Raw genomic sequence first — 53,099 nt, 5'->3', positions numbered from 1 at the left:
TAATCTCACCAAACCTTACCTAACCTAACCTAACCTTCACCGAAATCAAAGAATTCGACATTGCCAAAATATCCAAATAACGTGCTCACCTGACAAACCTATCCCAACCTAACCTAACCATCACCGAAATCCAAGAATTCGACATTGCAAAATATCCACAAAACGTGCTTCCTCACCAAACCTTACCCAACCTAACCTTACCATCACCGAAATCAAAGAATTCGACATTGCCAAAATATCCACAAAACGTGCAAACCTCACCAATCCTAACCCAACCTAACCTAACCATTACCGAAATCAAAGAAATAGACTTTGCAAAAATATACACAAAACGTGCTCACTTCACAAAACCTAACCCAACCTAACCTAACCATCACCGAAATCAAATAATTTGACAATGCATAAATATACACAAAACGTGCTTACCTCACCAAACCTTACCCAACCTAACCTAACCATCACTGAAATCAAAGAATTTGACATTGCAAAATATCCACAAAACGTGCTAACCTCACCAAACCTTAATAAACCTAACCTAACCATCACCGAAATCGAAGAATTTGACAATGCAAAAATATCCACAGAACTTGCTTACCTTTCCAAACGTAACGCAAACTAACCTAAACAGCACCGAAATCGAAGAATTCGACATTGCAAAAATATCCACAAAACTTGCTTACCTCACCAAACCTAACCCAACCTAACTTATCCATCCCTGAAATCAACGAATTAGACTTTGCAAAAATATACACAAAACGTGCTTACCTCACCAAACCTAACCCAACCCAACCTAACCATCACCGAAATGAAAGAATTGGCGATTGCAAAAATATACACATATCGTGCTAGCTTTACGAAACTAAACCCAACCTATCCTAACCATCACCGAAATCAATGAATTCGACATTTCAAAAATATACACAAAACGTGCTTACCTCACCAAACCACCCCAACCTAACCTCACCATCACCGAAATCGAAGAATTCGACATTGCCAAAATATACACAAAACGTGCTAACCTCACAAAACCTAACCCAACCTAACCAAACAATCACCGAAATCAATGAATTCGACATTTCCAAAATATCCACAAAACGTACGTTCCTCACAAAACCTTACCCAACCTAACCTAATCATCACCGAAATCAAAGAATTTGAAAAAGCAAAAATATCCACAAAACGTTCTCACCTCCCCAAACCTAACCCAACCTAACCTAACCATCACCGAAATCAAAGAATTCGACATTGCCAAAATATCCACAAAACGTGCAAACCTCACCAATCCTAACATAACCTAACCGAACCATTACCGAAATCAAAGAATTAGACTTTGCAAAAATATACACAAAACGTGCTCACTTCACAAAACCTAACCCAACCTAACCTAACCATCACCGAAATCAAATAATTTGACAATGGAAAAATATCCACAAAACGTGCTTACCTTATTAAACCTAACCCAACCTAACCTAACCATCACCGAAATCAAAGAATTCGACATTGCAAAATATCCACAAAACGTGCTAACCTCACCAAACCTTACCCAACCTAACCTTACCATCACCGAAATCAAAGAATTCGACATTGCCAAAATATCCACAAAACGTGCTTACCTCACCAAACCTAACCCAACTTAACCTTACCATCACCGAAATCAAGTAATTCGAGTTTGCCAAAACATCCACAAACGTGCTTACCTCCCCAAACCTATCCCAACCTAACCTTACCATCACCGAAATGGAAGAATTTGACATTGCAAAAATATCCACAAAACGTGCTTTTCTCACCAAACCTTACCCAACCTAACCTAACCATCACCGAAATAAAAGAATTCGACATTGCAAAATATCCACAAAACGTGCTAACCTCACCAAACCTTACCCAACCTAACCTAACCATCACCGAAATCAAAGAATTAGACTTTGCAAAAATATACACAAAACGTGCTCACTTCACAAAACCAAACCCAACCTAACCTAACCATCACCGAAAAGATAGAATTGGACATTGCAGAAATATACACAAATTGTCCTAGCTTCACGAAACCTAACCCAACCTAACCTAACCATCACCAAAATCAAAGAATTCGACATTGCAAAAATATCCACAAAACGTGCTTACTCACCATACCTTACCCAACCTCACCTTACCATCACCGAAATCAAAGAATTTGACAATGCAAAAATATCCACAAAACGTGCTTACCTCCCCAAACCTAACCCAACCTAACCTAACCGTCACCGAAATCAAAGAATTCGACATTGCCAAAATATCTACAAGACGTGCTTACTTCACCAAACCTAACCCAACTTAACCTTACCATCACCGAAATTAAGGAATTCGACTTTGCCAAAACATCCACAAACGTGCTTACCTCCCCAAACCTATCCCAACCTAACCTTACCATCACCGAAATGGAAGAATTTGACATTGCAAAAATATCCACAAAAGGTGCTTTTCTCACCAAACCTTACCCAACCTAATCTAACCATCACCGAAATAAAAGAATTCGACATTGCAAAATATCCACAAAACGTGCTAGCCTCACCAAACCTTACCCAACCTAACCTAACCATCACCGAAATCAAAGAATTAGACTTTGCAAAAATATACACAAAACGTGCTCACTTCACAAAACCAAACCCAACCTAACCTAACCATCACCGAAAAGATAGAATTGGAAATTGCAAAAATATACACAAATCGTCCTAGCTTCACGAAACCTAACCCAACCTAACCTAACCATCACCGAAATCAAAGAATTCGACATTGCCAAAATATCCACAAAACGTGCAAACCTCACCAATCCTAACATAACCTAACCGAACCATTACCGAAATCAAAGAATTAGACTTTGCAAAAATATACACAAAACGTGCTCACTTCACAAAACCTAACCCAACCTAACCTAACCATCACCGAAATCAAATAATTTGACAATGGAAAAATATCCACAAAACGTGCTTACCTTACCAAACCTAACCCAACCTAACCTAACCATCACCGAAATCAAAGAATTCGTCATTGCAAAATATCCACAAAACGTGCTAACCTCACCAAACCTTACCCAACCTAACCTTACCATCACCGAAATCAAAGAATTCGACATTGCCAAAATATCCACAAAACGTGCTTACCTCACCAAACCTAACCCAACTTAACCTTACCATCACCGAAATCAAGTAATTCGAGTTTGCCAAAACATCCACAAACGTGCTTACCTCCCCAAACCTATCCCAACCTAACCTTACCATCACCGAAATGGAAGAATTTGACATTGCAAAAATATCCACAAAACGTGCTTTTCTCACCAAACCTTACCCAACCTAACCTAACCATCACCGAAATAAAAGAATTCGACATTGCAAAATATCCACAAAACGTGCTAACCTCACCAAACCTTACCCAACCTAACCTTACCATCACCGAAATCAAAGAATTAGACTTTGCAAAAATATACACAAAACGTGCTCACTTCACAAAACCAAACCCAACCTAACCTAACCATCACCGAAAAGATAGAATTGGACATTGCAGAAATATACACAAATTGTCCTAGCTTCACGAAACCTAACCCAACCTAACCTAACCATCACCAAAATCAAAGAATTCGACATTGCAAAAATATCCACAAAACGTGCTTCCTCACCATACCTTACCCAACCTAACCTTACCATCACCGAAATCAAAGAATTTGACAATGCAAAAATATCCACAAAACGTGCTTACCTCCCCAAACCTAACCCAACCTAACCTAACCGTCACCGAAATCAAAGAATTCGACATTGCCAAAATATCTACAAGACGTGCTTACTTCACCAAACCTAACCCAACTTAACCTTACCATCACCGAAATTAAGGAATTCGACTTTGCCAAAACATCCACAAACGTGCTTACCTCCCCAAACCTATCCCAACCTAACCTTACCATCACCGAAATGGAAGAATTTGACATTGCAAAAATATCCACAAAAGGTGCTTTTCTCACCAAACCTTACCCAACCTAACCTAACCATCACCGAAATAAAAGAATTCGACATTGCAAAATATCCACAAAACGTGCTAGCCTCACCAAACCTTACCCAACCTAACCTAACCATCACCTAAATCAAAGAATTAGACTTTGCAAAAATATACACAAAACGTGCTCACTTCACAAAACCAAACCCAACCTAACCTAACCATCACCGAAAAGATAGAATTGGAAATTGCAAAAATATACACAAATCGTCCTAGCTTCACGAAACCTAACCCAACCTAACCTAACCATCACCAAAATCAAAGAATTCGACATTGCAAAAATATCCACAAAACGTGCTTCCTCACCAAACCTTACCCAACCTAACCTTACCATCACCGAAATCAAAGAATTCGACATTGCCAAAATATCCACAAAACGTGCTTACCTCACCAAACCTAACCCAACCTACCCTAACCATCACCGAAATGAAAGAATTGGCGATTACAAAAATATACACAAATCGTGCTAGCTTCACGAAACTAAACCCAACCTTACCTAACCATCACCGAAATTAATGAATTCGACATTGCAAAAATATACACAAAACGTGCTTACCTCACTAAACCTAACCCAACCTAACCTAACCATCACCGAAATCAAAGAATTCGACATTGCAAAAAATCCACAAAACGTGCTAACCTCACCAAACCTTACCCAACCTAACCTAACCATCACCGAAATCAAAGAATTCGACATTGCCAAAATATCCACAAAACGTGCAAACCTCACCAATCCTAACCCAACCTAACCGAACCATTACCGAAATCAAAGAATTAGACTTTGCAAAATTATACACAAAACGTGCTCACTTCACAAAACCTAACCCAATCTAACCTAACCATCACCGAAATCAAATAATTTGACAATGGAAAAATATCCACAAAACGTGCTTACCTCACCAAACCTAACCCAACCTAACCTAAACATCACGGAAATCAAAGAATTGGAAATTGCAAAATATCCACAAAACGTGCTAACCTCACCAAACCTTACCCAACCTAACCTAACCATCACCGAAATGAAAGAATTTGACAATGCAAAAATATCCACAAAACGTGCTTACCTCCCCAAACCTAACCCAACCTAACCTTACCATCACCGAAATGAAAGAATTGGCGATTGCAAAAATATACACAAATCGTGCTAGCTTCACGAAACTAAGCCCAACCTATCCTAACCATCACCGAAATCAATGAATTCGACATTGCAAAAATATACACAAAACGTGCAAACCTCACCAAACCTAACCCAACCTAACCTCACCATCACCGAAATCAAGGAATTCGACATTGCCAAAATATCCACAAAACGTGCTTACCTCACCAAACCTAACCCAACTTAACCTTACCATCACCGAAATCAAAGAATTAGACTTTGCAAAAATATACACAAAACGTGCTCAATTGACAAAACCTTACCCAACCTTACCTAACCAACACCGAAATCAAATAATTTGAAAATGCAAAAATATCCACGAAACGTGCTTACCTCCTTAAACCTAACCCAACCTAACCTAACCATCACCGAAATCAAAGAATTCGACATTGCCAAAATATCCACAAAACGTGCTTACCTCACCAAACCTAACCCAACCTAACTTAACCATCACCGAAAAGAAAGAATTGGACATTGCAAAAATATACACAAATCGTGCTAGCTTCACGAAACCTAACCCAACCTAACCTAACCATCACCGAAATCAAAGAATTCGACATTGCCAAAATATCCACAAAACGTGCTAACCTCACCAAACCTAACCCAACCTAACCTAACCTTCACCGAAATCAAAGAATTCGACATTGCCAAAATATCCACAAAAGTGCTAACCTCACGAAACCTAACCCAACCTAACCAAACCATCACCGAAATCAATGAATTCGACATTGCAAAAATATACACAAAACGTGCTTACCTCACGAAACCTAACCCAATTTAACCCAACCATCACCGAAATCAAGGAATTCGACATTGCGAAATATCCACAAAACGTGCTAACCTCACCAAACCTTAACTAACCTAACCTAACCATCACCGAAATCAAAGAATTTGACAATGCAAAAATATCCACAGAACTTGCTTACCTTTCCAAACGTATCCCAAACTAACCCTAACAGCACTGAAATCGAAGAATTCGACATTGCAAAAATATCCACAAACGTGCTTACCTCGCCAAACCTAACCCAACCTAAACTAACCAACACCGAAATCAAATAATTCGACATTGCCAAAATATCCACAAAACGTGCTAACCTCACAGAACCTAACCTAACCTAACCTAACCATCACCGAAAAGATAGAATTGGACATTGCAAAAATATACACAAATCGTCCTAGCTTCACGAGACGTGCTCAAATCAAATAATTTGAGAATGCAAAAATATCCACGAAACGTGCTCACCTCCCCAAACCTTACCCAACCTAACCTAACCATCACCGAAATCAAAGAATTCGACATTGCAAAAATATCCACAAAACGTCCTTACCTCACCACACTTTACCCAACCTAACCTTACCATCACCGAAATCAAAGAATTTGAAAATCCTAAAATATACACAAACCTTGCTTACCTCACCAGACGAAACCCAAACTAACCTAAACAGCACCGAAATCGAAGAATTCGACATTGCAATGATATCCACAAAACGTGCTTACCTCACCGAACCTAACCCAACCTAACCTAACCATCACCGAAATCAAAGAATTCGACATTGCAAAATATCCACAAAACTTGCTAACCTCACCAAACCTTACCTTTCCTAACCTAACCATCACCGAAATCAAAGAATTTGACAATGCAAAAATATCCACAGAACTAGCTTACCTTTCCAAACCTAACCTATACTTACCTAAACAGCACCGAATTCGAAGAATTCGACATTGCAAAAATATCCACAAAACTTGCTTACCTCACCAAACCTAACCCAACCTAACCTAACCATCACCGAAAAGAAAGAATTGGACATTGCAAAAATATACACAAATCGTGCTAGCTTCACGAAACCTAACCCAACCTAACCGAACCATCACCGAAATAAAAGAATTCGACATTGCAAAAATATCCACAGAACTTGCTTACCTTTCTAAACGTAACTCAAACTAACGTTAACAGCACCGAAATCGAAGAATTCGACATCGCAAAAATATCCACAAAACTTGCTTACCTCACCAAACCTAACCCAACCTAACCTTACCATCACCGAAATCAAAGAATAAGACTTTGCAAAAATATACACAAAACGTGCTCATTTGACAAAACCTTACCCAACCTAACCTAACCAACACCGAAATCAAATAATTTGACAATGCAAAAATATCCACAGAACTTGCTTACCTTTCCAAACGTAACGCAAACTAACCTAAACAGCACCGAAATCGAAGAATTCGACATTGCAAAAATATCCACAAAACTTGCTTACCTCACCAAACCTAACCCAACCTAACCTAACCATCACTGAAATCAATGAATTCGACATTGCCAAAATATCCACAAAACGTGCTAACCTCACCAAACCTAATCCAACCTAACCTAACCATCACCGAAATCAAAGAATTCGACATTGCCAAAATATCCACAAAACGTGCTAACCTCACCAAACCTAACCCAACCTAACCTAACCTTCACCGAAATCAAAGAATTCGACATTGCCAAAATATCCACAAAACTTGCTTACCTCACCAAACCTTACCCAACCTAACCTAACCATCACCGAAATCAAAGAATTCGACATTGCAAAAATATCCACAAAACGTCCTTACCTCACCACACTTTACCCAACCTAACCTTACCATCACCGAAATCAAAGAATTTGAAAATCCTAAAATATACACAAACCTTGCTTACCTCACCAGACGAAACCCAAACTAACCTAAACAGCACCGAAATCGAAGAATTCGACATTGCAATGATATCCACAAAACGTGCTTACCTCACCGAACCTCACCCAACCTAACCTAACCATCACCGAAATCAAAGAATTCGACATTGCAAAATATCCACAAAACTTGCTAACCTCACCAAACCTTACCTTTCCTAACCTAACCATCACCGAAATCAAAGAATTTGACAATGCAAAAATATCCACAGAACTAGCTTACCTTTCCAAACCTAACCTATACTTACCTAAACAGCACCGAATTCGAAGAATTCGACATTGCAAAAATATCCACAAAACTTGCTTACCTCACCAAACCTAACCCAACCTAACCTAACCATCACCGAAAAGAAAGAATTGGACATTGCAAAAATATACACAAATCGTGCTAGCTTCACGAAACCTAACCCAACCTAACCGAACCATCACCGAAATAAAAGAATTCGACATTGCAAAAATATCCACAGAACTTGCTTACCTTTCTAAACGTAACTCAAACTAACGTTAACAGCACCGAAATCGAAGAATTCGACATCGCAAAAATATCCACAAAACTTGCTTACCTCACCAAACCTAACCCAACCTAACCTTACCATCACCGAAATCAAAGAATAAGACTTTGCAAAAATATACACAAAACGTGCTCATTTGACAAAACCTTACCCAACCTAACCTAACCAACACCGAAATCAAATAATTTGACAATGCAAAAATATCCACAGAACTTGCTTACCTTTCCAAACGTAACGCAAACTAACCTAAACAGCACCGAAATCGAAGAATTCGACATTGCAAAAATATCCACAAAACTTGCTTACCTCACCAAACCTAACCCAACCTAACCTAACCATCACTGAAATCAATGAATTCGACATTGCCAAAATATCCACAAAACGTGCTAACCTCACCAAACCTAATCCAACCTAACCTAACCATCACCGAAATCAAAGAATTCGACATTGCCAAAATATCCACAAAACGTGCTAACCTCACCAAACCTAACCCAACCTAACCTAACCTTCACCGAAATCAAAGAATTCGACATTGCCAAAATATCCACAAAACTTGCTTACCTCACCAAACCTAACCTTACCTAACCTAACCATCACCGAAATCAATGAATTTGACATTGCCAAAATATCCACAAAGCTTGCTTACCTCACGAAACCTAACCCAAACTTACCTTATTATCACCGAATTCAAAGAATTCGACATTTCAAAAATATCTACAAAACTTGTTTACCTCACCAAACCTAACCCAACCTAACCTAACCATCACCGAAAAGAAAGAATTGGACATTGCAAAAATATACACAAATCGTGCTAGCTTCACGAAACCTTACCCAACCTAACCTAACCATCACCGAATTCAAAGAATTTGACAATGCAAAAATATCCACAAAACTTGCTTACCTCACCAAACCTAACCCAACCTAACCTAACCATCACCGAAATCAAAGAATTAGACTTTGCAAAAATATACACAAAACGTGCTCAATTGACAAAACCTAACCCAACCTAACCTAACCAACACCGAAATCAAATAATTTGACAATGCAAAAATATCCACAAAACGTACTTAACTCCCCAAACCTAACCCAACCTAACCTAACCATCACTGAAATCAATGAATTCGACATTGCCAAAATATCCACAAAACGTGCTAACCTCACCAAACCTAACCCAACCTTACCTTACCTTCACCGAAATCAAAGAATTCGACATTGCCAAAATATCCACAAAACGTCCTTACCTCACCAAACCTTACCCAACCTAACCTTACCATCACCGAAATCAAAGAATTTGAAAATGCAAAAATATACACAATTTTTGCTTACCTTACCAGACGAAACCCAAACTAACCTAAACAGCACCGAAAACGAAGAATTCGACATTGTAAAAGAAATCCACAAAACGTGCTTACCTCACCAAACCTAACCCAACCTAACCTAACCATCACCGAAATCAAAGAATTCGACATTGCAAAATATCCACAAAACGTGCTAACCTCACCAAACCTTACCTTTCCTAACCTAACCATCACCGAAATCAAAGAATTTGATAATGCAAAAATATCCACAAAACGAGATAACCTCACCAAACCTAACCCAACCTAACCTAACCATCACCGAAATCGAAAAATTCGACATTGCAAAAATATCCACAAAACGTGCTTCTTCACCAAACCTTACCCAACCTAACCTTACCATCACCGAAATCAAAGAATTCGACATTTCCAAAATGTCCACAAAACGTGCTTACCTCACCAAACCTAACCCAACTTAACCTAACCATCACCGAAATCAAGGAATTCGACTTTGCCAAAACATCCACAAACGTGCTTACCTCCCCAAACCTATCCCAACCTAACCTTACCATCACCGAAATGAAAGAATTGGACATTGCAAAAATATACACAAATCGTGCTAGCTTCTCGAAACCTTACTCAATTTCACCTAACCATCACCGAAATCAAGGAGTTCGACATTGCAAAAATATCCACAAAACTTGCTTACCTCACCAAACCTAATCCAACCTAACCTAACCATCACCGAAATCAAAGAATTAGACTTTGCAAAAATATACACAAAACGTTCTCACTTCACAAAACCTAACCCAACCTAGCATAACCATCACCGAAATCAAATAATTTGAGAATGCAAAAATATCCACGAAACGTGCTCACCTCCCCAAACCTAACCCAACCTAACCTAATCATCACCGAAATCAAAGAATTCGACATTGCAAAAATATCCACAAAACGTCCTTACCTCACCAAACCTTACCCAACCTAACCTTACCATCACCGAAATCAAAGAATTTGAAAATGCCAAAATATACACAAACCTTGCTTACCTCACCAGACGAAACCAAAACTAACCTAAACAGCACCGAAATCGAAGAATTCGACATTGCAATGATATCCACAAAACGTGCTTACCTCACCAAACCTAACCCAACCTAACCTAACCATCACCGAAATCAAAGAATTCGACATTGCAAAATATCCACAAAACGTGCTAACCTCACCAAACCTTACCTTTCCTAACCTAACCATCACCGAAATCAAAGAATTTGACAATGCAAAAATATCCACAGAACTAGCTTACCTTTCCAAACGTAACCTAAACTTACCTAAACAGCACCGAATTCGAAGAATTCGACATTGCAAAAATATCCACAAAACTTGCTTACCTCACCAAACCTAACCCAACCTAACCTAACCATCACCGAAAAGAAAGAATTGGACATTGCAAAAATATACACAAATCGCACTAGCTTCACGAAACCTAACCCAACCTAACTGAACCATCACCGAAATAAAAGAATTTGACATTGCAAAAATATCCACAAAACGTGCTTCCTCACCAAACCTTACCCAACCTAACCTTACCATCACTGAAATCAATGAAATCGACATTGCAAAAATATACACAAAACGTGCTTACCTCACCAAACCTAATCCAACCTTACCTAACCATCACCGAAATTAAAGAATTAGACTTTGCAAAAATATACACAAAACCTGCTCAATTGACAAAACCTAACCCAACCTAACCTAACCATCACCGAAATCAAAGAATTTGACAATGCAAAAATATCCACAGAACTTGCTTACCTTTCTAAACTTAACTCAAACTAACGTTAACAGCACCGAAATCGAAGAATTCGACATTGCAAAAATATCCACAAAACTTGCTTACCTCACCAAACCTAACCCAACCTAACCTAACCATCACCGAAATCAAAGAATTAGACTTTGCAAAAATATACACAAAACGTGCTCAATTGACAAAACCTTACCCAACCTAACCTAACCAACACCGAAATCAAATAATTTGACAATGCAAAAATATCCACGAAACGTGCTTACTTCCCCAAACCTAATCCAACCTAACCTAACCATCACCGAAATCAAAGAATTCGACATTGCCAAAATATCCACAAAACGTGCTAACCTCACCAAACCTAACCCAACCTAACCTAACCTTCACCGAAATCAAAGAATTCGACATTGCCAAAATATCCACAAAACTTGCTTACCTCACCAAACCTAACCTTACCTAACCTAACCATCACCGAAATCAATGAATTCGACATTGCAAAAATATACACTAAACGTCCTTACCTCACTAAACCTAACCCAACTTAACCTAACCATCACCGAAATCAAAGAATTTGACATTGCCAAAATATCCACAAAGCTTGCTTACCTCACGAAACCTAACCCAAACTTACCTTATTATCACCGAATTCAAAGAATTCGACATTTCAAAAATATCTACAAAACTTGTTTACCTCACCAAACCTAACCCAACCTAACCTAACCATCACCGAAAAGAAAGAATTGGACATTGCAAAAATATACACAAATCGTGCTAGCTTCACGAAACCTTACCCAACCTAACCTAACCATCACCGAATTCAAAGAATTTGACAATGCAAAAATATCCACAAAACTTGCTTACCTCACCAAACCTAACCCAACCTAACCTAACCATCACCGAAATCAAAGAATTAGACTTTGCAAAAATATACACAAAACGTGCTCAATTTACAAAACCTAACCCAACCTAACCTAACCAACACCGAAATGAAATAATTTGACAATGCAAAAATATCCACAAAACGTGCTAAACTCCCCAAACCTAACCCAACCTAACCTAACCATCACTGAAATCAATGAATTCGACATTGCCAAAATATCCATAAAACGTGCTAACCTCACCAAACCTAACCCAACCTTACCTTACCTTCACCGAAATCAAAGAATTCGACATTGCCAAAATATCCACAAAACGTCCTTACCTCACCAAACCTTACCCAACCTAACCTTACCATCACCGAAATCAAAGAATTTGAAAATGAAAAAATATACACAATTCTTGCTTACCTTACCAGACGAAACCCAAACTAACCTAAACAGCACCGAAAACGAAGAATTCGACATTGTAAAAGAAATCCACAAAACGTGCTTACCTCACCAAACCTAACCCAACCTAACCTAACCATCACCGAAATCAAAGAATTCGACATTGCCAAAATATCCACAAAACGTGCTAACCTCACCAAACCTAACCCAACCTAACCTAACCATCACCGAAAAGAAAGAATTGGACATTTCAAAAATATACACAAAACGTCCTAGCTTCACGAAACCTAACCCAACCTCACCTTACAATCACCGAAATCAAAGAATTCGACATTGCAAAAATATCCACAAAACGTGCTTCCTCAACAAACCTTACCCAACCTAACCTTACTATCACCGAAATCAAAGAATTCGACTTTGCCAAAATATCCACAAAACGTGCTTACCTCACCAAACCTAACCCAACCTAACCTAACCATCACCGAAATGAAAGAATTGGCGATTGCAAAAATATACACAAATCGTGCTAGCTTCACGAAACCTTACCCAACCTAACCTAACCATCACCGAATTCAAAGAATTTGACAATGCAAAAATATCCCCAAAACTTGCTTACGTCACCAAACCTTACCCAACCTAACCTAACCATCACCGAAATCAAAGAATTTGAAAATGCAAAAATATCCACAAACCTTGCTTACCTCTCCAGACGAAACCCAAACTAACCTAAACAGCACCGAAATCGAAGAATTCGACATTGCAAAAATATCCACAAAACGTGCTTACCTCACCAAACCTAACCCTCACCGAAATCACAGATTTCGACATTGCAAAAATATCCACAAAACGTGCTTACCTCACCAAACCTAACCCAACCTAACCTAACCAAACCGTATGTCCGATAAAAACTTCTCTATTTTTTTATATTACTCGCAAGATGGGCAAGCATCTCTAAAAATTGCACAATACATTCAAAAACACGCAATAAACTACATGGGATACATTTTTATAATTGAATTGATCCGATTGTATTCCGTGCGATGTAGCGTATTTATAGAGACGTACCGCGTAAAATTGACAACATTTATTTATTCGTAAGGGCTCCCCTATTCTTATAACATCTCTCTGCATACAACATTTTTTCTGTTCTACTTACCTACTTCGTGTACCTACTTATATAATTATTTACTGTATTTTTTTTTGTTTTCTAATCAAAAACATCAGTTTATAATTAAGCACTTTTAACTTTCAACTGAAATTATATGTAATTTACATCTTGTAATTAATCGCTATTATGTTAATAAAAGCCTTGTAATAAATGGAAATATGTAATTTTACAATTGGAACAGATGTACGTAAATAGCGCAATACAAATACGCAATTTGTAAACACAGGATTCAATTGAACATTCGCAAATATGTATACTAATTCATTTGTGCACATACATAATAAATATAGAATTAAAAAAAAATCATTTACATACATGTGTTTGGTTCACTTGATAATAAATAAACTGTTGAAAAAACAAAAACGCATTTTTCTATAATGTTCCCAAGTTAATTAGAAAAAAGTGCCACTTTTCAGAAAATCAAAACGGTCCAGTATAATACATATATGTAAAATTAAACATAATACACACAATATCTCAGCCATAGAAGCTGGAATTGAGACCTTGAATTATGCATATGGCCCTTTCGCATTAAAAGAAAATACCCTAACATCACAGTTATTGCCGCAAATTGCACGATTATGTGCAATGACCAGTGGTGTCACCCCAATTTGGAAACGAAGAGTTACTAAAAACTTCTTCAATTTATATATTTTTTACTTTTTTCAATATACATACATATATTATTATATATTTCTTATTTTTTTTTCAATTTATATGTTTATATTTTTATTCGTCCAAGGCACTATTACGTGAAAATTTAAATTTAAATTAAAATAAATATATATAATTTCTAATTTCTAATTTACAATTTTTTCTTACTGGAATGATATAATATTTCATATGATTATTTGTATAAATCCAATACCTGTTAAATTTGATTCAATAGTATAATTTGATTTTTTTACGTTTCTAATTTAAAATTTTGACACTTTTCAAGTAAGTGTTCGCAGTCTTCCAAAATGCTTAAAATTTTAAAATCTCCAAACTAAAATAAATTAAATTTTAAATACATAAAATCGTACCATATATAAAATAACCTTTAGAAGCATTAAAACATGCAAATATGTACACTTCTATAAAATACTTGAAAATATTAATATTTTAAATTAATTAGTGAATTGATTAATTTCAAATATTTAGATAATATGTAATTAATGAATTATATCAATTAATATTTGGTATAAATCTACATCTATTTTTTATCAAGCTTCTCTTTGAGTTTTACTCGGAAAGATGATTCTGATTGCAGACTGCAGACACATTTAACGGCTAACAGTCAATTTTGCTTGTACGTAATGGAAAAAAGGTCTTTTCCGGTTAGGTAATCGACTGTGAACTTTTCAAACTTTCAAATTTGTAACCGTCGAAAACAACCCGACTGACGGGGGATAATCCTCGAATCCAATTAACCACCGGCTCCTCTTTGCCTACGCTACGATATTATCACCAGTTGGAGAAGCAGTACTCATTATTAATTGTTCAATACTTAATCTTCTCTCAATGCGAGAAATTGCATCTAGACAAATTCATGTCACATTTTATTTAAAAAAAAATTCCGAAATTTGCACTGTAAACAAAAAAACTCGTATAAATCACACTTTTTGCCGTTTAATTGTCATTTTCTGTTCGACTCTCAACGTTGACACATCTAAATATGGCAATTGAAATACTGCCAGGTGTTATCCATTTTAAACATCCCAAGTCACCATCTTTAAAACCAACCATGAAAGGTAACAAATACAATAAAATACACAAATACTGAATTAAACAAAATTTCCCATTATTATAAATTAAAATTTCGATTTCAGTAATTGTGCTGATGTCGTTTATTATACTTGGATGCTGTCAAACAACTGATCTAGACATTCAACTTTTGAGTTCCAGCAATAAATTTTCGAATCAGCTTTATACAGTACTTAAATAATTTATATTTTCCACTAATATTTCAGAAGTATAAATTTATACATGTTAAGTTATATATTGAACAACATTTGTTGACTAGGAAGTAGCTGTGGACAAACCATCTGATGATTTGATAATGTCAGGAATGTCTGCACATTTTGCTCTTGCTCTATTGTCATTGGGAGCTGGAGGAGAGACTTTAGATGAAATCAACACTGCTCTTCACTTACCGAACTCAGATTTTGTAAGACAATTATATCTTCTTGATGACTTGATATCTTCTTGATGAGAAATGAATTTCTTTTATGTGTAGTATTACTTGTAGACAAAATCAGCTTTTAAATCTGCCATGAATCGTTTAAACAATATTCAAGGCGTCACTCTAAATATTGCCAATAAACTCTACGTCAAAAAAGATTACGTTCTGAACGCAGATTTTAGAAGCTCGGCAGTCGATTCATTTTCATCTGATATAGAAAATATCGAATTCGCTTTAAATGAGGAAGCTGCTGCTATAATAAACACTTGGGTTCGTATTCAGATCTATTTCTCATTTTATTAATTTAAATAATTGATTGCATTATATGTGTTTTCTTAATTATACAGGTTGAACAGAATACTAACAGTAAAATTCAAAAAATAATTGATCCCGTTGACCTTAATGATTTTACACGCTTAATTCTCATAAACGCCATTTACTTTAAGGTAAAACGACTATTGGGGTTTATTTCCGTTATTTTTTTTATCTGAGTAATTATAATAAATTAACAGTCATTTCTATAGGGAACGTGGGAATCAAAATTTGATGCTGCAAATACAATCAAAAGCGAATTCAGTTTGAGTTCTAGTAAAGCATTTGAAGTTAATATGATGAACAAATTGGATTCGTTTAAATACGCAGATCTTCCACAATGGGATGCACAGGTTATTTATTATATAAATAAAAAGTCTGGAGGAAAATATTAAATTTTGATTAATATGCACTTATAGCATGTTTGGTTCATAATATTTGTTTTATTCTTAGGCTCTAGAAATGCAATATGAGAAACGAAATGTGTCTATGGTTATAATTCTACCTAATCAAATCGACGGATTGGCAAATTTGGAGAAAAACGTCATGAATTCAAATTTGAAACAGACAGTATTTGATGAACTGCTCCCAAACAAAGTTTCAGTTAGCATTCCAAAATTCAAAATTGAAACCACAATGAAACTCAATCCAATATTGGAAAAGGTTTTTAAAAAAATATTTTTTATTCAATTCTGGAAATTCTATTGATTTTATTTTAAACATTATTTTTTTTAAATCAGTTGGGTATGACGTCGATGTTCTCGCCGAAAAGTGCAAATTTATTGGGATTACTTAAATCTGATGAGCAACTTTACGTATCTTTTGTCATTCAGAAAGCTTTTATTGAAGTGAATGAAGAAGGAGCAGAAGCTGCAGCTGTCACAGGTGATCATAAAATATCCAAAAAATCTAGTGGATATCTTTCCAATTGTGTAAGATATTGTCATGTACAGATTAGGTAATTTATGCTCGTGGACCACTGGTCTACCATCACGAATCGCCTGATCGCGCATTCGTGTTAAAAAGGGGTGCAACGTGGGTTCCACGACATAAGGTCCAAAGCTATAAAATCCAACGACAAGGGCACCACGAAAGAAGATCCACCCGTTAGAATGCCCACCTGCTAAGTGATCCAGACAATAAAAAGCCCAGTTGATAAAACGTCCAACCGAAAATCGTCCCCCCTTTTAAAGGTCCAGCCACAAAAAGTCCGAAAACAAAATATAAAACATAGATAAAGTAATAATGTTTAATAAATCGCTCCATATTTACATAAATCAGATATCGAGTCAATTTGACTCGATACTCGATTGAATACTCGGCGGGCCTAATTTTTTTTAATTAATTTCCGAATATAATAATAATGTTAGATTAAATCGTTGCAGCAGCTGATATCGAGTCAGGTAATACAATTTTTAATACAAGAGATAAAATTCAATTTTGGATTTCATCAGTTGAATCTAATAATTTTGATTGTTTTCCTGCCTTAGATGAATGGCTTAAATTTGAAAGTAGATGAATTTTAAAGCCATTAAAAGATTTCTGAGCGAGTTTGTAAGAAGAAAACCCCAAAATGGCAAAACCCAGCTATTTTTGTCTTACTTCTGTTTTCTACATCCTATTTATGCGCAGCAGAATTTTCTTATTATGCTACAATGGTCAAAGTGCAGGAACACAATCGACGCTACCCCATTTATAAGAATTGAGCTCACCTTTATTGTGTCTGATATCAAGAAGATTTGCGATTCAAGGATTAAAAATCATCAAAGTCGTTGAGAGCTTTGTTTACTATATTTATAATTATATTTATGAAATGGATAATAAGTGTTTTAGTAATACATTTTATTTTATATTTACTCAACTTTAAAAATAAGCTAAACGTTCCGTTAAAATTTCGGGGTTTGTAAAGTGTTCCATTGCATAAAAAGATTGGAAATCCCTGCACTGGATAGTTTCTGACATACAGTCTTGGAGCTCGCTCTTTTTACAAACTTATTTTTTTATATTTCATTTGAAGATATCTTTATGCACTTCTGCGATGCGATGTACACGAAATATTCGCAGGTAGTCGCTAGGCCCTACCCGCATATAACGGTACACATTTTCATTGTCCTTTTCATAGAATTTGGATGACTTTGTTTACTTTCGGTCAGATTAGTAGGTATAAAAACTGCCGTCATATGACTATATGAGATATGACAAACAATCAGCTGGATCGTATGCCGAATCTCAAAGTCAAAATGACTAGAATAATACAGGAAATGCTTTTTGTTATGTGAATTGAATTAAATTAATAAAGACACCATTGAAATGCTCGATAATTTAAATCAATGGTCGAATATTTGGAATGTTGGAAGTCGCGTAATAGGTAATCTTCCCAGAACAAATACATAATTCGTTGGAGGCGTGGCACCGTTTCTTTCAACATATAGTCAGTGGTGTTTCCATGGATTTCCGGAAACTCGTTGTTAAAAATCAAAAGTTTCCGGAAACCCGTTATTTAATCTAAAAATTCATATAATGCTTGTCAAAAATTATACAAATTTTGAATATTTAATGAACTCTCATGTAATTGTGCCTTGGACGAAAAAAATGCTATCAATGAATGAAATTTCGGAAATACGGTTCGAGTGAAAGGTATAAAAGCTTAAGTTGTTCGGTAAACAGTCTAATAGACGTTACAAAGTAATGCATATTATATTTAAAATTATAGAAAAATTATTATTATTCGTATATTTGATATAGGGTAAGTGTGAATATGCAGACCCGAATATCTAGACCCGAAGTGGTACGAACAGCAAATGCATCTTTTTGCAATTGGTTTGAAATGCACGATAATTTAAATCAATGGCCGATAAATACGTCAATACATACATACATACATTTTAGATATGAATAGCAGAACCCATGAAGACGGGCTTGCGAACCTTGGTCTAGAATCCGTTCATACGTAAGATTTTACTCTTTTTAAGAAATATTTTTTGCGGAACTCAGTTGAGAAACCCTGAATACGTAGGATTTGAAAACATAATTTTTGGGGAAAAAATCGAAAACCAAAGAATCTCCCATTTTTTATCAAATGAAAAGTTTCATAATGACGATTTGCGAACCTTGGTTCAGAAGCCCTGCATACGTAAAAGTTTGGATTGCTAAGAAAAACTATTTGAAAAAAAAAATTGCTGCCCGGTTTAGAAACCCTGCTTAAAAATAAATGTTTGCGGTCTTAGTTGAGAAACCCTGCTTGCATAATATTTCAAGGCACAAAGAGTATCAAATAAATTTATTCGCATTTATGAAATTATCATGTAGATATGGCCGACAATTTCAATACAGTAATTATTTTCGAAAACGCATTTAAAACTTATTGAAAAAATTGATTTTGCGCTGAATTGTCGTTGAGCTGAATAGATTGGCAGCACCTGACTCGATGTCAGCTGCTGCAACGATTTAATCTAACATTATTATTATATTCGGAAATTAATTAAAAATATTTAAGCCCGCCGAGTATTCAATCGAGTATCGAGTCAAATTGACTCGATATCCGATTTATGTAAATATGGAGCGTTTTATTAAGCATTATTACTTTATCTATGTTTTATATTTTGTTTTCGGACTTTTTGTGGCTGGACCTTTAACAGGGTGGGCGATTTTCGGTTGGACGTTTTATCAACTGGGCTTTTTATTGTCTGGATCACTTAGCAGGTGGGCATTCTAACGGGTGGATCTTCTTTCGTGGTGCCCTTGTCGTTGGATCTTATAGCTTTGGACCTTATGTCGTGACACGTGCAACGTGGTATTGTTAGTTGGAGTCAACGAAACCCCTTGCAGTTGTATTTCCCGTTCCGTTAATTCTACCATGGGACCCAATAAACAAACTACCAATTCCGACGTAGGAAAACGAAAGTTAACACAATGACAGCCGGAACATTTGCATACATGGTGCTCAGTTTCGCAAATGCATACACGATGCTCCATCTGTCCATTCATATTATTTCATCGATATTTGTTAGAATTTGTCTTAAACCAATAAACCGTCGGAAGCAAACTCTAGTCTGAAATGTTTACGGTCGCAATGAATCGGTGCGTTTCATTATTATATAAGACCAAAATTTAATTAATTTAAAAAAAATAATTAATATTTGCACGGATAATCCGCAAACCGGATAATCCGCACCCGGATAATCAAGAGAACACTGTACGCCATAGGTCCGGGCCAACAAAGTTGCACGGTGCGGCCCGGACCTATGGCGCCCTCGGGCAATAATTTCCAAGCGCCCCTAGAATTTTTTTTAAAAATTGATTACCATCCTCTTCTTAAGGTCTTGGGACCGGCAGCAAAATGGTTAACAATATTTCTCAATCCCAGGTGTAAATAAATAAATAAAATGATAATTCAAAAGTTAACTTTCTGAGCCTTTCTTTCAGTAAAATCTACCTTAAAGCTGAAAAATCAAAATTTTCTGCGATATCATTATGAGTACATAGAGTTTCAAAATTGGAAAGTCTATTTTGTGACATTGTAGACCGGAGATAAGTTTTAAGTTTCGAAAAACTATGTTCACCACTTGATACAGTTTCATCCTGTGTCAGCAAAATTTGCATAGCAACCTAAATATTCGGATACAATTCTTGTAAATCATACTGTCTAATAAAATTTAATACAATGATTGGATTCATTTTACCTTGATTTTTATTTGAAAGAAAGGTTTTTAAAATAATAGTGAAGAGTAATCAGAGGTAAGTGGAGTCAAGTCGAGGTACAAGAAAACACGCAGGCAGGTTCCAAGTCTTTATTAGCTGCTTGTCAGGTAGAGGCCAGGATCCAAATGCCACCGATCGAGAGCGTACCATATTTATATCATAGAGCGCTCAGCGCATACACGTATTATCATTGGTCAAGGAGTCTGGCGCAGCCATTGGCCGCAACGCCCGACTCCACCATTGGTTGGCGTCACCATGACGTCATCGGTCTACGGGCGTCTTTCTTAATAACTTTACAATAAATTCAAGTTCATTTCTAATAATATCAGATATTTAATTCGCGGTGGGCTTAATTTGAAGATCGGCTCTTTCCGGTAGATTGTTTACAAAATACACAAAACCAGCACGTCTCTGAATATTTGTTCAACTGTTCGAATCTTTCTTTCATTAACACTAATGTTGTATCTGAGAAATAAAAATGAATTTAATTGCTTAAGAACACCGTACCAAACAATAAATGAAACAAGAAAGCTGAAATCTTTTAATTGTACCTCTAATGTGATTGCTTCATGAGCTACACCTGGATCATTTCTTTCAGTTTCTATTTTTTTTTTTGCTTTGACACTTGATTTTTTCGCTTCCCATCGTGTGTTAGATAATAAGGAATTATTTAAGGAATATAATTGCACGTGAATCAGTTAGAATCGTCCAGCGATATATTGAAGCTAAACATGGTGTAAACATGTGTAAAGTTTAGAAAGTAGAAGCGCTTTTATGTTTAATTTTTTAGCAAACTGCTAATGCATATAACACAAAATTATAAATCATCTTCCACAAAGCTATCCATTAACAACCTTCAAGAAAGCATCAATGGCTTTTGGCCCTCTAATCTAAAAATTTTAGGGCCTTTTACGTTCTAATTTTAAATTTCAAAGCGCATTCGGTGCATCGAGTGGCGCCCTAACTTACTCGGCACCCTCGGGCTCCCCCCGACCAAGACCTTCCCTGAAATCGGCCCTGTCTATACTGATCATTGTGTCTGCACACCTTTCCTAAAGAGTAGAGATGGTCCTTTAAAAACCGAACGAGCTCTACGTTAAGATTTATTTTTACTAACCTCTTCTTATTAGCAGTTTATTAATCTATAATCAATTTTTTTTATAGTTATTGGAGTATCTAGAATGTCTGCTGCTAGGGTTGTTAAGAGGTTTAATGCTGACCATCCATTTTTGTACTTTATAAAGACGTCGACTGGTGATATATTATTTATGGGACGATTCGGAGTTAGCACTGGAAATAGAATCATAATCGACAAAAAACCGATGGAAGTGGTTACTCCCAAGCCAATAAATACTATTGATCCGATTCCCATTGAAGGAGGTAGCCCTAAACCAACGAATGTTATTTATCCTACGCCGAAACCAAGGCCACGTAAAACACGTACACCCAATCCAAGAGCTACTCGAAAATATACAAAACGTTGTCTATAACTATGTAAGTAAATTAAAAATATTTACTTTACACAGCCAACTTTATATTTAAATTGATAAATTCAAATATTTTGCATTCCGTGAATTAATTTTTTTCATGTTCTTCGCGTGCTTATATAATCATTTACTGAAAAAATGTTTTGTTTTATAATCAAAAACATAAGTTTATATAATAATCAAGCACATTTATTTTTTCAAAAAGGACGTAAATTTAACTTTCAACTGACATTATATGTACCTTGCATCTTGTAATTAATCGTTATAATGTCAATAAAAAGCCTTGTAATAAATTGAAAATATTTTACGATTGTACAGATGTATGTACGTAAATAGGGCAATACAAATATGCAATTTGTAAACACAGGATTCAATTGAATATTGGCAACTGGACTAATGCATGTGTGCACATACATACATTAGTATAGAATTATAAAAAAAAAACAATTACATACATGCTTTTGGTTCACTTGATAATAAATAAACTGTTGAAAAAACAAAAACGCATTTTTCTATACTGTTCCCGAGTTAATAAGAAAAAAGTGCCCCTTTTCAGAAAATCAAAATTAGATACGGTCCAGTATAATACATATATGTAAAATGAAACATAATACACACAATATCTCAGCCATAGAAGCTGGAATTGAAACCTTGAATGATGCATATGGCCCTTTCGCATTTAAAGAAAATACCCTAACATCACAGTTATTGCCGCAAATTGCACGATTATGGGCAATGACCAGTGTTGTCACCCCAATTTGGAAACGAAGAGTTACCAAAAACTTCTTCAATTTATATATTTTTTACTTTTTTTAATATACATACATATATTATTATATATTTCTTATTTTTTTTTTTCAATTTATATGTTTATATTTTTATTCGTCCAAGGCACTATTAAGTGAAAATTTAAATTTAAATTAAAATAAATATATATAATTTCTAATTTTTTCTTACTTGAATGTTATAATATTTCATATGATTATTTGTATAAATCCAATACCTGTTAAATTTGATTCAATAGTATAATTTGATTTTTTTACGTTTCTAATTTAAAATTTTGACACTTTTCAAGTAAGTGTTCGCAGTTTTCCAAAATGCTTAAAATTTTAAAATCTCCAAACTAAAATAAATTAAATTTTAAATACATAAAATCGTACCATATATAAAATAACCTTTAGAAGCATTAAAACATGCAAATATGTACACTTCTATAAAATACTTGAAAATATTAATATTTTAAATTAATTAGTGAATTGATTAATTTCAAATATTTAGATAATATGTAATTAATGAATTATATCAATTAATATTTGGTATAAATCTACATCTATTTTTTTATCAAGCTTCTCTTTGAGTTTTACTTGGAAAGATGATTCTGAGTGCAGACTGCAGACACATTTAACGGCTAACAGTCAATTTTGCTTGTGCATAACGGAAAAAAGGTCTTTTCCGGTTAGGTAATCGACTGTTAAGAGGGCTGTACACCCGAAACCTTAATTTTGTTACCGTTCCTTTCTTCGATATATATATTGAGTGTATGTATATATTGAGTGAATGCGACAATATATATCAATATATATATTGAGTGAATGCGACAGTTGCGCTTCGACCAGATAAAACGTATTTTAAATTGACAAAATCGAGGTTTCGTATTCTACTATTTTCTGCTCCAAAACTGGACCAATTTTTAAAAAAATTTCATCATCGGTTTGAGAAAGATACTTTCTGTGCATCTATCGGCGTATTTTTTTTTAAATCGACCGTTAAACAAGAACGCTGGACTCGTTTCGTGGGTGTAAAAAAGAGGCGATTTTATAGATGTTTGGCGGCTCCTAGCTCCTATTAAAAATAATTAATCAAAAAAATAAAGCGATAGATGCACCCCAATGGTGGATATCCATAGCATTTTAAAAAATAATTTCTCTATTGCCATAATTGAGGAAGGGAGAAGTATAGTAAGTTTGTAAGGACAAGGCGCTGCTGTCCAGCCCTCTTAACTTTTCAAACTTTCAAATTTGTAACCGAAAACGAAATATTTCGTATGCATTGAATTGTGCATCAAGAAGTGCTAGTTAGTAAATCTGTTATTAAATGCATGGAAGATGTGGAGTTAAATGCAATTAATACCGCCGAAACCAAGGCCACGTAAAACACGTACACCCAATCCAAGAGCTACTCGAAAATATACAAAACGTTGTCTATAACTATGTAAGTAAATTAAAAATATTTACTTTACACAGCCAACTTTATATTTAAATTGATAAATTCAAATATTTTGCATTCCGTGAATTAATTTTTTTCATGTTCTTCGCGTGCTTATATAATCATTTACTGAAAAAATGTTTTGTTTTATAATCAAAAACATAAGTTTATATAATAATCAAGCACATTTATTTTTTCAAAAAGGACGTAAATTTAACTTTCAACTGACATTATATGTACCTTGCATCTTGTAATTAATCGTTATAATGTCAATAAAAAGCCTTGTAATAAATTGAAAATATTTTACGATTGTACAGATGTATGTACGTAAATAGGGCAATACAAATATGCAATTTGTAAACACAGGATTCAATTGAATATTGGCAACTGGACTAATGCATGTGTGCACATACATACATTAGTATAGAATTATAAAAAAAAAACAATTACATACATGCTTTTGGTTCACTTGATAATAAATAAACTGTTGAAAAAACAAAAACGCATTTTTCTATACTGTTCCCAATTTAATCATTAATAAAAAGTGCCCCTTTTCCAAATAAAAATTAGATACAGTCCAGTATAACACGTATGTATGTACAATATGTAAAATGAAATATAATACATACAATGTAGAAGTACTCATTTCTGTTTGCTTGCAAAAACATATATTTATTTATTTTTAATTTAAGTTTGGTGGGCCACAATGGTCGAAAAAATACAGGGAGATGAGAAAAATAAAAATATACAATCATCCATCGGGATCAAAACTGATCCCGAATCAACCGTAGATCCCACACGCTTCAATACTTATATATAAACAGACAAAAAAATACATCATCAAATATGTCTATAATTTCGCTATTTCGTCTGTGTGTATGTGTGTCTGAGATAACACGAGCGGTACGATAAATTGTAATTAATGAATTATATTAATTAATATTTGGTATAAATCTACATCTATTTTTTATCAAGCTACTCTTTGGGTTTTACTCGGAAAGATGATTCTGAGTGCAGACTGCAGACACATTTACCGGCTAACAGTCAATTTTGCTTGTGCGTAATGGAAAAAAGGTCTTTTCCGGTTAGGTAATCGACTGTGAACTTTTCAAACTTTCAAATTTGTAACCGTCGAAAACAACCCGACTGGCGGGGGATAATCCTCGAATCCAATTAACCACCGGCTCCTCTTTGCCTACGCTACGATATTATCACCAGTTGGAGAAGCAGTACTCATTATTAATTGTTCAATACTTAATCTTCTCTCAATGCGAGAAATTGTATCTAGACAAATATCATGCCAAATTTTATTTAAAAAAAAATTCCGAAATTTGCACTGTAAACAAAAAAACTCGTATAAATCACACTTTTTGCCGTTTAATTATCATTTTCTGTTCGACTCTCAACGTTGACACATCTAAATATGGCAATTGAAATACTGCCAGGTGTTATCCATTTTAAACATCCCAAGTCACCATCTTTAAAACCAACCATGAAAGGTAACAAATACAATAAAATACACAAATTCTGAATTAAACAAAATTTCCCATTATTATAAATTAAAATTTCGATTTCAGTAATTGTGCTGATGTCGTTTATTATACTTGGATGCTGTCAAACAACTGATCTAGACATTCAACTTTTGAGTTCCAGCAATAAATTTTCGAATCAGCTTTATACGGTACTTTATAATTTATATATTTTCCACTAATATTTCAGAAGTATACATTTATACGTGTTAAGTTATATATTGAACAACATTTGATGACTAGAAAGTAGCTGAGGCTAAGCCATCTGATGATTTGATAATGTCAGGAATGTCTGCACATTTTGCTCTTGCTCTATTGTCATTGGGAGCTGGAGGAAAGACGTTGGATGAAATCAACACTGCTCTTCACTTACCGAACTCAGATTTTGTAAGATAATAATATCTTCTTGATAACTTATTAAGAAATGAATTTCATTGTATGTGTGGTATTACTTGTAGACAAAATCAGCTTTTAAATCAGCCATGAATCGTTTAAACAATATTCAAGGCGTCACATTAAATATTGCCAATAAACTCTACGTCAAAAAAGATTACGTTCTGAACGCAGATTTTAGAAGCTCGGCAGTCGATTCATTTTCATCTGATATAGAAAATATCGAATTCGCTTTAAATGAGGAAGCTGCTGCTATAATAAACACTTGGGTTCGTATTCAGAACATTTTCTCATTTTATTAATTTAAATAATTGAGTGCATTATATGTGTTTTCTTATTTATACAGGTTGAAGAGAAAACTAACAGTAAAATTAAAAATATAATTACCCCCGATTTACTTAATGCATTTACACGCTTAATTCTCATAAACGCCATTTACTTTAAGGTAAAACGACTATTGGGGTTATTTCCGTTATTTTTTTTTATCTGAGTGATTATAATAAATTAACAGTCATTTCTTATAGGGAACGTGGGAATTAAAATTTGATGCTGCAAAAACAATCAAAAGCGAATTCAGTTTGAGTTCTAGTAAAGCATTTGAAGTCGATATGATGAACAAAGTTGATTCGTTTAAATACGCAGATCTTCCACAATGGGATGCACAGGTTATCTATTATATAAATAAAAAGTCTGGAGGAAAATATGAAATTTTGATTTATATGCACTTATAGCATGTTTGGTTCATAATATTTGTTTTATTCTTAGGCTCTAGAAATGCAATATGAGAAACGAAATGTGTCTATGGTTATAATTCTACCTAATCAAATCGACGGATTGGCAAATTTGGAGAAAAACGTCATGAATTCAAATTTGAAACAGACAGTATTTGATGAACTGCTCCCAAACGAACTTTCAGTTAGCATTCCAAAATTCAAAATTGAAACCACGATGAAACTAAATCCAATATTGCAAAAGGTGTTTGTAAAAAAAAATGTATACAATACTTGAATTGCTATTGATTTTATTTTAAACATTATTATTTTTAAATCAGTTGGGTATGACGTCGATGTTCTCGCCGAGCAGTGCAAATTTATTGGGATTGCTTAAATCTAATGAGCAACTTTACGTAGCTTTTGTCATTCAGAAAGCTTTCATTGAAGTGAATGAAGAAGGAGCAGAAGCTGCAGCTGTCACAGGTGATCATAAAATATCCAAAAAATCTAGTGGATATCTTTCCAATTGTGTAAGATATTGTCATGTAGAGATTAGGTAATTTATGCTCATGGACCACTGGTCTACCATCACGAATCGCCTGATCGCGCATTCGTGCTAAAAAGGGGTGCAACGTGGTATTGTTGGTTGGAGTCAACGAATCCCTTTGCAGTTGTATTTCCCGTTCCGTTAATTCTACCAAGGGAACCAATAAACAAACGACCAATTCCGATGCAGAAAAACGACAGCCGGAAAATTTGCATATGCGATGCTCAGTTGCGCAAATGCATACGCGATGCTCCGTCTGTCCATTCATATTATTTCATCGATATTTGTTGGAATTTGTCTTAAACCAATAAACCGTCTGAAGCAAAATGGTTAACAATATTTCTCAACGGCGTAGTTAAAAATAAATAAAATGACAATTCAAAAGTTAAATTTCCGAGCCTTTCTTTCAGTAAAATCAACCTTAAAGCTGAAAATCTAAAATCTTAAAGCTGAAAAATCAAAATTTTCTGCGATATCATTATGAGTACATAGAGTTTGAAATTTGGAAAGTCTATTTTATGACATTGTAGACCGGAGATAAGTTTTAAGTTTCAAAAAACTACGTTCACCACTTGATACAGTTTCATGCTGTGTCAGCAAAATTTGCATAGCAACCCAAATGTTCGGATACAATTCTTGTAAATCATACTGTCTAATAAAATTTAATACAATGAGTGGAATTATTTTACCTAAATTTTTATTTGAAAGAAAGGCTTTTAAAATACTAGATTCTACGCTAAGTTCATTACTAATAATATCATATATTTAATTCGCGGTGAGCTTAATTTGAAGATCGGCTCTTTCCGGTAGATTGTTAACAAAATACACAAAACCAGCACGTCTCTGAATATTTGTTCAACTGTTCGAATCTTTCTTTCATTGACACTAATGTTGTATCTGAGAAATAAAAATGAATTTAATTGCTAAAGAACACCGTACCAAACAATAAATGAAACAAGAAAGCTGAAATCTTTTAATTGTTCCTCTAATGTGATTGCTTCATGAGCTACACCTGGATCATTCAATTCAGTTTCAGATAAAGTAATTAAAACCTCATGAACGTCAACAATTTAATAACGAACTGCTTTGACACTTGATTTTTTCGCTTCCCATCGTGTGTTAGATAATAAAGAATTATTTAAGGAATATAATTGCACGTGAATCAGTTAGAATCGTCCAGCGATATATTGAAGCTAAACATGGTGTAAACATGTGTACAGTTTAGAAAGTAGAAGCGCTTTTATGTTTTATTTATTTAGCGAACTGCTAATGCATATAACACAAAATTATAAATCATCTTCCACAAAGCTATCCATTAAAACCCTTCAAAAAAGCATCAATGGCTTTTGGCCCTCAAATCTAAAAAAATTAGGGCCTATTGCATTCTAATTTTAAATTTCAAAGCGCATTCGGTGCATCGAGTGGCGCCCTAACTTACTCGGCGCCCTCGGGTGCCCCCCCGACCAAGCCTTCTCCTAAATTCGGCACTGTCTATACTAATCATTATGTCTGCACACCTTTCCTAAGGAGTAGAGATGGTCCTTTAAAAACCGAACGAGCTCTACGTTAAGATTTATTTTTACTAACCTCTTCTTATTAGCAGTTTATTAATCTATTTTCAATTTTGTTTATAGTTATTGGAGTATCTGCAACATCTGCTGCTATGTCTGTTAAGAGGTTTAATGCTGACCATCCATTTTTGTACTTTATAAAGACGTCGACTGGTGATATATTATTTATGGGACGATTCGGAGTTAGCACTGGAAATAGAATCATAATCGACAAAAAACCGATGGAAGTGGTTACTCCTAAACCAACAAATGTAATTTATCCCACGCCGAAACCAAGACCACATAAAACACGTACACCCAATCCAAGAGCTACTCGCTATATATACAAAACGATGCCTATAACTAAGTAAATTAAAAATATTTACTTTAAACTGCCAACTTTATATTTAAATTCATAAATTAAAATATTATGCATTCCTTGATTAATTACATACAATTTTTTTTCTGTTCTTTGTGTACTTACATAATTATTTACTATAAAAATATTTTGTTTTCTAATCAAAATCATATGTAAGTTTATAATTAATTACATTTATTTTTTAAAAAAGTACGTAAATTCAACTTTCAATTGACATTATATGTAAGTTACATCTTGTATTTTATCGTTATAATTTGAATAAAAAGCCTTGTAATAAATGGAAATAATTTTACAATTGGAACAGATGTATGTACGTAAATAGCGCAATACAAATATGCAATTTGTATACACGGGATTCAATTGAAAATTCGCAACTGGACTAATGCATTTGTGTAAATATGTACATACATAATTAGTATAGAATTATAAAAAAATATCAATTATATACATACATGTTTGGTTCACTAAATAATAATTAAATTGTTGAAAAAACAAAAACGCATTTTTCTATACTGTTCCCAAGTTAATTAAAAAAATTGCCCCTTTTCAGAAAATCAAAATTAGATACGGTCCAGTATAATACGTATGTGTAAAATGAAACATAATACACACAATATCTCAGCCATAGAAGCTGGAATTGAAACCTTGAATGATGCATTGCCGCAAATTGCACGAACATGGGCAATGACCAGTGGTGTCACCCCAATTTGGGAACAAAGAGTTTCAATTTTTCAAATCATATATATAAAGACAGTAATCTGTGTGTGTGTGTGTGTGGGGGTGGGGGTGTGTATGTGTGGGGGTGTGTGTGTGTCCTTACTCTCGCCGAACATAATGAATGAATCGATAAAAATCGATAAATTAATTTTTCGACGAGACGACTTTGTCGCGACTCGAACCGATCACCCCAAATAGCCTTAATATGGGTCTAAATTCAGCTAATGGTCACGTGCATCACGCCAAATCCAATTCTTCATTTCGCCTTTTTTTTTTAAACATTAATTGAAATATTCCTTCTCGCCATATAAAAATACGTAATTATAATAATTTTATTTAGCGAGGTTTTGAACCATTTTTTTTTCTTTTCATATAAAACAATTAAATATATATTTTTAGTTGAAATTAATTTATATTTTAGCGATATTTGAAAAATAAAATTAATTCCAAATCACGGAATCGAACTAAGGCCCCCTTGCCCAGAAAAGGTCGCTAGCCATCAGACTACGGCCTCGACAGAAAAAACGCTCTAAAATTACTTAATATTCGATTATCCTTTAGAAGTATGGGGAACCAATCATTCGCGTATCTTCGGCTTTCGTCGACAATCGATTTCCGATTTCTTATGATCAACCATCAACCAGTATGGGGAGCAATTTTTTTTTTTCTTCATATTTTTCATTTTTTTCATTATTTTCATATTTTTCATTTTTTTCATAATTTTCATTTTTTTGTGCCTTTGGCTTTCCGAAACCAGTCGATTCCATATCTTTAACTTTATTTTTATTCGAGTTTCAATTTCTTTTCGAAACCACCCGTTGAAATCAACGGGCCCTACACTAGTTTTAATATAAATATAATTCCGAAATTTGCACTGTAAACAACAAAACTCGTATAAATCACACTTTTCGCCGATTAATTGTCATTTTCTGTTCGACTCTCAACGTTGACACATCAAAATATGGCAATTGAAATATTGCCAGGTGTTATCGATTTTAAACATCCCAAGTCACAATCTTTAAAACCAACCATGAGAGGTAACAAATAGAATAAAATACACACACACTGTATTATACAAAATTTTCCATTATTATAAATTAAAATTTCGATTTCAGTAATTGTGCTGATGTCGTTTATTATACTTGGATGCTGTCAAACAACTGATCTAGACATTCAACTTTTGAGTTCCAGCAATAAATTTTCGAATCAGTTTTATACAGTACTTAAATAATTTATATATTTTCCACTAATATTTCAGAAGTATAAATTTATACATGTTAAGTAATATATTGAACAACATTTGATGACTAGGAAGTAGCTGAGGCTCAACCATCTGATGATTTGATAATGTCAGGAATGTCTGCACATTTTGCTCTTGCTCTATTGTCATTGGGAGCTGGAGGAAAGACTTTAGATGAGATCAACACTGCTCTTCACTTACCGAACTCAGATTTTGTACGACAATAATATCTTCTTGATGACTTGATATCTTCTTGATGAGAAATGAATTTCTTTTATGTGTAGTATTACTTGTAGACAAAATCAGCTTTTAAATCTGCCATGAATCGTTTAAACAATATTCAAGGCGTCACACTAAATATTGCCAATAAACTCTACGTCAAAAAAAATCTCGTTCTGAACGAAGATTTTAGAAGCTCGGCAGTCGATTCATTTTCATCTGATATAGAAAATATCGAATTCGCTTTAAGTGAGGAAGCTGCTGCTATAATAAACACTTGGGTTCGTATTCAGAACTTTTTCTCATTTTATTAATTTAATTGAGTGCATTATATGTGTTTTCTTATTTATACAGGTTGAGGAGAAAACAAACAGTAAAATTAAAAATATAATTTCCCAAGATTTACTTAATGAATCTACACGCTTAATTCTCATAAACGCCATTTACTTTAAGGTAAAATGACTTTTGGGGTTATTTCCGTTATTTTTTTTATCTGAGTGATTATAATAAATTAACAGTCATTTCTATAGGGAACGTGGGAATTAAAATTTGATGCTGCAAAAACAATCAAAAGCGAATTCAGTTTGAGTTCTAGTAAAGCATTTGAAGTCGATATGATGAACAAAGTTGATTCGTTTAAATACGCAGATCTTCCACAATGGGATGCACAGGTTATCTATTATATAAATAAAAAGTCTGGAGTAAAATATGAAATTTTGATTTATATGCACTTATAGCATGTTTGGTTCATAATATTTGTTTTATTCTTAGGCTCTAGAAATGCAATATGAGAAACGAAATGTGTCTATGGTTATAATTCTACCTAATCAAATCGACGGATTGGCAAATTTGGAGAAAAACGTCATGAATTCAAATTTGAAACAGACAGTATTTGATGAACTGCTCCCAAACGAACTTTCAGTTAGCATTCCAAAATTCAAAATTGAAACCACGATGAAACTAAATCCAATATTGCAAAAGGTGTTTGTAAAAAAAAATGTATACAATACTTGAATTGCTATTGATTTTATTTTAAACATTATTTTTTTTAAATCAGTTGGGTATGACGTCGATGTTCTCTCCGAAAAGTGCAAATTTATTGGGATTACTTAAATCTGATGAACAAATTTACGTAACTTTTGTCATTCAGAAAGCTTTCATTGAAGTGAATGAAGAAGGAGCAGAAGCTGCAGCTGTCACAGGTGAGCAAAAAATATCCAAAAAATGTAGTGGAGATCTTTCCAATTGTGTAAGATATTGTTATGTAGAGATTAGGTAATTTATGCTCATGGACCATCTGGATCAATTCGCTCCAAAAAGTCTCGACCAATGAACAAGCTGTATACAACAGCCAAAAAGATCTCCCGACACATCGACCAATGACCATTTTGTGCTAAGAGTAGGTAGTTAACTACCTCTACCACTACTAGGGTTTTTGCATACCCGGACTTTTTCAATTCCCGGGGCACGGAACGGATCACGGGATTCCCGGAATTCTCGGACACATGTAAAAAAAACATTTTTTTTTCAATTTAATATATTTTTTATTAATAAAAAAATATATTTTTTTATTTACAAAATATAAAAAAAATAGTACATAATACATATATCTATTAACTGAAAAAAATGTAATTATAATTGTAAACTTATTTAAAGTAGTTTCTAAATAATGCTAAAATATGTAAATGAGAATCCGAAAGCCTATCTAGATTTGGTACAAAAATCTCCAGCAATACAAAAAGGGTATACTCGCTTCATAATAGTTTCACCGTAAGATATACATTCGCTTTTATTACAACATTTTCATTACAAAAAAATTTAATTAGATAATTTTTTGTCTGCCCCCCCCCCCCCACCCCCAAGAAAAGGCTGATATATGACGTCCCTGGAGATGGGCCTTTGAAAACGGAACGAGCTCTACGTTAAGATTTATTTTTAGCAGTTTATTAATCTAAATTCAAATTTTGTTATAGCTATTGGAGGATCTGGAATAACTTCTGTTATCGATGTTGAAGAACCGAAGAGGTTTAATGCTGACCATCCATTTTTGTACTTTATAAAGACGTCGACTGGCGATATATTATTTATGGGACGATTCGGAGTTAGCACTGAAAATAGAATCATAATCGACAAAAAACCGATGGAAGTGGTTACTCCTAAGCCAATAAATGTAATTTATCCTACGCCGAAACCTAGGCCACGTAAAACACGTACACCCAATCCAAGAGCTACTCGAAAATATACAAAACGTTTTCTATAAAAATATTTACTTTACACAGCCAACTTTATATTTAAATTGATATATTCATATATTTTGCATTCCGTGGATTAATTTTGTTCATGTTCTTCGCGTGCTTATATAATTATTTGATGAAAAAATGTTTTGTTTTATAATCAAAAACATAAGTTTATATAATAATTTTTTCAAAAAGTACGTAAATTTAACTTTCAACTGACATTATATGTACCTTACATCTTGTAATTAATCGTTAATGTCAATAAAAAGCCTTGTAATAAATTTAAATTATTTTACGATTGGAACAGATGTATTTATGTACGTAAATAGGGCAATACAAATATGCAATTTGTAAACACAGGATTCAATTGAACATTCGCAAATATGTATACTAATTCATTTGTGCACATACATAATAAATATAGAATTAAAAAAAAATCAATTACATACATGTGTTTGGTTCACTTGATAATAAATAAACTGTTGAAAAAACAAAAACGCATTTTTCTATACTGTTCCCGAGTTAATAAGAAAAAAGTGCCCCTTTTCAGAAAATCAAAATTAGATACGGTCCAGTATAATACATATATGTAAAATGAAACATAATACACACAATATCTCAGCCATAGAAGCTGGAATTGAAACCTTGAATGATGCATATGGCCCTTTCGCATTTAAAGAAAATACCCTAACATCACAGTTATTGCCGCAAATTGCACGATTATGGGCAATGACCAGTGTTGTCACCCCAATTTGGAAACGAAGAGTTACCAAAAACTTCTTCAATTTATATATTTTTTACTTTTTTTAATATACATACATATATTATTATATATTTCTTATTTTTTTTTTTCAATTTATATGTTTATATTTTTATTCGTCCAAGGCACTATTAAGTGAAAATTTAAATTTAAATTAAAATAAATATATATAATTTCTAATTTTTTCTTACTTGAATGTTATAATATTTCATATGATTATTTGTATAAATCCAATACCTGTTAAATTTGATTCAATAGTATAATTTGATTTTTTTACGTTTCTAATTTAAAATTTTGACACTTTTCAAGTAAGTGTTCGCAGTTTTCCAAAATGCTTAAAATTTTAAAATCTCCAAACTAAAATAAATTAAATTTTAAATACATAAAATCGTACCATATATAAAATAACCTTTAGAAGCATTAAAACATGCAAATATGTACACTTCTATAAAATACTTGAAAATATTAATATTTTAAATTAATTAGTGAATTGATTAATTTCAAATATTTAGATAATATGTAATTAATGAATTATATCAATTAATATTTGGTATAAATCTACATCTATTTTTTTATCAAGCTTCTCTTTGAGTTTTACTTGGAAAGATGATTCTGAGTGCAGACTGCAGACACATTTAACGGCTAACAGTCAATTTTGCTTGTGCATAACGGAAAAAAGGTCGTTTCCGGTTAGGTAATCGACTGTTAAGAGGGCTGTACACCCGAAACCTTAATTTTGTTACCGTTCCTTTCTTCGATATATATATTGAGTGTATGTATATATTGAGTGAATGCGACAATATATATCAATATATATATTGAGTGAATGCGACAGTTGCGCTTCGACCAGATAAAACGTATTTTAAATTGACAAAATCGAGGTTTCGTATTGTTTCTGCTCCAAAACTGGACCAATTTTTAAAAAAATTTCATCATCGGTTTGAGAAAGATACTTTCTGTGCATCTATCGGCGTATTTTTTTTTAAATCGACCGTTAAACAAGAACGCTGGACTCGTTTCGTGGGTGTAAAAAAGAGGCGATTTTATAGATGTTTGGCGGCTCCTAGCTCCTATTAAAAATAATTAATCAAAAAAATAAAGCGATAGATGCACCCCAATGGTGGATATCCATAGCATTTTAAAAAATAATTTCTCTATTGCCATAATTGAGGAAGGGAGAAGTATAGTAAGTTTGTAAGGACAAGGCGCTGCTGTCCAGCCCTCTTAACTTTTCAAACTTTCAAATTTGTAACCGAAAACGAAATATTTCGTATGCATTGAATTGTGCATCAAGAAGTGCTAGTTAGTAAATCTGTTATTAAATGCATGGAAGATGTGGAGTTAAATGCAATTAATACCAGTGGTAAATTGTCGAACACGTTTAGTTCTATATAAGAAATCAACGGTGAAAAACACAATATATTGCTCAATTACAATCATATTAGATGGCTAAGTTTTGATAACAGTGTACAACGTCTTTGTGAATGAAATGATTATGTTATATCTGCTTTGGCCGTAAATCATAAAGATTTAAGTGAAAAGCTTCAAAGTAATTATATAAAAGGCTCGATTTTATTCCTAAAGGATTTTTTGCCGCACATTAGTTCGATTAATAAACAACTACAAAAAAGTAACTTAACAATAATAGAAACCATGCTCATCATTGACAAACTAAAAAATATAGCGAAAAGCCTTGTGACAGAAGTTGAAAATGTCAATTTTTCAATTTTATCTTCTGTTAGTGATTTCATAGATAATATGACAGAAACAACTTCAAAATTAAAATTAAAACTTAAAATAATAGAGTGTCTTAAATCTCTGAATCTGGAACTTGATAAAAGGTTCGAAGAATTGAATTTTTTTAAAACCGTTTCTTTATGTATCTTTCCCTTTTATTATGATGAAAAATGAAAATTTCCTAGTACTACAAAATAGATTAAAATCATTTTCAGTATTGAGATTAATTAGCTGGGCTAACGTAAAATATGCATTATTAGAAATTAGTTACGATCAAGTACTTAATAACCATTTTAATAATATTTCGGTTAAAAAATTTTGGTCGGAAACATACATACGTTGACAATGAAACCAATATAAAGATTTGGCAACATTGAAGTAGAATGGGTAGAAGCGCTCTCAGCTTCCAAAAATGTTGCTACAAAAACTCCGTGCAGACGGAGATTTCGGCTGTTTTGCTCAGTTGTTTGTTGAGCTCTGTAGCAATAGGATCTCTTTGAAATAGGCTCTACTAGTGAAATTGTGTGGTAGTCATTGAAGTAGTATCCATAGAATTGCTCTCAGCCCCTAAAAATGTTGCCACAAAAAATCCGTGTGCCCGGAGATTTCAGCTGTTTTGTCCAGTTGTTGTAAGGGACGATCACTTCCACGAATTTTTTTTCCTCACTCTTTTGTCTCTCTTCTGACTTTCCGTCTCTCTCTTCGATGGCTCGCTTTTAAGCGATACTTTTGTTAGGAATGACTATTCTATACATTATACTTTAATGTTTGGCAACAATTGTTTTATTAATATTGTCTATTTTTCCCACTACCGTATATTGCGAAAGATCATTCAGTGTAATGCACTTAATTAAAAATAAATTTAGAAACCAGCTGACAGACGCAAACTTAGAAGCAGCAATGCGGCTTGCACTGGAAGATAGGAGTAATGAGCAATTTCCATTACATTATTATTAAATAAATGGATACCAAAATGTTAAAATTTATTTTATTTTATGAATAAATTGATCCATTTTTTTGTAACTTTAATTTATTTGATTAAATTTGGTGCGGCCACCAGACATTTCCATGGGACTACTATTATCACCTGTGCGGCCACGGTAAAATTTCGCCTGAGAACCACTGGACTAGAGGTACTGGGCTAGTTCCCTAAGATCTTTTACCTAAAATTTAAAAATATCATCAATTCAATTACAATAAATTAAAATCGTTGTCCATATTGACATTGTTCACTCGGATTAGCGAAGTTTAGAAACCGAAATCGGCTCTACCTGATATAGGGGTAGTGGATTGTTATGGTATGGTTCGCTACGTTTGTCGCTTGCACGGACTCAATATTCTTAATTCTGTTCCCTACATGGTACTGGTGAATTGTTACATAATATATTAAATATGGGCGTGCCGTCGAAGATAAAACATTTTTTAATTTACTCTTCTCTTCATGCATTTATGGAATGTTCACTACGAATATTCTAATTTGTCTAACAAACATCATGCTAATTTTTTTTTTTTGTTAAAATAAAAAATCTTGATTACAAATACATATGGCAAGGTTCTTGGCTCATGAAATAATAACCTCAAACAAATCAGTGTGGACCGCGCAGATACAAATGACGAGGCCTTGGAATGTTGCATTCTCGATCGATTGTTCGAAAAATCATTCAGAAGATTAACTTTTGAAGACATACAAGATGTTATTGAGAATGGTAGGCCGCTAAGGATATTTCTGTTAGCACAAAAATGAAAAATTACACTCATCACTTCAAGACTATTGTAATTTAAAAATATATATATTTTTGTCCATACCTATTTTGTCCCCTGTTTTAAAACTCACAACACGCCACTGTTATATTATATATGCACATAATAGGTTTTTATTAAAATTAATATTATATTTAAGTATTTTATTCACTTGATAATAAATAAACTGATGAAACAACTAAGACGTATTTTTGATATTTTTCTCAAGTTAGTTGTAAAATGAAATGTCCTCATGAAGAAAATAAAGATTTCATTAGTATATGTAAAATGAAATATATATGTAATAATACAGTAATACATATAAAAAGAGATGTAGAGATGTGGATATGTGACTATGTGTGTGGCATACGCGTGGACACACAACCAATCAGAGCCAAGTATTCGAGACGCGAGGTATCGTGGAAGTGGGGGAGGGGGGATTCGTTGGCCCGAGTCATGGGTGACACATACACATACACACAAATACTCGGCCCTATTTGTTTCAAAAATCACATACGTGTTTAGGATTCCGTTCGTGAACGGACACGTGATGCAGGAGGTCAATGGACTCGTTCAGCGCTTCAAGCCACGTTTTCAATGCGCTGAAACAAACTGTCATGCATATCATATAGTATGTATGTATTTATTTTATGAAGTGATAAATTTAAATGTCTTGCATTTCGTAGATTAATTATGAAAATTTTTCTCCTCGGGTATTTCATGTAATTATTTACTATGAAAAGTGCATTTTAAGCATTTTAATTTAGAAACAAGTATATATTTAACTTTCATATTTAATATTTAACTTCATAAGTAATATTTAACTTTCACCAGACTAAACATTACGTCGTGGAATAATGGTTTTAATTTTAGCAAATGTAAACCATTTTGCGATCACACCAGATGTGCTTTATCAATATTTATTTTACAATAAATTTCAGTATGTTACAAATGGTTTTATCTATGCAATTAAGTACGATTATGCATATGTATGTATTTATTAAAAATCAATTACATATGTTTGGCTCACTAAGCAATAAATAAACTAATGAAACAACTAAAATGTGTTATTCATAGTATTCATAAGCAGTGGAAATAAATTCATACAAGTCTTTTATAATCATTTAATAAAGTTATATAAGTATTTTAATTAAAGCACTGCTTGGATGAAAATTTTTATTTTAATTATTATTATGAATTATGAATTTATATGATTGTACAAACGTAGAGCTACAGCTATATCATTTTCCACAGCTTTAATTTAATTCATAGATTGTCTCTCAATCCTGTTCGAATTCAAACTTCACAATTTACAATATTTAAAAGCCAAGGTAAAAGGCAAAGGTAAAAGTCCAAAAACACACTATGTGATATTATCATGTATATAATATGGCTATTCTTTATGTGTGTCTGTCTGTCTGAGATGACGATCGCCGTACTATAATAGTCATTTGGATTATGTACATAATCCATATGTATGTATGTACGTCACAGCTAAACCACTGCCAAAAAGTATATACAAATACAATAATACAAGAAAAAAACTTTTATATATATATTATTTGCTACCAATGTTTCCTCTTAGCAGAGAATTTACTGCCATCTATTGAAAATCTATTTAATTAATAAATTTTTCTATTGGTTATATTGTTTGCATTAAGGTTTGTTTTCACCTTTTTTATTTTCATGTTAAACAATTTAATATAAATATAATTAAAAGGTATTTGAAAAAAATTCAACCGCGTGCGGATCCAACCGACACATTTCTTTTAATTATTTATTTTTTTAATAAATTACATAATATGCCTATCGCCCATGCGATGATATGTCGATAATAATCGCCATTTCACATTTAAATTTAAATTTCAGTAATTTTGCTTACGTCGTTTATTGTACTGGGATGCTGTCAAAGAACTGAATAGACATTCAAAATCAACTATCGACTTTCATCAATACATTTTCAAATCAGCTATTCGTCAGCTGATCGTCAGGGATTTCTTGACGATCAGCGTCTGTTTATTATTGTATATTGAATTTCAGTAGTCTTTGCATTGAGCAAAATAACTAAAACCTCTAAATACGCAAATTCTATTGGCCAGAACGCTTGCCAATTTAAATCGGGATTTTTTTCCTTACTGCAAATAGTCACGACATTAAATCTAATACATACATATTTTATTAGTATAATATTTTATTAAATCTAATACATACATAAATTATATAAACATACTTTAGTTCCAAATTGTTCCTTATTAAATTATTAAAAACTCGCCAGAAAGATCCAACTCAATTTTAATAATTACCATTTTAATAATTGCATCTGTGCACATCGAAAGGTTACTCGTCATCTGATGTGCAATTGTTCATTCGTGAAGTCGAGAATTGCGTTTAAAGCAGCCATCCAGTTAATCTGTGGTTCAATCTGTCTGGCGCTTTTCGATCGTTTGCACCAAACCCACATATTTTACATTAAATTATACAAACATATTAACATTAAATCCTATGCACATGTAAGTAATAGATTTGTGTATGTAATTCATACTAAATTTTGAATAACATACTGAATTAATTTACATAGATATATAATGCATTCTCTATATGTATATTTAAAACAATATAATAAACAAAACTGAGAAGTGGTCCCCTGCAAAACATCAATTCTCGTTAAATGAACTCTCTGTTTCTATACTTGTTTCATCGGCTTGGTACTAGGTTCATCATAGTAATATCATTTTCCAATATCAAAAAAGGTTATATGCGAAATTAACAATAGCCATAACGCCCCAGTGAGTATCCATCCGCGCCCAACTTATAATTAGTCATTTCGAAGCCGATCTTTGTTCATAATCATAATTAGAGTACGGATAGCCAAGGTGCTGCTTATTGTTCAATTGTTGTAAATGCTTCGTAAAAAAGGTTCGGCAAACCTTTAACAATGCATTTACAACATTTAAACAATAAACGGCACCTTGGTTACCCGGGCTCTAATCATAATACTGTACTTTTCTCATTCTTTCTCATGCCATGGACCGGTAAATATTTTTCGGAATATTTTAAAGGTGTCAAACCCCCGCCCCCCCAAAAATGAAATTGAGCTAAAATGAAAACGATATTTTTTTAAAAATTGCAATGACATTTCCAAAAAAATATTTTGTTTAAGAAGAAGCACAAGTGCGTTTTAAGTCATTTAAACAAATTTATTTTTTAGAATAAACAGATAAAATGAATGTTTTCAGCTGGATATCATCTTGTTATAATGATTATGAAAATGATTTAGCAATTGTGTACCATTTGGGGATCGAAACAGATGTGCTGAAGTTAATATTTATGTAATTAATACAATAATGAATATTACAGCCATATTCCTATATGTACATTACACGTAGAATAATATACAGGTCTGAAAGAAAATTAAATTAAAAATCCAACTAAATTCGTTAATAGGATATATCTACACAATAATTTAAAAATTATACTAGTTGATACAAATACGGCGTTGTGACCCACAAGATTTAAAAATCAAAATAATAAAATAATGAATGCATAAATTCCTATAATCCATCCACTGAAGTAAGACACTTGGGTAATATAACACTTAGTTAAATACAGCGGATGGATTATACTGTAACGTATCCGAAAAAGGAGCCACCGTCTTAATTGGTTTTGAGGATTATCTCCAGGCTTAAGTTCAAGTCAGCTAACAATGGAGACACCCGAATTGACTTAGCGGCAGGTAAGTGGTTCCTGCTAGAGCTCTCAAGAAAGCGTGGAATGTCGTGCCGAGACGGTGGGATAGCATATCTGGTACTATAACAATAGGTAAAAAAACGCGTCGTCGAAGATACGGTGAGCGACCTGCCCTTTATAAGCAGGTACTTAGACTATATGTAGGCATTCTGGACGGAGCACTGGCAGGGCGTGGATCTCCTTAATCACTCAATAAATGCTGTGAAGCGACTTTGGTCTTTTATTTGGATCCTCCACCCACCCCTACGCAACAATACATACATATACATATTGAGCAAAACAACTTTATTATTAAATGTTACTTGAAATTTTAATGCAAGGCGTTGCTCGGGTGGATGTAAATTGAAAAAAATTAACTACTTCGACTACATCAAACTATTTAGTGATGGTTCGTAATTGAAAACTGTAGATTTGCATTACATAAAAACAGAAGGTAATTTGACATTAGTCTCGTTAATCTATCAACCATTTAAGGATGAATTTCATTTGGATTTTTTTTCAAAAATTAAATTTTAATTATATGAGAGATACAACTAAAAATATATATGTACATATGTATGTATATACGAGATATAATGATAGCGTATAAAGAAAATTTTATAAAATATAGTGTGAAAAAAGAAAAAGTTGTAAAATCTGACATAGCGAGAGTGTGGCGAAAAGAGAAAAAACGACCGGAACATGCGTCAATGTGGACAATAGATATCACCGAGAAAGATTATGGAGTATTTTCAAACGTGTCTATTACGATTATTTTTCACCATCGTAATGTTGGACTTCCATATACATATATTGATGACCAAATCGAGCAAAATGGCAAAGTTTGAAAACGATCGGAAAAGCAGGGAAAAGAACCCAAATTTCGTCAGACGAAAAAATCTAAAGTGAAGTAAGAAGAGGCTAGTAATAATAATAAAATCCATAAATTACTAGCGTTGTGTGCACAAGAGGTTGCTGTATTCGCATCACATTTTACAGCTTTAATTTCATTTGCAGTTTGTTTCTCAGCGTTGACACATTGAAGCACAGCAGTTGAAATGTTGCTAGATGTGATCAATTTCAAATTTTCCAGATCGCAAACTTCAAAACCCACCATGAGAGGTATCAAATAAAAATACACCATTTTATTCGATATTTAAAAAAAAAATTGTTATTTTACATTTAGATGAATTTTGTTCTTAGTAATTTTACTGATGTCGTTTATTATACTGGGATGCTGTCAGACAACTGATGTAGAAATTCAAAATCAACTGTCGACTTCTATCAATAAATTTTCAAATGAGTTATACATGGTACTTTTTCACAATTCACAAGTACTTTTTCACAATTACTTAAATTCTGTTTCCAAGTCAAGTAGTTATATGTATGTATGTCTGTACATACATACATATATGTATACCAAAACAGATTTTCCCAAAATTTTTTGGGTAAGAATTTATTAGTAAGAGTAATTTCATCAAAATTAAAATTAAATGAAAAATGTCTATTCAGTTCCATACTATAAGTATATGTAATTTTTTTAAACGTTTTCTCGTATTTTGTACACTTAATTTCTCCTGAAAAACCCCTTCTTTTTTTAAATAAGTGTCAGTCTCAGCTTATTTGCTTACATTCGATTCGGTGAAATTATTTATTAATTTAATAGTTTTGGACCATTGTGGCATTACAGGAAGAACCTAATGCGCCACAATGGCCTACATTTGAAAAATATATAAAAACAAGTAAACTGTAAATAAAGAAAAAAAGCAAAAGCAGAAAACATGGTAAAATAAAATAATAAAAAAAAAGTAACAAAAGGAATATAATACATCATTCAGAGAGAAAAAAAAATAACAAAAGTGTAAAAATTAAAAATAAAATCCATAAATCCCATTCTTTGTTTACACTGAACAAAATTAAAATAGTATATAAATATGTACAAAGGAGAAAGAAAAATTAAAATAAAATAAAACAAAATATGAATAAAAAATAAAATCACAGCGAGGCCCAAATGGAAGAGAGTAGATTAAGATTCCACTCATTCATCACACTCAAATTAAGAAAGTAATGATGAGCGCAGGTTACCAGATAAATATGTTAAGATAATATCCGATAATCTACGCTCCCCAAGGTGGAAAATATCACATTCAGGGACAGCAGCAATGATCTAATTGAGGAGTCGAATAGCTCTTGGAATAGGAGCCATTCGAAAAAGAACTGTGCGAGCAGCAGGTACAACCATCAAATGATGATGTCTACCACGCACATAATTATTAGGGACATAAAGTCCCAACTGTTCCAGCAACAACGGGCATGACGTATTACCACGCAATAGCTGGACAACGAAACGAATTAACGAGAAGTTTCTCCGAAGTTCAAGGGAATTATACCCAAGCATGCCCAATTGGAAAGGAGTAGGATAGATATATGGGTAATACCCATACTCTTTCTTATAAAGAAAACGAAGAAATGCTTTTTGCACTTTTTCTATAATTTATTAATTTATTTATTTAATTTATTATTTAATTGTATTTATTTATTTATTTTTTGTTTACCATTTTTCAATACTTTTTTTTTTATTATCTATATATTATTTATATGGGCGTTGGGGATTGCACTATTCTCCTCATCGTCTGGAATAAAAGCTATTATTATTATTATTATTATTATTATAAGAGAGTAGTTTGCTTCATGCGGATTCCACACAATTGCATTATACTCTAGCTTACTTCTAACAAGCGAGTTGAAAAGCAAGCGAGAAGACAAGGGGTTGGAGAATAATCTAGCATATCTCAAGACAAATCCAAGTCGACGAAAGGAATCGTCAGCGATTGTCTTGATGTGGTTGTGAAAGGTGAATTGAGGATCAAAAGTGATACCCAAGTCGACCATTGATTCCACGCGCTTCAACAATACGGATCCAATGGAATATCCGTGACAATAGAGCGAATTCGCACGTCCATAACTCATAATGGCACATTACTAGTATTCAGTTCAAGCCCTAAACTGGAACTGAACTCTAAAACAGCGTTAATATCAGCTTGAAGGAGAGAGGCTTGCCTCTCATCCTTAACAGCAAAGAATAGTTTAACGTCGTCTGCAAACAAGAGACATGAAGCATTGCGTAGTACTTTAGGGAGGTTATTAATGACTATTGTAAATAGTAAAGGGCCTAAGGTGGACCCCTGAGTTACACCAGATCGCGTTAAAAATGAAGGAGATTCATAAATACCATATCTAACAAATTGCTTCCTATCACTAAGATAAGAAGCAGAGAGTTTAAGAAGACGTGGAGAAAAGCCCACTTCAGCTAATCTGATCATAAGAGCGTCATTGTTGACAAGATCAAATGCTTTTCGAAAGTCAAAGTAGGCTACATCAACTTGTTGTCCACGGTCAACTTTAGACATGGTTTAATGTGAAAAGCAGGCAAGATTAGTGGTAGTGGAACGACATGGTGAAAAACCATGCTGCTCATCACACAACAATCTTTTGAACTGCAAAAGAATCAAACGGTGAAGGATATTATCGAAAATTTTGGGAATAGCCGAGATGATAGCAATAGGTCTGTAATTTTCAACCTCATTTTTAGAGCCACTTTTATGAATGGGAATGACTCTAGATAATTTCCATTTTTCAGGATAATACCAGAACCCAGAATAAGGTTAAAAATAAACTGAAGAGGCTCTAAGAGCGAATTACAGCATGCATTTAATACGTCAGGGGGCACACCGTCAGGCCCAACAGACCCCTTCAATAATAATATTATAATAAACATACATACATATGTTAAAGAAGATTATGCTCGGTAACTATGTATACGTTACAGTAAGACTGTAAAGCGTGCTGATGAATAGTGAAATTATATTTCAAGTGAAAATATATTTTCTCTGGCGTTTCAGTGAAATCATAAACAGTTACATTTTCGAGGTTGGTTTTATTCATTTAAGATTAGATTGTTAGAATTGGTATTATTTAAGGGTTAGGATAGGTTAGGTTAAGTAAGGGTTGGCCCTATTAATTTAAGATCGGGTTGTTAGGGTTAACTTTGTAGAGTTAAGCGTTGTAAGTTCATTGTTTGATACATTTTCACTGCTTGAATTGAATATGCTTTCACTGTAACATATACATTCTCTAGACTGTGTATGCATCGTCGAAATTGGTTGGGTTTATGCACTTTCTAGACAATGTACACATCTGCGAGACTTTACGCTTTTACTGAAATATATACATACATATTTTCTAGTTTATTTTTAATTATAATGATTTGACTTATATTGTATCTACTATTGATCCATTTTGGCTATATGTATGTATATTCAAAAAATTACGTAACACACGTGATGATTTAAAATCTTATTTAAAAGTTATTTGAAAAAATTGAACCGCGTGGGGGATCGAACACATGACCGACGCCACATTTCTTTTAATGTTTTTTTATTTAATAACTTAATATGCCAACACTAATGCGATGATATATCATCGGGTACAACACTAGTTATGAATAAAGGTAATGCGTATCGTTTTATGATAATTCTAAGATGTGTTCAAAACAAAAATGTGACTCTCCTGAAAGTTTGAGTGACGTTTACACGAAATCCTAACCTCTCCATCTAACCTAGTATCAACTTATAATTGAGGTTTATTTTCAGTTGTAGTATATTTTGACTGGTTGGAATGTAATTCGCCTTATGAATCGGCTTATGTTAGATTGACGGAATATATCCCAACTAGTCAAAATATATTATAACTGAAAATACACTTCAACTATAACGGTAGTCGGTACCAGGTTAGATGGAATATATTCCTTCTAGTCAAAATATATTACAATTGGAAGATACAGTTCAACTGTAACATATACACTGAACCCAGTGGCGTGCGGTGAAATTCTCTCTCTTTTTGTCGTACAGCCTTAAATAATGTGCGCGAGCAGGATACAATAGGAACAGGCTGTTCCCCTTGTATCCTGTTCGCGCATATTAAGTAAGGCTGTACGACAAAAAGAGAAAGAATTTCACCGCACGCCACTGACTGAACAAAATTTTATGCTTAGAAAATAGCTGCAAGTAAATCAACAGACGATTTGATAATGTCAGGAATGTCTGCGCACTTTGCTCTCGCTCTATTATCATTGGGAGCTGGATGATCGACTTTAGATGAAATCAACACAGCTCTTCACTTAACGAATTCAGATTTTGTAAGTCTTTGAATTTAATATGTACTGAACAAGTAAATACATTTACCAATGATACACATTTTCAAACATATTTGTAGACGAAAGTGGCTTTCAAATCGGCTATGCAACGCTTAAACACCATTCAAGGTGTGATACTAAATATTGCCAATAAAATTTACGTAAAACAAGGACTAGAACTTAATTCAGACTATAAAAAGACTGCAATCGATTCATTTTCATCTGAAATCGAAAATGTTGAGTTCGCTGTACCAGAGAAAGCTGCTGCTATTATAAACGCTTGGGTTTGTATTCTAGCAGTTTTTTTTTTGTAATTTTGAATTATTAATTATGTTATTTATTATATACATATACTTATTTCTTAATAGCATATGTACATCCATAGGTTGACAAGAAAACTAACAGTAAAATTCAAAATATAATTGATCCAAAGAAATTAAGTCCTGCCATCGTTTAAGTTCTTGTCAATGCCATCTATTATAAGGTAAGTCATAAAAGATTACATGATTTGTATATCATTATAATATACATATAATATATGAAACTACATATATTGTTAATTGACACAAAATTATTATTATTATATAGGGTAACTGGAGTTCGCAATTCAAAGTTGCAAGTACAGTCAAAACAGAATTCAGTATTAATTCCACTAAAGCGTTTGAAGTGGATATGATGAACCAAGAGGATACGTTTGGTTATGCAAACCTACCACAGTGGGATGCACAGATTTTTATTAAACAATCATTACAATTTTGTCTAATACAATTTACAAATCTTCTTAACTATCGACTACATAAATAATGATTTATCTATTTAGCCAGTAGCATTGCTCGGTATTTGCGTTAATGCTACATAACTACCGAGAGATCCCGGTTTCAAACTTTGACGTCGATTGAAAATAATTATGTGGTGCTGTTATTGGTCACATGTGATAGCTGACTCGGATATACATACATACATATATGACTCCAAGTCAATCGTTTCCCATCAGAGTTTGTATATGCACATATATATATATATATATATATATATATATATATATATATATATATATATATATATATATATATATATATATATATATATATATATATATATATATATATATGTGTACCTTTTTATTATTTTTCTGAGACCACTTAATGGATTCTATTAATTTATATTATCAAAATATACGTGGTAAACATGTCCAATTATGATATTATTTTGCTTACTTAAACTTGGTTAATGGACACTATAAGTGATGAGGAACTCTTTGATGAAAGATATATAGTGTGGCGAAGAGATCGTAATTATGTTAGCTTAAACCAAAAACGTGGTGGTGGTTGCCTTGTGGCTACTAAGCGTGAACTTGGAGTTGTTTCACGTCCAGAGTGGCACTCTTCTGCGGAGGATATCTGGATATCTCTCACTTTATGCAACACCACTAATCATCGCAACCTTCTCAAATTTCATGTATGTGTATTGTATTTATGTTCTGAGAACATAGGTAATTTTTTAATACTCAACTTACTAATTTTCTTGAAAACATGTCTACTATTTCAACTAACTACCCGGATGATAGATTTTTAATCGTTGGAGATTTCAATCTAAGTAACATCCAATGGTCCCAGGATATCTCCAGAGGAGGACTTATACCTATCAATTCGTTAAGAAGCACCGAAATGACTCTTATTGATGCATTACATTTTTGTAATTTTAAACAATATAATGGAGTACTTTACTAGTTTTATCAAATGAACATTTGGTAGTAGATGCCTGTTTAGATCCTCTCGTTCCTGAGGATCCTTATCATAAATCTCTTTTAATTACTGCTGATCTAACTATTTATCGATCACTTAGATCTAAACCTTATACTAGATTCCTTTTTGATCTTGGTAACTATAACGAACTCTGTTTCTTGGTCTTATTTACACACTGTTTCTCTTGATGATGCTGTAAATTCATTTTATAATCTTATATATAATTTAAGGGATAAATATATCCCACAAAAACATGTTCAAAGTAGAAAATTTCCCGCTTGGTATACTGCATCCCTAAAAAAAATCCTGAAGGAAAAGTACAAATTTTTTAAGAAATTCAAAAATTATAACAACTTGGCTGACCATCATACCTTTGTACTATTACGCAATCGGGCAAAAACTTTAGAGAAAGAATGTTTCAAAAATTATATGACTAAAGTAGAAAACGACATTTCCTTGAATCCCAAAGCATTCTGGTCCTACATTAAATCAAGGAACAAAAACAACGTCCTACCTCATATTCTGTATCATGGTGACATTACTGCTGGTACGGGGGTGGACATTTGTAATTTGTTTTCTTCCTTCTTTTACTCGACGTTCCTTAAACCTGTCTCTAATCAATCGACTTCCTCTTATCCCTTACCAACCAACGTCTGTTCTGTCACAACTTCCTCTGAAATTGGATCAATTGAAATTGGAAGTGAAAAAGTATTAAATATTTTGAAATCAACTGATATTCATAAATCAGCAGGCCCAGATTTAATTTCTCCAATTTTTATCTCAAAATGTGCTGAAAGCCTAACTTTGCCACTAACCATTATCTATAAAAGATCTATTAGTGAGGGCCTTGTACCTTGTATCTGGAAATCAGCATTCATATCTCCTGTACATAAGAAAGGAAAAAAAAAACGAAATTTCCAATTACAGGCCTATATCAAAGCTATGTATATTTGCTAAGATACTAGAAAAATTAGTGTACGACCAACTTTTTCCAGCTATCTCGCAATCTCTTAGTATGCAACAACATGGTTTTCAGAAAGGACGCTCAGTTACAACAAATTTACTACTATTTAATGATTTCGTTACTAATACCATGAACGATCGGTCTCAGGTTGATACTATATATACAGATTATAGTAAGGCATTTGACAGGATTGATCACGATATTCTCCTTGAAAAACTTTTACAGATCGGTATTCATGGTGATCTCTATAGATGGTTCACCTCATACATTACACGTCGATCACAGGCTGTCTTATTAAATGGATTTATATCGAGATGGATGAATATTCCTTCTGGTGTTCCGCAAGGCTCCCTCTTGGGACCTCTATTATTCAATATCTTCATCTTCGATATTGAAAAATGTTTTCAGAATTCAAGTGTACTATTATTTGCTGATGATATGAAGATTTTCAAGAGAATAGACAACCGAAATGATGCTTTGGCCCTACAAGATGATTTGTTCAGACTAGAGGCTTATTGCAGCATAAATAAGTTGGAAATTAATGTAGCAAAATGCTCCTGCATAACCTTCACCAGAAAACTATGTCCAGTTGACTTTCCTCATTCAATCAACGGACATAGACTCACAAGGGTATCGGAAATTAGGGATTTGGGAGTCTTTTTAAACTCTGATCTATCCTTTAGTAAACATATTGACAATGTTGTAGCTCGAGCGTCGAAGGCCCTCGGGTTCGTCGTCCGGTCCTCCAAATGCTTTACTTCTATTAAATCATACAGAATACTATATTGTGCATACGTAAGAAGTATTGTTGAGTTTGCATCCCAAGTTTGGAACCCAGAGTACTCTGGTGCAAGAGTTTTGGATTGAATTTGAATTGGAGCGCATTCAGAAGAGATTCTTGAGGTATATCAGTAGCCGTTTTGGATTATCCTATACTTCCTATGAAGATGCTTGTAGGTGTCAGCATCTACTTCCACTTGTCAAAAGAAGGGAGATAGCTGACATCTCAACAATTTTGAACATCCTTAACGGCTCGATCGACTGTCCTCAATTATTGAGCAGACTATCATTGCGTGTGCCAAATAGAATGACTAGATGTAATGAGCTCCTTTACATACCTAATACTTTTTCTAATTATGGAAGAAGCTCATTCATCTGGCGTGCAAGCTCCACCGTCAACACACTAATTTTAACAATTTCTGTTTGACTTATTTAATATTAATGCTATACAAGCTAGAGTGATTATTGCAAATTTGTTTTTCGATGATTAATTTTATTGAAAATTTACGATTGTGATTATGAATTTTTATTTTGATGTATTTGTTTTGTCTTTTTGTTTATTGTTATATATTATATTATTTTTATTATTTCATAATTTTTATCATATTATTATTCTTATTATTTTGATATTTTTATTATATGTACTGTTTATTTCTATTTTTTTTTCTTTTTGTTTTCTTTAACTATCTTACTCTATTATCATTTTTGTTTCTTATTTTAAATGTTTGAGCTTTTCTTTTTTTTACCTATATGTGAAAATTATTAATGGTTTACTTTACATTATTATGTTTTTTTACTATCAATCTATGTAACTTAATAAACTGTAAATTTTCCAAATAAATAAATAAATAAATAAATAAACGAACATTTTCGATTTTTCAACATTCGGTGCGGTGACGGTCACCCATTTTGGCAACACTAGTTCTACATAAATACCCTAGATACCCTAGACGCGTTGCACTCTTTTCACTTGATCCTTTCAATACTAATTCCCAAAAAAATTTTTATCTGCAGCGCGTTTATCGTATGTTTAACGGAGAGCTGAATGAGGTTGATCTGTTTGGTATTTCCCTACATCAATTCAGGTCTAACATCAAGAGAATCTTGACCGATTGATTCATTTTTTCTTCTATTCTATTTTTCCAATATTTCCATTATTTTTATACTTTAGTTTAGTTATGTAATGTGCTATTTAATCATATTATAGCTTTCATTCCTTTCCATTTCATTTGTTTATTTTGTATTTACCTTTTTCATTTGTTTTTTATATTTGTAAATTTCAATTTCTTCTTATATTCTATCTTATAACCTTTTCCAATTATTTTAATACTATAGTTTAATTATGCAATGTACTACATATTTTGTCATGCCTTTATTCTTTACTTTTTAATTTGTTTTCCTTATATTTATCTTTTTCATTTTTGTAAAAATCTATTATTGGACTCGGGTGTTACATATATTATTTATTTACTTTTTGTGTTTTTTATACCTATCTCTGTACATCCTGTCTGTTGATTTTTCAATTAATAAAATAAAATAAAAAAAATAAAATAAAATAAATACTAACGGCCACTTATCTGCTCCACTATAAGCGTTTTTCTTAATAAATAATGCGTATTAAAATTATGAAACAAAAATTTGAGTTGTAAATATGATATTACATTCGAAACCAAGTCAAAACTTGATGATTCGGATTATCCATGCTCTTCCTCCCCAGCATTGGCCCGGATAATCGAGAGTGTTCTGTATTACGCGTTTTGTTGAACCAATCCAACGAATTAAAAAAAAATATGTACAGTACACTCTCGATTATCCGGGCTAATGCTGGAGAGGGAGAGCACGGATAATTGAAAAATACGGATAATCCGAATCATCAAAATTTGACTTGGTTTCGAGTATAATATCATATTAACAACACAAATTTTTGTTTCATAATTTTAATACGCATTATTTATTAAGAAAAATACTTATAGTTAAGCAGATGTGTGGCCTTCAGTACCTATGTATATGTACTAAATTACTACTTTTGCCAAAATATAAAAAAAATCTAGTCAACCAGCCAGACGAAGCATTGAAATTGTCTACTAATCCTAATTTTTCATTTTTTCCTAATTTCTGTACACAT

At 33.3% G+C, this 53,099-nt stretch overlaps 3 protein-coding genes across 3 annotated transcripts; all 3 read left to right on the top strand.

Moving 5' to 3' along the window:
* Nucleotides 1–15,183: 15,183 nt before the first annotated feature.
* On the top strand, nt 15,184–22,876 carry LOC143909630 (alaserpin-like). The gene is made up of 9 exons (XM_077427710.1): nt 15,184–15,668; nt 15,747–15,850; nt 15,941–16,084; nt 16,166–16,369; nt 16,447–16,545; nt 16,624–16,764; nt 16,865–17,074; nt 17,152–17,296; nt 22,277–22,876. Exons 1-9 carry the CDS (start codon nt 15,593–15,595, stop codon nt 22,600–22,602), a joined length of 1,449 nt encoding a protein of 482 aa, XP_077283836.1. The 5' UTR covers nt 15,184–15,592; the 3' UTR covers nt 22,603–22,876.
* Nucleotides 22,877–25,817: 2,941 nt separating this feature from the next.
* On the top strand, nt 25,818–30,402 carry LOC143909631 (alaserpin-like). Its single transcript, XM_077427711.1, has 9 exons — nt 25,818–26,303; nt 26,382–26,485; nt 26,577–26,720; nt 26,792–26,995; nt 27,073–27,171; nt 27,251–27,391; nt 27,492–27,701; nt 27,778–27,922; nt 29,621–30,402. The coding sequence occupies exons 1-9, from the start codon at nt 26,228–26,230 to the stop codon at nt 29,905–29,907; spliced, it is 1,410 nt and encodes a 469-aa protein (XP_077283837.1). The 5' UTR covers nt 25,818–26,227; the 3' UTR covers nt 29,908–30,402.
* Nucleotides 30,403–31,503: 1,101 nt separating this feature from the next.
* On the top strand, nt 31,504–34,816 carry LOC143909629 (alaserpin-like). The gene is made up of 9 exons (XM_077427709.1): nt 31,504–31,669; nt 31,748–31,851; nt 31,944–32,087; nt 32,169–32,372; nt 32,446–32,544; nt 32,622–32,762; nt 32,863–33,072; nt 33,149–33,293; nt 34,065–34,816. Exons 1-9 carry the CDS (start codon nt 31,594–31,596, stop codon nt 34,349–34,351), a joined length of 1,410 nt encoding a protein of 469 aa, XP_077283835.1. The 5' UTR covers nt 31,504–31,593; the 3' UTR covers nt 34,352–34,816.
* The last annotated feature ends 18,283 nt before the right edge of the window (nt 34,817–53,099 follow it).

This window comes from Arctopsyche grandis, chromosome 3 (genome assembly GCF_051622035.1).
Source record: "Arctopsyche grandis isolate Sample6627 chromosome 3, ASM5162203v2, whole genome shotgun sequence".
NCBI classification, from domain to species: domain Eukaryota; kingdom Metazoa; phylum Arthropoda; class Insecta; order Trichoptera; family Hydropsychidae; genus Arctopsyche; species Arctopsyche grandis.
Note: the sequence above shows the minus strand (reverse complement) of the source record. Positions and strands in the feature narration are given on the sequence as shown.

Coding starts and splice junctions, on each gene's coding strand:
- LOC143909630 (XM_077427710.1), top strand. CDS start 15,593: ATGGCAATTGAAATACTGCCAGGTGTTATCCATTTTAAACATCCCAAG. Junction 15,669..15,746: donor TTTAAAACCAACCATGAAAG/GTAACAAATACA, acceptor TTTCGATTTCAG/TAATTGTGCTGATGTCGTTT. Junction 16,765..16,864: donor TTCCACAATGGGATGCACAG/GTTATTTATTAT, acceptor TTTTATTCTTAG/GCTCTAGAAATGCAATATGA.
- LOC143909631 (XM_077427711.1), top strand. CDS start 26,228: ATGGCAATTGAAATACTGCCAGGTGTTATCCATTTTAAACATCCCAAG. Junction 26,721..26,791: donor ACTTACCGAACTCAGATTTT/GTAAGATAATAA, acceptor TATTACTTGTAG/ACAAAATCAGCTTTTAAATC. Junction 27,702..27,777: donor TAAATCCAATATTGCAAAAG/GTGTTTGTAAAA, acceptor TTTTTAAATCAG/TTGGGTATGACGTCGATGTT.
- LOC143909629 (XM_077427709.1), top strand. CDS start 31,594: ATGGCAATTGAAATATTGCCAGGTGTTATCGATTTTAAACATCCCAAG. Junction 32,088..32,168: donor ACTTACCGAACTCAGATTTT/GTACGACAATAA, acceptor TATTACTTGTAG/ACAAAATCAGCTTTTAAATC. Junction 32,373..32,445: donor CTGCTATAATAAACACTTGG/GTTCGTATTCAG, acceptor TTATTTATACAG/GTTGAGGAGAAAACAAACAG.